Source organism: Amphiura filiformis, chromosome 10 (genome assembly GCF_039555335.1).
Source record: "Amphiura filiformis chromosome 10, Afil_fr2py, whole genome shotgun sequence".
NCBI lineage: Eukaryota > Metazoa > Echinodermata > Ophiuroidea > Amphilepidida > Amphiuridae > Amphiura > Amphiura filiformis.
Window position 1 is genome coordinate 34,403,360 of NC_092637.1, and position 72,089 is coordinate 34,475,448.

Here is a 72,089-nt window from a genome sequence, read left to right on the forward strand (position 1 = left end):
GGAACGATCGCAAATCGTAGTCTCCTACGAAGCCAGTTTGGTTACGCTCCTCCCACATGTGGAGAGAGCGTAACCAAACTGGCTGCGTAACTCTGAGGCCGCACTCGCCGTCCTAATCCAAATATTGCGATATATTTCGAGTGATTGAGGTGAAGTTTATGATGTTGTTTCTTTGCAAATTCCCAATGTTTTTCACGTCCAAATATATTGGGAACTTTCATTATGATTGCATATTATCATTTATTGGAAGAAAAAAAAAGACAAATCTGAAAATTTAAAAAGATCGTACACTAAGGTTTTAAGTGACTGAGTAGGTCTTGTTTAACAATAGCCACCGGCTGACTAGCGTTCTGCGTGTAACATTCTTAACATAAATCATATTTGCGCCGCCTAATGGGCGGTGCAACATCATTATATGACGTTATCTTGTCAATCAAGCCGTATAAACAGCTGGCAAAAACATTATTTGATCAATATTTGTATCTTTATGTTTCATTTCGCTTGGTATTGTTGCCTCGCACAGACCGAAGGAAGATAACTGAAGATAAATAAGGTAAGATCACTCCCTCTATTTTTTTGTCATTTTGATCGAACAAGTATAATGGTCTGCGAATGGAAACACTTGTTGTTATTTTTCAGTCTGAAAGGGCGGACCTGGTTAAGTGGTATGATCTCATAAGGGTGCAACAAATGTTTAAAAAGATCATTTTAAATGACTTTCAGCCTTTCTTGACCATAAAAAGTTAACTAATTCCAGTTTAAGTATAATGCTGACTCAAATCAGTTATAATGCAGCATGTACATTGCTAACCACGTGTTATCTACTGAAGATAGCAACATTAATCAGACAGGGCTCAAGTCTGTGCTTCTCAACCTTTCAGATGTTTTTAATTGAGTCAGAGGACACGTGTAAAAGTTGAAACAAATTTATCCAGATATATTGTCAAGTAGGCAACACCATATTTGGACCTTTTACTCATGAAACCAGCAGCCCTCTCACAGCATCCATTTTAAAGGCTATTTTGTTTGGAGTTTTCTTGATTAATCTTGCTAGTAAATAGTCAAAAATGCTTCAGGGATGTCTTCTTTAAATTCATCCATGATGCGTTGATGACTATACGCCTGAACAAAAACAAACTTGCATATCAGATTACTGCAACCGAACTCAGTCATGTCTCAGAGTCAGTAATATTAAAGGAGGTTTTTGTGATCCTCGCATCTTACTTTAGGACATTTTTAGTAGATATTCTCGAAAACAGCTTACTCACAAATTTTTAGATGATTCCGATTTTGCGTTTGCGACTTATGCATGAGTATGCGTGTTACACTGCTCCATAGGCCACTGTTGCAATTTCGATCTGGTATACCAGAACGAAATTCAAATTTGACGATATTTTTGCTAAACGAATTAATCTGCAAGTAATATTTTTTGTACTTAAGCATGATGTAGCCAGAGGTTTCCAGTGGTATAAAAAATCTCAACCTTTTTTCGAGAAAAGTGGGGGATGAGGTTGTGGATCACGAAATGCCCTTTTAAGCAGGTCCTAGGCTATAGCCTATTTGACAAAATCCCATTTGCGTAAAAATGGATACAAACTATTCTCCCAGATATTCTAATACAGGGTGAGTAAAAAAAAGTGCTGTAGAGAAAAGAATCCATTTTTATTTAAAAACCGGGTTGAACATTTTAAGTTTTAAAACATTTTATAGATAACATATCCATTAGTGATATTGTGTGAAAAAATGAAGGAATTAGCATTTTAAAGTTTTGTTTTTATGACACATTTTATAGCGATACCCAATTTTAATGTTTGTCCAAGAGACTTCTAAAATTTGAATGTCAGCTCACCTTGTGTAAGGTAGTTTTGGAACAACTGCCATTTTCTTAACCTCATTGGCATTGAAATAATATGGAACACCCAAAGTGTTATTGCCCTTGGTCTTGTGTAAGTAGAAGTAACATTATTTGTTGTTATTTTCATTTTTCCTTTACTTTATAGATGTTTATTCTCTATCAAAAACATATAAATTTGTTGTTGGGTTTTTCAAATGTCGAAATGAAATGCGCGTAAATTGAGGTGGAGTGAAAATATCCAGTAAGTTGGACATATTGGGGTTAAAAAAAACTGGAGTTGGAGTCGAGTGAGGTATGGAGGACTTAAAGTAATATTAGAATGTTTGTTTGAACAGAAAAAGAAATTAAAGTAGCGCAAAAATCAACCTTATTTAAGTTTAAGTCAGTTTCAGAGCTGGTGCCTTTATCGTGCACTGTGTGCTCTCATTCAAAATACATGGTACCTCGTGGACAAATAATGAAACTGGGTATCGCAGCAAAAGGACTCATAAAAATTAAACGGTAGTAGCGAGTCACTTTATTTTTTCACAGAAGGTGACTATTGACTGTGGCATTTATAAAAACGTTCAATAATGGGACAGTTCAACTTCGTTCTTACATAAATATCGATTCTTTGCTCTATTGCACTTTTTTTGACTCACCCTGTACTATCTGCGATGTCAAGGTCAGAAGAAAGATGATAAATAAATATAAATGCCATTAAATCCTATGGAATTCTACCTAATATTCTAACTCTTTGCTGTGTAACATGCTAACTAGACTATTTTATTTCTGAAACCTCTAAACTTACATATACACATCAAGCAAATAGCTTAATAGGTCGTACACCCGTGGGGCCCGACGCATAATTTGATAAATTTGAAAGCTTTGGAATCGAATTAATTGTTCTCCTTATACGATCCTATAGGGTCATGGGGGGTCTTTATGAGGGTCACGGTCAAATGACTGCTTGCCAGACAACACGTTCGAGTTCAGCATACCCAAATTAACAGAAACCAGCTGGTTCCCAACTTTTACCCAGATTTTCCTGTTGGAATGTTATTTTTTATAAAAATAGAACCAGACTGTTATAAATTTAGAAAACATGTTTCCAAATAGTTAAGGGTTCAAAAAATACCCTCCTCTAAAACTACAAAACATTTCTTTGCGTTAAACTTGACATACATTTCGTTGATTTGAAAAATTTAAAACCCCATGAATAAATGAATCATTTCTCCCTACTCTCCCAAAGCTCCGTCATTAAAAAGTCGTTTTGTTTTGGCCAAAAATAATCACATTTTCCAAAAATGATGCTTTCAGAAAAAGTTGCACTTTTCCACATGGCTTGGACAAAAACATTCTTTTGATTGATTTAATGGAACATTATTTTGATTGATTTAATGGCGTTTTTGTTTTCTTTATTTTGTATGTATAAGGTAACTCAGCCACCCATGCAATCATATTGCAGTTTAAAACAATGATTCATTGACATGTACGGGTTGTTTCTGGAATATTTTATTGAGCCGGTGTTTTTAAAATGGTGACAAGTTACAATTTACAGTTACTAAACATTTCTTTGTATTTCCTTGCATTTATTTTGTAGATTTGAAAAATTTTAAAACCTGTGAATAGAGACATCTTTTTTCCTACCCTATCAATGTTACCCCTTTTCAAAATGCTTTTGTTTTGAATATTAACATTTGTCAAAAATGATGCTTTAAAAAAGCTGCATTTTTCAACATCCTATACATGTAATGTACAATACATCCTCGATATCAATGTTATGATTGACTTAATTGTTTTGTTTTCCATCACCACTCTGTCTCTGATCCCTTAGTCACTAGTGCAACCATCATTTAGTGCAAAATAATGATTCGTTGAAGATAATTTTGGCATAAATGGGGATCTTGAAAATTACAAGGGACCGTTTACAAACACTTGTTGGGGGCCTGATGCAGAAAGGGTGAGCCCTGAAAATGTTTGCACCTCCTAAGGGGCAAGGACCCTGAAAAATGACCACAAATTTTCCCTGGGAAATTGAATTTATATGCTTTTTTATGGGGTTGATCCATAATGTCAAAAAAAAGGAGCTGAATTTTCTGTAAAGGAGGGCCCTGAAAAATGTTCGCGATGATTATTTTACATTAGCCCCCCTAATAAGTGTTTGTGAACGGTCCCCAAACGTAAAAGAAGCCCCAAAGTTGAAACATATTCTTTGGGGCTTTATTCTGTTTACCAACAAATTAAAAATTTAGATCTCTTTACAAATTCTTTTACAAATTTCATAGCTAGTGAAGGAGACCATCCAAATCAAGAACTAAATCGCGATCAAGTAAAATATTTCCATCCTTATACAACGCCCTCATTTGATCAAAAGTCACCAATGGTTTACAAAAGGGCACGTCCAACATCACGGAAATTGGAGCAACTTTGACTTTTGATACATAAAAATCAAGCAAAGTGTCACACTTCGAACATTCCAGGTTAGCTGTATTCATTGTGCTGACAGTCAGTTAAACTTTTGGAAATTGCATGAACTTACGTTTGAGTCCTTTCATAGAATTATGGCCCAACTATATAGTTGACAACGTCTGGTGTCTGCTAACAAATTATTATAACGTTCCTTTTTGGAAAGAAGTCATATCAGATTATGGTTAATGGGGTGATCATTACCATCTATATTAAATAAGAATGAAGAAGCTGAGTACTTTCAGTAGGAGAAAAAATATCAAAACAAAAGAATTGATTAGAATTCAAAAATAGAGCTTTCCATAAATGGGACCAAGTTTGAATAATGATAAAGACACAAAGAATTCTTGCAATGTTTTTAGTAGATAGTGTTCTCCGATGGCTTGTTAGAAATATGTTTCTTTTCTTTTCTTTTACTTTTAGAGACAAGGATTGATCTGACTTGGAGGAATCAGAAGGCAAATTCGAAAATGTACAAGGCACGAGTTTTAGTCTTGTTACTACTTGTAGCAGCTGATGCTTCTGTAATGGCTAAGAAAGAAGGACAAGGAGAAGGACAAGGGCAAGGACAAGGACAAGGACAAGGGCAAGGACAAGCACAAGGACATGGACATGGACACGGACACGGACATGGACATGGACACGGACGTGGACATGGATCTGGGTCTAGTTCTGAACCTAGTTCTAGTTCTAGTTCTAGTTCTGAAGAAAATAATTGCGATCCTAACCCGTGTCAAAATGGAGGTACTTGTACAGATGAAAACACTTCTTACACCTGTACATGTGCGGTGGGCTTCACTGGAGTCAACTGTGAAACACGTAAGTTTAATATTAAGCTTTATTTCACTAAACACAAATTGGATAAAGGCTCAAAGAACAATGATTTGTAAACTAATGCGATTCTAATGAGGTGGTTGCCGATCGCATAAATACATGAGTATATAGTTCAAAAGCGACTTGCAGGTTATTAAATGATTGTGATTTTAATAAAATATCAACATTGGTATCCGGTATCCGGTATATTTGTCGCTGGATACAGACTGCATTTGCATATCACTAAGCCAACTAGCTATTTGCTGTTAGAAGTTTGATAGTAGTCCTTGATATTGCTGAATAGAATAAATCAATAGCTAATTCTTTTAGCTAAAGACAAATTAGATAAAGGCCCAAAGAACGACGATTTGCAGGCGGCGAACGGCATGATGGGCGGAGAGAGACGACATAACCGCTCAGCCGCATGGCATTTTTATACTCTCGGTTAGTTTTGTGGGGTTAATTATCGAACCCCAACGGTTTTAGCTTGTATTAATATTATTTATTAACATAGGCCTACTTGTTTGTGATATTTTAAGCGTTTTAAAATGTTCAAAATAATCGCATTCAAATAATACGGTTGACAACAGAAATGTACTGAAATTAGAGAATGCACGGCGTTTCACCACCTTGTTAAATTGACTAAAAAATCAACACTGCGGAAAGACATTTTAACGCGGGAGTACAGATGGGGTCAATAGGTTACATAGCACTAATAGGCCTGGGCGATACATGGAATTACGACGCGTAACTATTTGTTTGCATGACATCTGAAAAGACTGCATTAAAATCGCTGAAATTGATCAAGCTATATAGCCAAAAAGTATTTTTTTTAGAGTTTGGTGCATCAAAATGGTATATTTTTTCTCATTATATGACATTTTTGTTGTAATAGTACAAAAATTCATACGGACGGCTTCAGTTTTTAGTGAATATTCGCCCTACCATATTATAACTTTCAGCTTCGAGGGCGCACTGTCATTTTAAGGTGTTTACGGTTCAGTGCGTTAAAACATGAAAAGTCTCAGTCTCAAGTTATAAGCAAAAAGGTCAAATGTCAAGGTTAGACCCCCGGGGTTAGACCTCTACAGGGGCCAAATTTGAAAACTTGCTCCGATTGTTGTCAAAATGGTATCAAATTCTTCCTCTTAGCATACTAGTCAATAATAGGATAGGTGTTATATAATGTAGGAAGTTTGCTTCACAGGCAAATAGGTCAAGACCATAAAGCTCCATATCAAACGTGTACATAGACCTTTTGACTGACCAATTTGTGGGTGTAACCTTGGGAAGCAAACTTTCTACATCTGTGAATCTTATTATGAATTATTATGACGAGAGGAAGAATTTGAGACCATTTTGACAAAAATCGGAGCAAGTTTTCAAATTTGGCCCCTTTAGAGGTCTAACCTTGACATTTGACCGTTTTGCTTGAGAACCATACTTCACAGATAGGTCAAACTATACTTTTTCTGAATCCTTGTGACCAGAGAAACACTTTGGCATGGTTTATAACTCAATTTGAGCAACTTTGAATTTTTCCCTGTATTAATAGTGTCCATTCACATATGAGAAAATTCCACCCGAAATTAGCCACTTTCCCATTGAAACCTGTGTAATACATAATTAGTGGTACAATTATGCAAGTGAAGTTGTCAAACTCTATGGTTTTTAAGTTTGAATATAGAGGAGCACATGGTCGACGGAAGAAGGAGGTCAGCAAATTTCACTCACATTAGGTCTGTGGCATTCCTATGATAAACTCATTCTCCCAAAGCTAAATTAAAAAATATGCATATTTCACTACTTTGTCCGGCCATGGAAGAAAGAGATAAGAAGGAACCACAACGAACGCATTCACTTTGTCCACTCCCTTTACCGACATTTAATTGACATTGTTATTCATGAGGATTTACTTTGATCAATACCCCGCGTTAAATAGGTGATTGGTATTGTACTCCATGTATTTACATGTCTTCTGGAGCGTGTCTGAAGGATGATTTGAACTAATGACCTTCCGTGCAAGCACTCTATAGGATTTTCTCTGGTGACGTGATCATCAGTCATTGATGGCCTACATCTTTTTCTTCCATTTCGCCCAATTTTCCCGAACTTTGATGACTTTTTTCTCAGGGTTGGCAGTCTTTGGCACTGAAACGAGTTAGCTAGTTACGATTATACACATATAAACTATTAAATTAAACAGGTTTCATGTACCGGACTCAACCGGAACATTGTACATTATTTAAGAACATTTTGCATCTATTTTTCATCGAAAAGTCACCAAAATCTTACCTTATTTGCTAAAGATGAAACTCAGCAAAAAACGGCCGATTTTGATGACCTTTTCGATGTTTTAAAGGACATTTTCTACACAACACGATCAAGAAAACAGTTTGACTGTAGATCCCAAAACAAAGCTACTATTCATGTTCAGAGCATCAGTGAAATTCCATAATCTTACTTCTGGGTAGCGTTTGTTTGTTCTTGGATGGGTTTGTTATAGTTTTTTCCAGTAATGATTTCGCCAAGCATCGATCGCGGTAAATGGATCATACATGAAAGTAAGTACCATTGATAGCTTTTCTTTTCATGCGTCAAAAGATAAGCGGATTAAAACTTGGCCGATCGAAGTCGTTGTGGTTCCTTCTCATCTCTTTCTTCCATGGTCCGGCTTACAAATACACGTTTCTTAACATATAGGTCTGTCATTCCTTTCTTCTTCCAGATTTCATACTAATATTATAAGATGAGATTGTCAATAGAGTTATCTCGATAATATCTGAAATATGAAATATCATTGTTTCTAATTTTGGGAAAAAAAGTGTGATGCATTTTCCCAAAAACGTTTAGTGTAGGGAAACCGGGGGTAAAGTGGACCGAATTTTTTTGTTTAGTCAGAACAGGATTGCAAAACACGGGGAGGCAAAAGATTCAAGTGACATTCTTACATTATGACTGCAACTTAACAAAATGACATTTATAAGTTTCCCCAAAGAATGTACTTTAGATCAAATAGAGTGTGATATAGGTTACAAACAGTGATAACGTGTAGCTATGTGTTTTATGAGTATGTGTAAAATGAGTTTGTTTCCAAAAGGGATTACAAAACACTGGAAGGTAAAAGATTTAGGTGATATTCTTACATTACGACAGCAACTAACAAATAACATTGACACATTTTTCGGGACGGAGGAAAATGAACCGTGGAGAGGGGCATTACAGTAATGCACCCGCTTCAGGTATGTCTTAATTGCCAACACCACCTAGGGTACATCATTATGCTATGGTCAAAACCATAGTTCTGATTGAGGTCTGTTCCCGGCGTTCCACTTTTTTCCGCATCCACTTTGGACTATTGTCCACTTTGCCGCATCCAATTTGCCCCGACCACTTGAGATTATCTTTTATGTACGTTAATCTATGCTAGTCCTATGAAAAACAGACATATTTTTTGTAAAAACACATACCTGATTCACTCGAACGCCCAATATTACAAACAGCATGGATCCGTACCTTGTTCTAAATACATGAGTTTGGAGATTGAGGGCAGTATATACATATTTTTTTGGGGTTTTTGCCTTGTGTTTCCCTACTGTAATAACATAGGTACAGCAAAACTTTGCTTGCGGTAGAGATTTTTAATATTCTTTGATTATGATAAGGCGTTTTACATCAAATTGGTAAAAGTGTCAAATTAGGCTGATATACATTAAGCAACTTCGGAATAGCATGAATGTGTAAGCCCAAGGCTGTCAGAAATAATAATAAGCGCTTCGATTGAACTTAAAATGCATTAACTCGATCAAAAGTCAAAGATTTTGGGTTACGTTGTTCTGCCATATCATATCAGAAGCGTGCGGCCCACAGGACTGATTACTTAACCATCTGATGAATCAGCCAGTCATCAATCAGAAGGCACAACTTAAATCATATGTACTTGCTGTGTGTTTACTTAACTTCATTCTGACAATTGCTCAGTAATTGATGAAAACTTTTTTTTGGGAAAATGAGGTAGTAATTATTATAATTACTATTATTATTATTTGCTTATTTTGCCAATGATTTTAATTTCTCTTATTTGTTTGTTTGTTTTCATTCCTCAGCTGGTACCTGTTCTCCACTCTGCGAGAATGGAGAAATATGTATACTGAATGTTAATGTGTACACATGTGTTAGTAAGTGTACACCCCACCCATATTGCATACACCCACGCACACGCATGTATAAGTAGTTCATCCTTGATCACAACGGTTTAATGCTCTTTGGGCACAAACTATTTGTGTGGCACCATGGAGTGTGCTTTTCTGTGACTTATAGACCCCAAGCCTTGGGCTAAGGCTACTCTTGCTTTAAGCAATGCGGAATGTTAAGTCACAATATTTATTATTCAATGTCTGTCATCGACCTGACAACAGACACGCCCACGCTAAAAAAATGATACTTTAAGGTATTGTTTTGTTAGTTTCTGTATAGCACATCTTACATACACATGTGTTGTGATCAAAAAGGTAACAATATTTATTTTGACATCTGACCCATCTGTCATCAGAGCCCAACGCCTCACTACGCCAAAAAGAAGACCCACGTTAAGAGTGCTATTATTTGACCTGTCTGTCTATAATGTGTGTGTTAAAGAAAGTAGACAAAGTATTATAGGACTTGAATTAATAATTCTTGATGCTTCTGGGGAGATGTCACAAGACAATTCTCAAAATAAAATAAGTTTATATTAATCTGCGATGTTATAAGGCCCGCCGTTTACGAGCTGATCAAAGTATAGTTTTTTTCTTCTTATTTTCATGATTTACGTGGTCAGAGGTGTCAAATTTGTTTTAGTGCTCAACATTTCTGGAAGCACCCAATACTCTTTAATTTTGTGCCTATTTTTGCATTTTTCTCAAAAATTATAGTACATTGGTGACAAGTAAGACTACAACTACTGCACTGTAAATTTTATTTCAGCACATACAGCAGTTGTGGAGTTACAGTCAAAAATTAGGGAAAACCAATATTTGATCAATAAATCAATAACTACTTGCCTTGAGTTGCTGAATTGTCAGTGCAGTAGTTGTAGTCCTTGCCCATATAATATACATATCTTACTTGTCACCAATGCGCTATCATTTTTGAGAAAAATGAAAAAAAAAGCACACAAGTGGCCAGGGGTGTAGTACCCCCTTAAGAACAAATTATTTTATGTGGCACCATGGAATGTACACTCTTATTGTCTTCTCATAAACATCCTTAACCAATCTTAAATAATCTTAAAAACACGCTGGTTATGTGGTTCTCTTTCAATAATCTTTCAACAAAACCCTCATACTTTTCCACTTTTTGCAACTTCACGCAATTGTTGCGTTAACTTTGAACCAACAAATGATTTCAATGCTTTAAACAACTGCATGCTTAACACTTTTAACCTCTAGTTGCCTACAATCAAAAAATGTTCTTTGTTCATGTTGGCAGTGCCTTTATTTAAGCTATGGTAAAAGTTCCTCGCAATACTCTCGTAAGAGCTAATTGTAGGTTTTGGTTTTGGTCACAATAGTTCATATTTTCCTAGCTAAGCTCCTGCAGGATGTTTTTTCCGAACCAATGCTTTTATATGTACCCTTTGTTACAAACCGAATCTTTGAAGAAAGCAATTGCGATTTTAATTTCAGTTTCATATGTAGTCACCTGATCAAAGTAGGCAAAAAGAAGTAGATGTAGTAGCCCAATATTCACGAGTAGAGTAATTGAGCCAGACCCATCGACATTTGAAAGCGTGGTAGATGTTCAAATAATATCCAAATAAAAATTAATTTATCTATGGCCGTGTCCAGGACAGGAATATATATATATTTTGGTGCTTGTTTTGCCAATGATTTATCTTAATAGAGGCCGTCAGCGTGACGTCATATGCCGCCATCTTGTGGGTACACGCTGCGACGGTCGTTCGATCTCCATGCGTGAACAATAAAATCACCGCATCGACGCGTGATAACAACTGCGTGGCAAGCTGCGCCCTACGCGTAGTGTCCGATTCATAAACGCGCTTATCGTTTGTACCCACAAGATGGCGAAAGGCTGACGGCCTCTATTGTTTTCGTTCCTCAGCTGATCCCTGTTCTTCATACCCCTGCTTTAATGGAGGAACATGTACACCGGGTGACCAGGGCCAGGGATTCACATGTGACTGCGCAGTAGGATCCATTGGACCAACCTGCAGTCAAGGTATGTAAACCACAGTGGCGGCGCCAGGAATTTTTTTTCGGGGGGTGGGGGGCAGGGGGTGGGAAGGTGGTGGGGGGGGGGCAAATTGGATTTTAGGGGGGAAATAGGCAAATATACATGATTTGGGGGTTTTGCCTCAAAAGTGGGGGGCAAATTCATACACCTACGCGCACACATTCAAATTTTAGTTAATCATTTTAGCATTTAATGGTCTATTCCAGAAAAGTAAGTGCAGAATGGAAAAGAAGTATGGAGATCTAAGGTGGTGATAGATGAATGTACTTTAGATCAAATGAAAACATAACGTGCAGCTATGTGTGTTATGAATATGTATAAAATGAGTTTGTCATACTGCAGTTACTGTCCGTTTTCCTATGCACAATACACAGTGCTCTTACCATTGACGCGTGACCTCTACAAATAGCCTACGTTAAAAGTATGGGGATTTGCCTAGTTAACGTCGCTGTGTGAAAAATAACCGGCCAATATTAAAAGTACTCTTCTTTTAAGAAGAGTTCTAGAAAATATAGTTTTGTAACATGTCCTAAATTTTTAGCTAATTTAGAAGTTGGGAAATATGCGTACTTTGGTGTTTTAGTGTATGTTATAGGTAATAGTACATTGCCTAGTTAACGTCGCTGTGTAAAAAATAACCGGCCAATATTATAAGTACTCTTCTAAAATTCTAGTAAATATAGTTTTGTAACATGTCTTAAATTTTTAGCTAATTTAGATGTTTGGAAATATGCGTACTTTGGTGTTTTAGGAAGGATATGTAAACGACAGATAACACCAAAAATTTGAAGAAATTATTTCCAAACCGTGTTAAGTCTGCAAACCACCATGATTCTCATTTTCAAGAACGCTGGTTAACAATAAGCACGTATTGTCTCATTTCGTATACAAAGACCACACAGAATTGTTCTCTAGCGCTCGCTTTATAATCGTTCACCCAACTGAAACTATAATCCCAGCGCATTGCTCCATTGTACGTGTAAAGCAGAAACATATGTTGTGTGTATTTAACCAGAGAAGATATGATTTAATCAGTTGAGGTGTTTTCAATGAGTGTTATCTTGGTTTAATAGCTTTTAATGGGGTTTAAGTCCTGCAAAGGTCGAGGTGAATTCTACTGTAGACATGACTGCATCATGTTTCCAAAAGGGATTACAAAACACTGGAAGGTAAAATATTTAGGTGATATTCTTATATTAAGACTGCAACTAACAAATAACAAAGTTTCTCTAAAACACAATATTCTTAAATGGTGTGAACTTGACGAAGTCGTCCCGCTGTGCCCCAGAGTTTCGGGCCGGAGTAAAGTGAACCGTGGAGAGGGGCATTACAGAAATGCACCCCTTCAGGTATGTCTTAATTGCCAACACCACCTTGGGCCTGCCTCCTGGTACATCATTATGCTATGGTCGGACACATGTGTATTGCACAGTTCTGATTGAGGTCTGTCTCCGGCGTTCCACTTTCCCGCACCCACTTTGACTATTGTCCACTTTAATTGCCGCATCCAATTTGCCCCGACCACGTGAGTTGCTCCAGACATGCATCACTGTTATATACGCTAATCTATGCTAGTCCTGTTACCATGCATAGAGTAGTAAGCACATCTGTTATGTATGTAGTAGATAAAGGGTGAGAAACAGACCATTATCAGAAATAATGGGCGTGTTGTTCATGACTGGTGAGATGTTAGTTGGTTTGAGGTTAAGACCCCGACAGGGGTCGAAACCTCAAACCAACTAACATTGAGCCAGTCATATGAACAACACGCCCATTATTTCTGGTAATGGTCTGTTTTGAACCGTTTATCTTACATAATACGGCGAGCAAAATTAAATTGTATGCATCAAAATTAAATTGTTTGCATCAAAATATGTATATATAATTGTTTAAAAATAGGTTAAATGCCAAACTTTAGTTTCTTGAATTAAAAACACTACCACCTCAGAAGCCAGCATTATCAAATCAATAACAGTTATTGAGCATAACGAAGTAATAATTATTCATAAATAAAAACTAACTGTCTTTATCCTTACCCAACCCAAAAAACGCTCAACGGAGCATGCAAATTAGCTACTAGGTAAGAACCCCGGGATACTACCCGACCAGGGAGCTTCGCAACTACTCTGCGGTACTCATTACAAGTCAAGAGGCTGGGGGTGCAAAGCCTTACTGTGACCTACCCATGAAAGGGGGGGGTACCAATGAAAACTGCGTTAATGGGTTCTTTCTTTCTTTGGGTTTTAATGGCGCCTTCAGCTACTATGGCTATTTGCGCCCGTTACGTTAATGAGTTTTTCAAATATGTGCTTAATCACATTTTTCTAAGATATAAATTTCATGGTGTTGAAACCGATCGTAGTCAATTTTTGTCATCTGCATTATTCATTAATCATTTGAATAACAATGGTCACGGGGTGAATATACTCCAGCGGATTAACTATGCAAGTGAATAACCTGTACCAAACCACTTCAAATACAGATCAATGTTGTATTGATTTGATAATGCTGGCGTCTCAGGTGTTAGTGTTTTTAACTCAAGAAACTAAATGTTGGCATTAAATTTCTTTTTAAACTATTATATCTACATATTTTGATACAAACAATTAAATTTTGCTCACGATATATGTAAGATAAATGGTTCGAAACAGACCATTACCAGAAATAATGGGCGTGTTGTTCATGACAGGAAAAGCACAGTGGTTCGGCAGATAATAGGCTCGTAGTTATTTCTATAAAGTATTGGTTTAAACATATGAAAAAAAAAGACATTTTCTGTAAAAAGCACATACCTGATTCACTCGAACGCCCAATATCAATCAAGAGTTTGGAAATTGAGGGCAGTATTATACATAACTTTATGGGGGTTTCGTTTTGCCCTGTGTAATCATTCTTACTTGCGGTGTGTTTTGACTCGACTCTGGTTATTGCTCAGTCATTGAAGAATACATATGGGACAGTTTATGAAAGTGAGGTAGTTTTTGTTGCTTATTTTGCCAATGATTTTAATTCCCCTTATTTGTTGTTTGTTTTCATTCCTCAGCTGATCCCTGTTCTCCCCCCTGCGAGAATGGAGAAATATGTATGACTGATTATGGAAACATATGTATGGGTAAGTATGTACAAGCACACGGTAGACTGTAAAATCGCACCAGCCAAATTTGCACGCTACAGAGCCTGAAAAAAAAATCCCGCGAACCACAAATTGACACACGTAATCGCGCTGCCATGGGGTGCTAACGGGTGCTAACTTTTCTCTCTCTGCATTACGATCCTGGCGAAATGCTAGAAAACAGTTTCTACCCAAACATATGTATGGGTAAGTATGTACAAGCACACGGTAGACTGTAAAATCGCACCAGCCAAATTTGCACGCTACAGAGCCTGAAAAAAAATCCCGCGAATCACAAATTGACACACGTATGGGCGCTGCCATGGGGTGCTAACGGGTGCTAACTTTTCTCTCTCTGCATTACGATCCTGGCGAAATGCTAGAAAACGTATATGTCTAAGTAATGCATGTTCAGTGCAAGCCCCCAGAAGGGGCACTTTAATTTGAAATGGATATAGGTGTAGGGCTGGCACTTTCGCACTAAGGGTCATTCGGTGAGAGCATGATTTTTGGCATTCGGTGAGAGCAAAGTGTAAAAATTATGGGGTCATTGGGTGAGAACATGATCTTTTTTAAATGGAATCTTTGGGTGAGAGCCAAAATAGCGCAACAGAAACCTCGAAAATCGAATTTCTAGTTCTAAATGGCTTCAAATATCTTTGTTTTTTTCAAAATAAGTGACAAAATCAGTGATAAATGAAAGTTGCTGTTAAAATCGAACAAGTAAGGTTCTTTGGGTGACAGATCAAATGAAAAAATAGGGGTCTTCGGGTGACAGAACATGTGTTCGTAAAAAAATATGGGTTTTTTGGGTGACAGCGACGCTGAAAAAGGGGGTCTTAACAGCCCTACATACGCGTCACCTCCAAAGTTGGAGTGCCCTCGGGTGCAAGCCTAGTTTCCACACTCGGTACAATAGGGCTACAGCCTACATATTATTCGACGGTGAACAGTACTTGTTTTATGTTCAGGATGTCACAAATATTACTCCTGGTGAATTTCAGCTCAATCGGAGCTTGTTTGTAGATTTTTACCTTTGACCTTGAACTTTGGCCTATGGGGTCCAGACTATCATAGACTATCTAAAGTTCATATGCATGAGTCACATGATCATTGCATGTAATTTGTGAAAGGAGTGGCATTTTTTGCGAAATCAACAATTTTGACTATAAGGTCAACGGTCACCGCCAGGTCAAAGTAAAATGGAAGGTTTGGTTTAGCCCAGTGGTAATTTGGGTCAGGTATGGTTGAAATCTGTCAATCCCTAGTGGAGCAAGAGCATTTTGAAATATTTTGAAATTGGTTGCCAGAAAGAAAGAATTGTAGCAAAACAGAACAAGCCGACGTTAGACGTCGGCTTGTAAAAAGAATAGTTTGCATCTGATGTCCTGTCAACTAGACCAAAACTGCTGTACTGCGCAGGTCAGCAAGCAATCGCGTCGCGCCTTTGCCCTGCCGTCAGACGCAAACTAGTCTTTTTTGATTCGGTCTTCAATTATATCTACTGTTTTTTGTGATGTCGTTATACAATAATTACTGTAACAGGAAATGAAATTCTTGATGTTTTATGTGTCTTTTCATTATAGCTCCGGTTAAATGAAGATATGAACAAGAAGTAGTCGGATCGTACATCAGCTACCAAAACGCCATCGTCTGATAACAAAAAATAAGCAGCAATTATCATATCATACAAAGATACTAACCTTCTTTCCACGTTATAACAAAGCCTATCACATTTTACGACTACAATTTTCAAAAAGAAGCCCACTTAAAGACTCTGGTATGAACGTTTCGACAGTATTTTAGTGGGACATGAGAGCACATCAGACATCGCATTGAATTCTGAAAACGAGAAATGTCCTTCTGATATCAAGTAATTTAGATTTTTCTGAAATTCGCTATATAATAAAAATTGCATATTATTAAAATTTGAAATTGAAAAAAAAATTATATTTAACAGTCCTTGAAGTAAACTTTCTTATAGTCTATGTAGCTGGGATAAAAAGCCAACGATCAATTGAAATATTGACCTTTTATATAAATATTAGACGTTAGACAACTGCTTAGTTACTGACATGTGTTTAGAGTAGAGTATTGAAGTAATCCTGTGTGCAATTTGTGTTCATTTTTATGGAGAGGATTTTAAGATATGACCTTTACATGAGTAAAAAATAATAAACAAACAAATAAATAAATAAATAAATAAATAAATAAATAAATAAATAAATAAATAAATAAATAAATAAATAAATAAATAAAAAATAAATAAATAAATAAATAAAAAAATAAATAAAAAAAAAAAAAATAAAAAAAATAAAAAAATAAATTAATTAAAAAACAATATAAAAAAAAAGTTATGTTTGTACATAGGGGAGGGGGTGATGTGCAATAATCATGAGCCCGGGGGTAAATCAAATCGGCATCACAGGAACAATGCGTTACGTCATCTATTGTTTATCCTTCGATATCCATGATTTATTCTTGCAAATTAGCATCGAACCTCCAGCCAATGTTCCTTGCCAGTGCTAGCCACGAAACAAGGTCACAACTGTAGCCACCCCCTAAATGGTCGCCATTTCAGTGCATATTTATAAAAGCGCATTTATATATATAACCGTAAATGCGTGCGTGTTTTTTTATTACGGATAAAAAATATTAGGATGTGGTTACCCCCTCCCCCCATCGTAGTTCTACGGTTAAATAACACATACTATTTTATTTGCATGACCTTCTTTAGTGGTATTGTTGAAAGCTTAACTTGAATTGTATTAGTATTTGAAATGGCAATTAAAAGTCCAATGTCTCTGGAACAAATGGTATTGTGAAGTGTGTTTAAGTTAATAAGCAACTTATAATATCAATTAATCAAACATTTTAGAACATGAATTAAGACTTAAGGACCAAGGAAAGTTATAGCGCCTATAAAAGGGGAAGATTTGCAGGCTTTTATATTTCCATTGCTATCTGCATGACCTTACCGATTATCACTGGGAGGGTATGATTTTTTTCAACAATTGATTTCATGGATTTGCTTCAGAGCGATTCCTCTTCCAAATCGTAGTAGGTCACACTTCCAAAAATTCAATTTTAATATCTTAATATACCTCCGAAATACGTACATTTTCGACTGATCTTGCATGTTTCACTTTTTTTTTCAAACTGTCCGGGTGCCATTGATTTTTTCATTATTACCAAAAAATCAACTTTGTAAGATATCCTCACATACAGGGTGTCCCAGAAAAAATTACCGAGTAAATAAAATTGAACGTAAGTCGAGAAATAGATTTAGATTTTATGATTTTGATTTTATTAACCTGTCGCGGCAAAACGGCCGAATTGCAAAGAAACAAATATTATGAAAGAAACTAATTAAAGAAAAATTATAAAGAAAAAATAAAAGAAAAAAAGTCAACTTGGCATGGAAAACAACAGAGAAATGCAAAAGGGCACAGTGGGAAGCTACCAGCACGCAAGCAACTACTGCTTATTCAGCAGATTAATATAGTAGGGAATCAGGCTTTCAGCAAATCTGCTTGTGCGCGCACGCAATTTGGAGATATGGGCTACATTTCTCAGCTGTCTTCCATGGACTTCACTTCTACTAGGAGGGAACAACATGTTGGTACGCTCTGATTAAGCAAGCGATTGCGCGAACTTAAGCGAGTGTTGTTGCAACTGCATTATCATACGAAATATAAATAGCACCCAAAATGATTCTGCATGCCCTTTTTTGAAAACGCTCAAGTGTACTTGATTGTTTAACAGTGAGGCGTTTGATAGCACACTTGCGCATGTGATCTCCATCTGGGCATCCCATTTAAGATCTTGCTGTATGAAGATGCCCAGGACTTTGGCAGATGAAACAAAAGAAAGCAATGAATGGCCTATCTTCAGAATGGGTTTCTCATGAAACAGATTTGAATGGCTTGACATTTGTCAGGGTTGAGTTTCAGGTGGTTACTTACAGACCAGTCTAGGAAATCATCAAGATCAGACTGAAGGTTGCCTTTCTCACTACACGCACGGTTCTCAACGAATGTGAGATCGTCGACATATTTCCAGTAGTGAGAACTGCAACCTTGAGCAGCGTCGTTGATGACAGCCTGGAAAATGATGCAAGTTTGGTACCTTGCGGGACACCAGCACACAAGGGGGCATAATCAGACATGGTTCGGTTATATCTCACACACTGAGTGCGATTATTGAGGAAACTGCAATCCCAAGGAACGATACCCCCGGACCCCAAAGCAATCAACTTTTCAACAGCTATATTGTGATTTACCAGGTCAACATCATGCAGTCATGTCTACAGTAGAATTCACCACGACCTTTGCAGGACTTAAACCCCATTAAAAGCTATTAAACCAAGATAACACTCATTGAAAACAGCTTATCTTCTCTGGTTAAATCCACACTACACATGTTTCTGTTTTACCTGTACAATGAGCAATGAGCTGGTATTATAGTTTCAGTTGGGTGAACGAATATAAAGCGAACGCAAGGTAACAATTCTGTGTGGGCTTTTGTTTACGAAATGAGACAATAGTCTACTTATTGTTAACCAGCGTTCTTGAAAATGAGAAGCATAATGGTTTGCAGACTTAACACGGTTTGGAAATAATTTCTTCATATTTTTTGGTGTTATCTGTCGTTGATATATCCTTCCTAAAACACAAAAGCGCGAATATTTCCAAAAACTTAAATTAGCTAAAAATTTAGGACATGTTACAAAACTATATTTTCTAGAATTTCAGAGAATATTTTAAATATTGGCCGGTTATTTTTCACACAGTGACGTTAACTAGGTAATGTCCTATTACCTTACAAGTTATGTAATTGTAGGGTGCAAGATGTAAGAGGAGGAGCATTTTGAAGTTTGTGGCCAGAAAGAAAGAAGAATCGGATAGCATAACAAATACCTGAGAAGAATCGGATCGTAAATCAATACCTAGCTGGATGTGTAAACAACCCTCCCCAAGCTAAGTAAAAATATGCATAACGTTTTACATTTACAATATGTGACCGTACAGCACGAATGAGCCGTAAATGTCCTAAAATTGTATTTTGAGTTACAGTGTAAAATGCGCATGAAGGTCGTATTCATCGGTACCTCATGTTGACGCGATATCTATCTCATTTGATAGACCAATCAATAATCCTATTGTTGAAGAGATTAATAAGCTTCTACCTTAGATGGCTATAGAAATTTTAATAGCCCTGGTCTTTCTTTGCTTTGGCTAAATCATGTTCAAGTGGTGGGTTACCAGGCAGGTCTATTGCCATTTGGTCTAATACCATTTCGTCTAATTCCCGTTTAGTCTATATTCAATTGGTCTATTACCAGAAAGGCTAATTGCCACTTAGTCTAATAATCATATAGTCTAATGTCCATTTAGTCTAATATTGTTTGGTCTAATAACCAGTATGTCTACTAACCATATAGTCTAATAACCATTTGGTCTAATATTTCTTTAATAACCATTTGGTCTAATAACCATTTGGTCTAATAATCGTTAGGTCTAATACTCGTATGGTCTAATAACCAGTTAGTCTAATACCATTTAGTATATTTATTCATAAACTAAATGCTTGTAAAACTAAATGATGTGTAGACCAAATGGGTATTAGACCAAATGACTATTAGACCTATTGGTTATAGACCAAATGAGTATTAGACTAAATGGTTGTTAGACTAAATGGTTTTAGACTTATTGGTTATTAGACTAAATGGTTATTGGACCAAATGGTGATCGGACCAAATGGTTAAAGGACCAAATGATTGTTGGACGTAGTGGATATAGACCTAATGGGTTTAGACGTAATGGATGTAGACGAAATGGATATTAGACCAAATGGTATTAGACCAAATGGCAAATCCCACCAGGCATTGTATTTTGTATAGGTTGTATAACCAACAATTAACAATGAGAGAACTTTCTTGAACCTCGTTGGCTTGGGGATGATTTGAAATGACCGCTAAATGTGACTGTTCGATATTTATTGCCAGCAATGTGGAAAAAGAGACACTTGTAGAAACGAAAAAAACTACCATATTGTTGAAGGAGCAAAGTTTAAGATACCATAACCCGCTTCTGGATATCGTTTGAAGTCAAATGATATACCATTTTAAAGCTTATGATATATATTTTCTAAACATGAAATAAAACAAAATTGACCCGGGGAGGAATTTACGGCTCATTCGTCGTGTATAGTCACATATAGGTTATAGAGCTTATATAGAGAAATAAACGTCATTTGTACCACCTGTGTTTTTTGCAATTACCTGGTTATATAGATCCGTAAACAGTACTACTGTAATCACGCCATATGTGATGCGATCAAGCCAAATCAGTCGGAACTCGGAAATATTGATTTTGAGATATAGCCAAACAAATTAAAAATTTTCTTTTGTTTCCTATTGTTTTGGAAACTCTTTAATTGCTTATATCTTTGGGATTGGTTGTTCCATTTTTATTGGGTTTTCTGCAAAAAACAGCTTTGTTAATGCTTTTTCCTAACCTATAAGAAACTGAAAATTTATTATTGCCGAGTTCCGACTGATTTTGCTGGATCGCATCACATGTGACATTCCTCAATCAATATTACAACAAAAGTGTCATACGATGAGAGAAAAGTACTATTTCGAAGCATCAAAACTCAAAATGTACTCTTTTGGTTATATAACCCGGTCAATTAAACCAACATACCCTGCAGAAATCAAGGCCCTAGGTGCTGCAGCTTAAAATCCGAGATTTTGAATCTACGCAGGAACCGTCGTTTTATTATTACGATCGAAAAATTGGTTATGGAAACGGATGTTCATAACAAGGCGTGCGGGACGCGTAATTACTTCCTGCAACCATAACGGGACGCAGTAGCTTAAAAGAACACTTATGATACATTATCTATGTTAATTATATAATTATGCTATTTTGAATGTACTAAATATTCATTAGGAAAAAAATGATATGCTAATTATCACATCCGCCATAACTTATTATCACTACACAACAAAGGATCGTACCTTAACATGTCTGAAGGAGTGATACGTATTGGAGATATCGGCGCTTGTACAGTAGTAAATAATTTTCTTGGCTTTACCTTAGTTGTTCGGCTCAAAATTAAAAGGGGATATATCTTACAGTAAAATCTAATATTTTATGGCAAAGAAATATTAATCTATTTTGTATGAAAATGTTATATATAATATGGCTTTAATAAAGAAACGCACTGCGTATCGCTTTTACCTAAGCACTCGCGCTCGCGTTTTTGATCATGTTTTAAATGTTTATATCGTGTAGGACCCACTCTACTACACTATTACCCGATAAAGGGCATGAAAATTCGTGACATAAAGTTTCTTTAACGACATTATAATTTTTCGTCTACGTGTTTGTTTGCTATACATTAGAAAAGTGCAAACGACATGACATGTACATAATTGACCGTGGCTCAATATTTTACTCTTAATATGCATCATACAGCAGCTGTTTGAAATGAACACACTATTTTTATGTCTACAAAACATCACAAATACGTCCATTAGGATTGTCAGTATCATGTAGGGGCCTTTTACCATGAAGTTCTATGGGAGGACATATTATCATAATTTTTAAATTATGATAATATGTCGAAATTTTGCTCTGTTGACCTACAAAGACAACAAATTTGGCCGATTCCGTTTAGGTGCAAGTTGGGACATGTGTAAACATTACAAATCTGCAAAAAAAAGTCAGGTTGAAAAAAAATTAACCAATTTCATATTATAAGATCGTACATTAATGCCTTTAAGTAGCATTACTAAATAGTACATTTGACTTATTCTGGCCGATTGTATGTGGTTATGTTCACTCACAAGCAAAATTATTGTTAAATCATGCTTTACTTTTGATTAAAGATACAGATATTGTAACTTGACTTACTCGACTTAAATGCACAGGCCGGTGTGGCCCTTTGCTCTCTGCCGAGTAAGCCTCCTCCATTCAGTTCTGTCTGTTGCTTGTGTCTTTGCTTCATGTGGGGTTATTCCCAAGTCCCTCTGAATTTGGTCCTTCCATCTGGTTGGTGGACGACCTGGTGGTCTTTTCTTGCTGAAGTCATTAATGTTAGCTTGGTGGGGAAGCTGGTGTAGAGGCATCCGGAAGATGTGCCCAGCCCATTTCAAACGTCTCCGGCAGATAACATCATTGATGGAGCTAGAGATGTTGAGAATCTGTCTGATGGAATTGTTGCGGATTTTGTCAAGTAGGGAAATTCCAAGCATTGCCCTAAGGCATCGCATTTCAAAGACATCCAGTCTGTGTCGATCGGATTCACGTAACGCCCTGGATTCTGACCAATAGGTGGCAATAGGGAGGATGAGCGACTGGTAGATCCTTACTTTCAGCGATCTGGTGATGTCATGGTTAGACCAGATGGTATTTTTCAGTCTACCAAATGCCCAGGCTGCCAACTTTGTGCGACGTTTAATATCCTCTTCTACTGAAGGCACACTACTACCCAGACAAAGTTATTTACTTTGTTAATGGGCATTTGGTTCAGCATGATATCTTTTGGATCGTTAGACATGATCTTGCCTTTTGTTGGGTTAATTTTCATTCCCCAGCGACAGCTGCATGCTTTTTCCAATTCATTAGTGGAGATTTACAACTTCTCAAAGTCCATGTCCATGAGTGTGGTGTCATCTGCATATCGGATGTCGTTAATGCACATGTCACCCATCTACACACCTGCGCCTAGATTTTGGATGTCCTTCATGACAAACTCCAGATATAGATTGAAGAGGCATGGTGAGAGAAGACATCCCTGTCTAACACCAACTAGGACTTCAAACCAATCGGTGATATTTCCATTTACCATGACTGAGCATTTGGTTTGTTCATACATTTTTGCAATGAGGTTCACCAGTTTGGTGTCTACTCCTACTGATCGCAGACATTTCCAAAGGACCTCCCTCCATATGGTGTCAAATGCTGCTTTGAACATGTTGAAGTCTACAAAGTTTGGAATGCGGCTTTCTTTAGCCAAAGTTTCATAGATTTGGCGTACTGTAAATACCGCATCTGAGTTGCCTCTGGAACTCCTGAACCCACACCGTTCCTCTCTCAGATGGTTATCTACAGTCTGTTGTATTCGGTTAAGAACCATCCTACAGAATACTTTTCCCGGGATTGATAGGAGGGCAATAGCTCTGTAGTTGGCTGGGTCCAGTTTGTCGCCCTTTTTGTATACAGGGGTTATTAGACCTTTACTCCAGTCTTCAGGGATTTTTCCTTCAACCCAGGCGGTGTTGATGATTTTTAACAGCATTTGTTTCAACACGGGTCCTCCTGCTTTCAACACTTCTGCTGAGATCTTATCACAACCACACGCTTTGTTGTTTTTTAAGCTTCTTGATGGTCTCTTCAACTTCATCTATTGAAAAGGGCAAATTTGCTGTAGCAGGGTTGACAGGTTCCGGGATGGAGTTAAGTATATTACAGTCTCTGGGGAATTCTGTATTCAGATGTTTACTGAAGTGAGCCTCCCAGCACTTCATTACTTCCTCTGGGGCTGTTTTCAGTGAACCATGTTTGTCTTTGGATGCAGTTTGAACTTTGGTTTTATCACCTGCTAGCTTTGTGACTTTCTTGAAGAGATCATGGCTTATGTTCTTTGCATGGGCTTCTTCCATTTCTTGAACGTCTTTTTCAAGAAGTTTTCTTTTCCATTGCTTCACTTGATATTTGACCCCTTTGTTTAGCTTCCGAAAGCAGTTCTTGTTTGGAGCTGAGGGGTTGTTTAACATCAAGAATCTGGCTTTTCATCTCAAGTGGCACATTTTCCTTACTTCTTCAGGTAGTCCCTTCACTTGGCGAGCCCTCCTAATACCAACTGATTCTTCAGTAATTTTGTTTGTTGTGTCTCTGAACTTAGCCCACAGGTCTTCTACATCAGTATCCTCCAGTTGAAGCAGGGGTTCAAAAGTACCACCAATCTTGGCTCTGAACTCTGCTGCAATCAGGGGGAAGTGACATGTAATTTTTTAAAATTGATCTTGAGACAATTTGATTGTCTCGAGATAACCTGATTAGATCGAAATATTTATATTATCTAGAGATAATCTGATTATTGAGATAATTATCACGTGATAAGTTGATTATGATAAGGATAATGAACTGAGTGCAATGCATTAGTCGAGATAATCGCACGCGCCGTGGAGTTATTGCATTTAGCTCGAGAGCCGATAGGCTCGAGAGCTAAATGCAAGCACTCCATGGCAAGTGCGATTATCTTGACAAATGCATTTGCACGAGTACATTATCCGTCATATACTTTGAGTGTATTAAAACAATAGGCAATATTAATTGCTGCATTCATTATATTAGTTTAAATATTAGGTAAAATATCTTAAATTTTAAAAACACCGTCAGGTCATTGACCAGGTAGCATTTACTAGTAACTGGTCAAGAAAATCAATCACTGTATAAGTTAGCTATCAATGGTATCGATTGCGCCATACGTCATACTTTAGTAACTTATTCACGCATGTTTGTAACCAATTTATGTTGTGATCATTTAATATCGTGGTTCCGAACACAGAGAGCACTGAAGCAGTTGACCTGGAAACAATCGATTTTGACGTCCCACTACATATACTACGGTGAATGGAGATGAGAGAATAAACTTATATATCAATATCAACTGGACTTTATAGTTCTACAATTTGAACTTTAAAATCTACTAATATTGTTAAAACACACGACAGTGGAATTTTTCAATTTGTTCAGTATTATAAAGCGTGATCATGATATTATGCGGTAGTGTGTGTTTCCCGGGCATGTTTATGTTATCTTAGATATAGGCCTACATGTAATTCATTTGTAAAATGCTGAATATTTTGTAATGGTGTCATCTTGTATAATTATGGTCCACCTGTTTTTAGCCCTTTTTAATTAATACAAGCTCGATTATTCTCATTTGATGTTTGATTTATTTGAGTTCATTAATCATAATTTATGGCAATGATAGTTGCAAAATAGAACAGTTTGTAACCTAAGATTAACAAAGTGCGCATGAAAAAATACCATACCCTATAACTATTTTAACACCACAGAATGTATATTCGTACTTTTTTGGTGGTATATATATCGAACATCGTTATATAAGTTATATAGTAATGTGAAAGTAGTATTTCTAGTATTTGAGCATGCACGTATTATCTAAAATCTATTGTTTAGCGTGCGGGTTTTAGATAATGTATTGTTTAGCGTGCAGGTTTATATAAACCTGCACGCGAATTAGTTCGCGAAAATAATGCACGGGAGAAGAATACATAACGATGAATAGAAACGGGCACTAGAAGTATATCTCAAGATAACCTAAATCATATCGAGATATTTTTGGCTGTCGACAACCGTAAAACCACCTATAATTTCACCTCCAGGTGACGTCACGATACAACCATGGTACAAATGATCTCGATATAATCAGGTTATCTTGAGATATTCAACTTATCTATTCTCGAGGTGATAATCTCGACATAATAAGATTATCTCGAGATAATCGAATTATCTTGAGATAAGTATATCGACATAAATCTCGATATAATCGAAATTTCGCGAGATAATTATCTCGATATAATCCGGTTATCGTCGAGATAATCAAATCATCTTTAAGATCAACCTGCTTGTTTACAAGTGCCTGCACAATCTAGCCCCCATTCACTGAAATCTTTCACATTTACATTCCGTCTGTGAACCTGCGTTCCGGACACGACAACCTTGTTGTCAACAGAACTTTCACTGCTCAAGGGGATTGCGCCTTTACAAATGCTGCTTAAACTCGGGACATGTGTATCAATGTGCGTTCAAAAGAAGGGCATGTGTAAGAGCTTGTAACCGACTACATCCAAATGTCTCTCTTTTGTTTAGTCAAGTGGTTATTAGTCCCACTTCAAGACAAAAGACTCTACCTTAAGAGCTTCGTTTGAGTAAACATCAATGAACTCGCGATACCACTCAACATGGAGTATGTCGGGACCCAGCGTTAAGGCTGGTTCAAAGTGAATATTCGAAGGCGAATATTCGGCTTCGAACACGTTTTGGGCGTCAAAATATATGCGGCTTCGAATATAAAACTATGAACCGGAGAAAGATATATTTCTACAATTCATAGCGTTGCCCGACTGTTAACATGTATTGCCCGTTGACCAAGGTAAGCAATATTTAGAGAATTTCTTTAACGAAGTTAATAAAATCATAATAGGTAAACTCCATTGAACCATTGTCATGATTTAATGTCAGTATAAATGGGTCTAAATAGGAGCAGTGGCGTAACCAGTGGGGGCCGGTGTGCAAGCTGCCCCCCGGACACAAAAAAAACCTGGAAGAAGAGTCAAAAATTGGGAAGGGGAAAGAGAGAAAAAGAGGAAGAAAAAAGAGGGAAGAGAAAGGGAAAGAAGAAAAAATGGGAAGGAGAAGAGAAAAAAGGAGAAAAGAGGGAAGAGAAAGGGAAAGAAGAAAAGAAAAAGAGGGAAGAAAAGGGGAAGGAGAAGAGAAAAGGGAAGGGACTCAAGGGAGAAGAGAAAAGGGAAAGAAAGAGAGAAGAAGATCTATAGGCCTACTACTTTCATTGTGAAATTTGTACTCTGAAACACTGATATTTTCTAATATGCCAAAAACCAGGAGCTTCATGGCGCTCAGCCCCCTTGACCCCCGTCTGGGCTTTGCCCCTGGACCCCTGGACCCCACCGACTCCACCCGTTTAACGCTTCGTGGCAAGCGAGCGTTCTCTCGAATATAAATACTAAAACTTTTGATCAGAAATTGGGAAATTTTTCAATCTCCCCCCCCCCCTCCGGAAGGTCAGGTCTGGTTACGCCCCTGACCTGAATAGGAGTCAAAAAGATTTGCTTTTCGGGGCATTTACGACCTGCCTGTAACAGGCGCGGAGGTTGACCCATACCTTCTTGTAGGTTTCAACTGTAAAGCAAATCAAGAAATGAATGAGTAATAGATAAATAAATAAATAAAATAAATAAATAAATAAATAAAAAATAAGTCAATAAATAAGTCAATAAATAAATAAATAATTAAATAAATAAATAAATAATTAAATAAATAAATAAATAAATAAATAAATAAATAAATAAATAAATAAATAAATAAATAAATAAATAAATATAAATAAATAAATAAATAAATAAATAAATAAATAAATAAATATATAAATAAATATATAAAAATTCAAAGAACAGACCTTCCAGAATAGGTAGTCGTTACTCTGAGTTTCATGCCTAAAAGGCAATCGTCAGACGATAAATATATAAATATCATAAGATATGATTGAAGCGACGACAAATATGACAGCCCTCACAAGTGTTATATATGAGACCACCCACGGTGACCCACCAATATATATCTGTCGAGTTCAACAAATTTCAACTCCCACAAATATATTTCCGATGAATACTTTTTTCATTGGCTGATATCGGTTGAGATCGGTATCATCAAAGTAGTATTGCTCTCATTTCATGATTCATTGAGCAATCAATTTTGGCATTTGACTGAAATACGCGTCAAAAGATAAAAAGTCTCGTTCCGAACTTGTGTAGGCCTACATTGCTAGGGCCTAAGTGTGTTTTAATGCCTGATTCACAAATTATAGAAATAAACAAGAATTTATTTTAAAAGAACACGCAATGATAGGGTACCTACGCTCGTGGTTTTGGTTGTTCTGCATAGTTTATGAAGAGATTCATTGCAAAGCGCTATATATCCATTCCTACATATTAGGGCCTACTTATTTTGCCCTCTTAATTATTAATTAATAATTATGAATTTGACTGATAACAACGCATTACATCTTTATTCGGCCCAAAATAACAAAAATGGGTGAACTTCCATGGCAAACGCATTTTTATATCAATAACCAATGAATTCTCGCTATTCGCAATAAGGGCGCCGCCAGCGGTTTGCGATACAATCGTGATGTATCATGGGAAAGTTTGTCGAAATAAAGGTGTTACACGCGAATCGATACTACCAATACTTAATAATGTGATTTGAAATGTGCACAATTAATTTTTTAGTCTATCGATTTGCGTGTAATACCGTTATATTGACAAACTCAAAATATTGTCACGTGTTCCTATGTAATAGCATGGTAATATTCGTATTGCGCGGACTTGGATGTCGACCTTTTCCCATGATACATCACGATTTTCCCATGATACATCACGATTACATCGCAAACCGCTGGCGGCGCCCTTATTGCGAATAGCGAGAATTACCACCCCGGACACTCACACGTCCTCTGCCAGGGGCAGATGCATATGGGGACCTAGAACTGGGGCCAAACATTATTTAGGCCTATGTAAAACCGGGGTGGAGGCATAAATCTGAATTTGGAGTTAGACTTTTTTTCTGCATCAGTCGATTTAAATAGAGCTACGTTAATATGGAAACATTCACTTGTACATTTAGGTTATGTTTGTAAGCCTAAATATCATATTATTTGCATAAAACATTACTAAATAATCATATAAAAATGGGTACTCTTGTACCGCACTAATAAGGGGGCACACCACTAAATCAATGCGCCATTTGTGTAACTCTAATGAGTTCCGGTAAAATACAGAAACTATTTGAGGCATTTTGGGCTGGTCTTTAGACTTATTAATCAAAAGAGTGGCGAATTATAGCTTAAATAAAAGTGGAAAGCCTATACATAAATTTGAGTCACCAAAAAGTAGCATTTTATAATTATTGAGAAAATAGGTCCGCGAATTAAAAAATGGCAGAATCGGGTTTGCAGTCTTGAGAGCATGTCAAAAACAGTGAGGGCGCTGTTCGCGGCCTCGTAGCGGGAAAACGAGGTGGACATACTGCAGTTACTGTCCGTTTTCCTATACACAATACACAGTTCTCTTTCCCATTGACGCGTGACCTTTACAAATAGCCCTACGTTAACAGTATGGGGATATCACTAGTTAACGTCGCTGTGTGAAAAATAACCGGCCAATATTAAAAGTACTCTTCTAAAGTTCTAGAAAATATAGTTTTTAACATGTCCTAAAATGTTAATGTTATAGGTAATAGTACATTGCCTAGTTAACGTCGCTGTGTGAAAAATAACCGGCCAATATTAAAAGTACTCTTCTAAAATTCTAGACAATATAGTTTTGTAACATGTCCTAAATTTTTAGCTAATTTAGGTGTTTGGAGAGGGTCGTACTTTTGTGTTTTAGGTAGGATATGTAAACGACAGATAACACCAAAAATATGACGAAATTATTTCCAAACCGTGTTAAGTCAACAATCATTATGTTGCTCATTTTCAAGAATGCTGGTTTACAAAAAGCACGCCATTGTCTCATTTCGTGAACAATGGTACACATACCATTGTTTCCTTTCGTTTTCTTTATAATCGGTTACCCAACTGAAGCTTTAATACAAACTTTATTGCGATATCGCACATGAAAACAGTCACATGTGCACAGCCAGAAAAGATCCGATTTAATCAGTTGAGCTGTTTCAATGAGTGTTATCTTGGTTTAATAGCTTTTAATGGGGTTAAGTCCTGCAAAGGTCGAGATGAATTCTACTGTAGACATGACTGCATCATGAAGGACCCGTATACATTGAAACATATGTTAAACTTTCATCGATTTCCATCGACTGGTCATCATAAAACATTTTTAAACGAGCCCAAATGAGCAAAGAAAACCGGTGTTTTTACACGTATTTCAATGGGAAGATTATTTAGTGGTGTGCGCCCAAAGCATTTTCCTTCTGATATCAAATAATTTTGATTTTTTGAAATTCGCAATGAAATACACATTTTATGGCAAATGATTAAAAATTGATATTTTTGATATTTAACAGTACTCAAATGAAACTTAATAAATCTGATGATTTATACTTATAGTGTATGTAGGTGGGATGAAAAGCCGACAATCAATTGACAATTTTGACCTTTCGTATTGAAGATATGGATTTTTTCCCCAAAACACCAACAAAAATTAGGTCTTTTTGGGAAAAAAATCCATATCTTCAATATGAAAGGGCAAAATTTTCAATTGATCGCCGGCTTTTCCTCCCAGCTACATACACTTTAAGAAAATATCATTAGATTTATAATATTCACTTCGAGGACTGTTATATATCAATATGTGAAAAATATCACATTCTAATAATTTGTCATAAAATTTGTATTACATCGTGAATTTCAAAAAATGAAAATTATTTGATATCAGAAAGACATTCTTCGTATTCATAATGTAATTCGATATGTCTGATGTGCTCTCATGTCCCACAAAAATACTGTCGAAACGCTCAAAACGCTCATTCCAGATCCTTTAATTTTCATTGGGGATTTTTGAAATCATCGTTCATCGAACGATATTCAGGTGACCTCGAGCCTTTCATATAAATCAATAGTATCTCGCTATCAGTTGCGCGGTATTTAATCCGATTCAACTCATATTTTATTCGTTGCCGTATATATTTTGACGTCACAAAAAGTATTCGAAGCCGAATATTCGTCTTCGAATATGCACTATGAACCGACCCTCTCCTTATCATATTATTTTGAAACTAGCTATACGTTTCAATTAATATTCTTACGATAGTTATAGGCCTATATATATTATTTAATAAAGGCTCGTCAGCTTTGTCAATTTCATATTCCAATTTACTACGCAAAGCCTAATGAAGTAATATTCTTTATTTCTTTCCCCTCCTTCTAAATCTCTCTCCCCTTCCCCTCCTGTTTCCCCTTCCCTACCTTATCCTTATTTTCCCCTGCTTCTTCCCTCTATCTGTACTCGCTCTCACAAACTTGACCCTCCTATAATCACTCGCACTCCTGTTTCCCCCTCCCCAGTGACTTTGTCAGGGTTTTTCTGTTAGGAGGGCGTGGGCCGATTCTCAAAGGGAAACGTTTTTACAAAAATGGGCTTAAAATGGCAGAAAAAGGCCTAAAAGCGTAAAATATCACGGCGGCCAGCATTCAAAAGGGGAGGGTCAAGAAGGAAGAGAAGACGGGGAGCCCCCCGCCTTGGCTACCAGCAAAGCACCTCCCTGTCCACTTCTAATGCCCTCCCTCTCCTCCTCCCTACCCACTCTCTTACCAGGCACAACCTATGACATGTTATATAAAAAAATGTTATGCACCTGCTTTACTCTTCCATAAGCATCGTATACTGCTGGCTCAAGTAAAACCAGACCATTTTACGGGGACGTAATCCCCTTGGCGTTGAAGTCAAGCTATAAACTTGGTTCCGCAAACTGATTTGGTGTACGCCATGAGCACACACAAAAGTATATATCAAGTGTGACGTTTGGAACAAAAATTATTTTGATCTAATTCAATCAATAATTTTCAGCAACATGTAGCATGTTTTTTACTCAAACCAAATTAGATTTCCAATAATTGGTCTATTAACTGGATAATACATAAGTGGTAATTATGTAGTCTATGAGGAAATATGCAAATTATTGTTCTAAATTATGACGTATTTCATCATAATTTACCGCACACTCTAGATTCTCGCGTTAACTTTAAACTTCAAGCGGCTTTAATGGCAGAGTGGTTTTGAATACATAATCCTCTATAATCCTCTAGAGGTTAAAGTTTGTGGTTTCTAACTTCATTTCACAAAGTCTCTATTGACGTCGGTTCACCATTAACACTGCGAACAAAACACCGATTAAATAGCTATATTTATAGCTATATGTAGATTACTTTGCATCCGTTTTAAAAAAAACCGCATATTTTCTTAATGGGCCCAAGCTATAAAAAGGAGAAAAGCATTATTAACTTTGGCGTCTCTTTACCGCTTTGTAACACTTTTTGGCAGATACGCGTTAGCGCAAAACTTCCATTGATGGAGATGGTTACATCAAACTTTTATTTTTTTTTAATTAACTGTGCTCATTTTAAACAACTGTTGTTTGAAATGATCAATTTATTTTTGATGTATAGCAATATTAAAGAACTTCAATGTCATCATACACATTACTTTGTGGTCATTTTCAACAACTGCTGCGTTAGCATCCACGTTGTCAATATGTACGCACGAATATTGTATCTGTTTTTGAATTTATGCAATATGCATGTTATCTCATGTAACATTCATAATGTTCAGTTGTTTTGAAAAATGATGTGTTGTTGCAAAATGAGCCGTGAAAATATAGATAAACACATTGTTTCGCACTGCTGAATTCTGCATCTTAACATAACATTCTAGCAAACACATAAATATTTTTTTAAACATTTTAAATGTGCTTTTGTTCTGGACAAGTACAATTTTCAATAAAATTTTAATTCTGGGCTATATAAGGTCATGAAAATGGGTTTAAAATGGTGTGTATAAAACAACACTACAGCAACATTTTAAAGTTGTTAAAATATTATTGCAAAACATTTTTGTGGAAACATTTTTGCATTTTTTTTTATAAAAGTGTTGTTACATCAAAGAAAATGTAAAATCAAAAGTAGCTCCAGATATCTCAAAAATGGCCCCTGTATTACATCGAAACAGTATTTTGAGGCCTGGATTAGGTATAGACCTGTAATCACATGTTGTATGAGAAACATATTGCACATAATATTTATGAAAAGAAAAAAATTAATAATTGATACCCATATGTTTCAACAGTGTTTTTTAAACTGTGCAAAGACTTAAATAGTTTTAAATGAAATTTCACTTTATTTGAATGTGTTGCTATGGAGTGTCAGTATATAATTTATACATATTGTTTGCATGTTGCCCAGATTATAGGCCTACAACATTAATTTTGATAGCTTTTCGTAGCATTTCAGGTAATATTTATGAGAATGAGTATAACCGCAACTACTTTTAACCCAGAACTACGAAGGGGTTACCAAATCCCTCAGATTTTGTATCCGTCATAAAAAAACGCGAGTGTTTACGCCCAACCCAGCAAACACAAAACGTTTTCGACATCATTCGCAAAAGGTTATAAAATGTTGTCAGAAAACGTTTAAATGTCGGGTTATATAAAGGGTATATTAAGGGTAGGTCTATAAAACGTTTTCATAACATTGAAAAACATTTTTTGATAATCTACTGCCCAGCAAACACAAAATGTTTGACAGAAAACGTTTAAATGTCGGATTATATAAAGGGTATAAAACGTTTTAATAACATTCCAAAAACATTTTTGAAAACATGATACCTGATACATTTGTAGAAAAACAGAATGTTATTTTTGGGTTGAAAAAATATTTTGCGAAAAATGTTTGCCCAAAATATTTGTAATAACGTTTTAAATACGTTTTTATGACCTTTATATAACCCGACATTTAAATGCTATTAAGATGTTTTGATGATACCATTTTAAGAACATTTCTGTGTTTGCTGGGGGAAAATATTTTAACATAAAGTGTTGACAAAATATTTGGCAAAAAATGTTTGCAAAAATTGTTTACAATAACATTTTTGAAAACATTTTAGAAATATTGGTGTAGTGTGTTTTCATACAAAACGTTTTAAAAAGTTTTCATGACCTTTATTTAACCCGATATTTTAATTTTAAATTAAACGTTTTACCAAACCAAAAGCCAAAATATAACTTATGTAAAACGTTTCAATGAATTTAAAACGTTTTTGTGTTTGCTGGGAAGCGACCTAACTAAGCTAATCGTTGATCAGTGGCGTGGCGTCATAGGGGCATGTGGCCTCAATTAGATCCGGTGCCCCCCCCAATCATGGTCGGGCCCCCAATGTGATGAACCACGCTCGCTACGCCACTGTCATAGATCCATCCTTCGCGCTCAGTTTTAGTGATTTGAGTAGGACTGGGCATCAAAAATTACATGGGGGTGTTGAGGCCCACCCATGGCTTCTACCTTAAAATCCACGATTTGTAGATAAATAAACACTTTATTTGTAAAACGTGAAAGTGTTATTTCTTCAATACTTAGATTTAGACAATTAAAATCGAATTTTTGGGTTGCTTCGACCAACAAAAGATTGCGTCGCCTTTTAAGGCTAAAACCTTTAGTTTTGCATCAACAGTTCATCCGATTTATTTCTGCCTCCGCAGGAGGTAGATTTGCTTTGAAATTGACACCTAAAATGCCGCACATTGCGCGGCATGTAGGCCGATTGTACAAATTTATATTCTGACAAGTACTCTAATTTCCGCCAAATATCGAGAGCCCAATATATATCCCCCACCTCTCTGCGCCATACATAAATTCGCCTATCGCCATTTCCGAATGTTCAAAAAGGTAATCACGCTTCCTCAGCATGTGCAATAAATTAGCATTAAAATTAATCTTATTCTATAGGGATTCTAGAAACACCTAGCACGTGGCGACAATGGTGTGGGTCTATCAAGTTCATGAATTATGCATTAAAATTTTTTCAAGCTCATATGTTGTATAATTGAAGACCGACTTAAAAAGACTAGCTTGCGTATGCCGTCCTGCAGGACAGCAACCAATCACGGCGCGCCTTTGTCATGACGTCAGACGCAAACTAGTCTTTTTTAATTCGGTCTTTAATTATTAGTAGGTATATCACCCCAAAAATAAGCGCAGCAGAAACATGTTATTTGACGCTTTTAATTGAATCATCGTTATGAATGCTTCAAAAAACAAAAAACAGAATTAAAATCGGATAATGCAAAGTGATGTAACGTCAACTTGAAGATACCCGGAAATCAGGTGAAAACCTGCCACAAATTGCTATAAATGGCAAAATGGTAATTTTTGGGATTTGTAATGCTTATTCGGACACTTACTTGAAAAGGTAGCATTGATTTAAGTATCACAGATTAATTGCATATCTTTCCGGACTTCGTTAAAGAAAACAAGATTAAAAATCTCTCCTCGAATAAATGTAATAAATCCACCAAATATACAATTTTAGCCATTTTGACCAATCTGCAGACAAATAAAAGCTTAAAAAAATGACTAAGTCCAGCTAATTAATATGCAAAAATAATGCCAACAGAGAACCGTACATGATATGAGGATGCGGTTTTTTTGCACACATAAGTACCCAAAGTTCTTTCATTTGGTAACAAAAAATACACAAAAAGTCATTAATTATGCAAATTAGCTAATTACATCTAATTATATATTTATGCCATTCTTATGTTAATTAGGCATATGTAATTTTTACTTTTTCAATGTTTTATTTATGTTTTATTCATACAGCATGATTTTGTCAAATATGAACCTGCTGTGATGTTGAATAAAGAAACTGCAGTTAATTGCCTAAGTGCACCGAGTTTTCAATTGGTATAGGGAAGTGTTTCACTCATTGTCCAAGGGAAAAAAATACATGATAACAAACACTGGTATTTCAGACCGGTGGTACTAGGTCCTCTATTTCGAGAGACCTATATTTATTGATTTATGGACGATCTAAAAAAATTCATAAAACAGGTCTTAGCTCTTAAACTAGGCAGTGTTTAATTTCGGCGGAGTTGATAGTGATTTAGGAAATGTTTCACCTACCATATATTTAAAAGACAAATTATTGTGATCAATGAAACATAACGAGGAAATCGTTTTTTGACATGTATGTTTTCAAAAATTGGTCAACTTTGATCCGCGCGCTTTTTGATTCACTGTTATGTATGCGTGCATAGTATGACAGAATTATTGTGCAGCCACTGTGACATACCTATTATTAGGTTGTAGCCTCAGCGCTCATCAGCAGCTTTATCGTTGAAGACAAGTCGGAAAACCGTTATGCTGTGACAATGGGAATACACATCAAACAAGGTTTAATTTCATGATTACATGAAATCTGATTATCAATGGAAAAACTTTGGCTGGATAAGTTGAAGCTGACGTTCATGGCGACACTTTGGATGTGGTAATTTGACATCATGGATTGTTTTGTGCAAAATTTGAGGTATTTTTGTGCCATTTAATACGCGGTGAGTCAGCAGGCCGACTGGCATGCAGGCTAGGCTCGACTATGCCGCAATCATCGTGCATGCGTGTCTACATCATAATAATAGGTTGAAATGATGGGATTGAAAAGACCGGCTAGCTATTTGATTTCTCTGCATACGAGATGTATGTGCTGTGCCGTGTTCAACGTACACACGGCATGTCATGATCATGATGATGTTGCATTTGAACTGCAATGTATGGTATGATACGCCTAGCCGCGCCTATGACCGGCTTCATTGCTGTTCAAATACATGTACTAAAGTATTGCAATTTTATTACGTTGATATAATTCGGAATAATTCGTTTTAAAGTATTTGCTTCCCCAATTCCCATGCGTGGTTGGTCATGTTGGTGGTATGTATGTCAGTTTTTACATTCTACTGAGTACTGTTGCAATATTTTTGCATGCATACCCATGACCGTTTCAAGACTATGACTGAGAAATTTGCTTTTTGTTTGTTAAAATAAAAAAAATAAAAAATGCAAGAATCATCTTTCCCCACACAATACTTCTTACAAACAAGGTGTTGATATTAGCCCTTTCGATGCAAAACAAAGCACAAATGAAGGAAAGAAAACAAAACAATAATGTTTTTGATTTTTTATTCAATTACACATACAAAAAAGTAATGGCCTATGAAAAGACCCCCTAAATATAATAATATTATTTTAGTCCTGAATACAAAATATAATAAACAAGCATAAAAGAATCTGATACGAACATTTGTTACTCTGAAACGTTACAATCGTAATTTTCAGTCAAAAAATCCACAAGAAATGACTCTTGATACAACTTAGGCCTATATTTAAAAAACAGAAACGGCTGCCTGCATCTGGAACTCTTCATATCTGAAAGTTTGAAGGTCTTATTTCATACATCAGAATTATCTGCAAGAGTGCAAGATGGCTTTAGGTGACCGTGGCCCTATTGGCTAATGCACAAATTTAGATTTTCTTTCTATTTAAATAATACTATAGTATGTTAAAGCTTATGCCCTGTAGATTACATTCCGTTCTTGAGATATGGCCTGTCAAAATGGCGCGAAACCAAAACAAAAAATTGGCAACAACTTTCTTTTTATTTTCTATATTTTTGACATAGAAACGTTGATTAGGGCCCTAATTAATTATGCAAATGGAAATTTGCCAAAGGCATCCATGGGTTTTATATCTTATTTTGTAGCCGATCTGAACATTTTACTTTGTATAATTCTTGCATATATAATTAGAAAATAAGGCCTACCTGACAACATTGCATAACAAAAATAAAAGAAAGTTGTTGCCAACTTCTTGGTTACGTGCCATTTTGACAGGCCATATTTTGGTAACCGAATATCCGATTAAAATAAAATTTTCAGTCTTGTAATCAGGAGAGAATGGGCTCACATATTTCAATCAGACAAAAATCTATATCCAATAGCGTTACCTTAAAGCTAGCATTATAAGTGTCTCCTTAACTAATAACAAAAGGTGCCCACTGGTATCTTGGAGGCATTGTCTTTTTTAAAGACATTTCTTGTTGTGATCTATATTCAGTCGGCAAGTCGCGAGTATTGATTTACAATCAATCACGTATAACCAACGCTCTGCAGGGTCTATTGTTCTATTGTTTCCGATTAGAGCGCTGACATATTGGAAAGGTTGCCAATCAATATTCATGAGAGTGTACATTCAACGTCCAGTTTTCGAAATTGGGTGACTTGTGTTTGACAGGTGTGAAATCAGACTGGGCGTTTTAATTACGTAACGAATAAAGGTATTGACATCATCGAATGGCTGCCAAGTGCTGTTATGTGTTTAGTTCACATCGGCCTAATATTATTATTAAATGTATTCATCATTCCTTTTTTCCTTCTCTGTACTTATTCTTTCCTAGGCCTACACTTTATCACTCCCTCGCTCTCCTTGTCCCCTCTCACCCTCCCTCACTCATTCCCATCATTTTCCTTATATTTCTATTTATCTACTTATATCTCTTCATTTCTTCCTCTTTCTCCCATCCTCCAGCCCTCTCTCATTTTCCATATCCCCCCCCTTTCCCTCTGCCCCTCCCCAACCCCCCCTCCCTCTTAGGGTACGCCACTATTTCTATACCAATCTCCTTCTTTAAATAAAATAAAATTGAAATTTGTTAAAAACAACCTTTATAGGCCTAACCTTATACTTACATACGTATAGCGATTACCATTAGGCTGCGATCACATAGAAGTATACGGTATACGGTATGCGCTACACGAAATACGCTCATTCGATCAGGCTGAGTTTACATAGGAGTATACTATGTGAACCCAGCCTGATCGAATGAGCGTATTTCGTATAGCGAATACCGTATACCGTATACTTTTATGTGATCGCAGCCTTATAGAGTAATATAGATATGTGGACATGGCAGCCTTAATCTATTCTGATTTATTATTCCATTTATTTAAATGAATCGCCTAAAGTCAGGTGGGGTAAAGATGATTGCATCGACAGCTAAAGCCTCCTTTATAGACACAAGCACACATTTGGGATACGTGAGAACAATAGTACCACTTTACACATGACTGCCATTACACATGACTGTATTGTAGTCACCTTTTGATACTCGCCTGTTTTGTAGAGCGTTAATATGATGCCGGATCAGTAACCAATTTAATGGCGGAACCCCTTTGTTCGAAACAATGGTACCACTTTTATGAATAGCATGTCGCAAACACTAATCAGCATCAAACGAAAAAAGCATTACATAATCTATTGCCACTCTATTCTTATAACAAGCTCTTTGCGTATAACACACTTTCCAACAGTGACAAAAGGTGTTAAAATCCCATGCCATCACAGTCGCCATAAGCAAAATTGAGTATGGATTTTTTTTTCATATCAAGTGGTATATTTAGAAAATGTTGTATGAAATTTAAATTTGTACAAAAAATTTCCAAATTGTGAGTTTTAGGCAAGAAAGTCATATTTTGTAACACGAACTACGAAGGGGAGTGGGGGGGGGGGGTTGTTGCACCCCCTAATTTGCAATTATAAACGTCATATACCCTTATAGCTATGGGTCTACAAAAATAAATACAAACATTCCGCACATAATGTCGCCATAACGTAAGGCCGCCCATGCAAATTTGGGAAATTCTGGCTATGTACAAAAATATAGGTAAAATTGATTTTCGGCTATAAATTGTACAAAAATATGATTTTCAACAAATGAAGAGCTTTGTTTCAAAACCACTTACATCAACATTTGGCCGAAATTGAGTTATTGACATGATATTATAGGGTAGGTCAAAGTACACATTTCGGTTGTGGTTGTTTGACCTTCATACCACCTTCCCTCTCGGATATATTGTATATTTACAGTATATCTACGAATAGCTTCGATCATTTGGGCGAAAGCGCGGGCGTATTTTAGGACGGTGTGTACCCCCCCTTCGTATAGTTATATGGTTAAAATCCTAAGCATACTATAATGGTTCATTTGTAAAATATGTGTCAAAATCACAACTTTTGTTCTGCAAATTGACTTAAAAAGGTGATAAATGAAATTTGTATGTTGAGCAACACACCATTCCATACAGAGGGATAAGGACAAAGTTATCATGGTTATGAATCTATGAACAAACTGTCAAATTCGACCTATTTGTAGTAAAACGGGATGATTTTCTGTTGGTCCGACATATTATCATAATTTTTAGATCATGATAATATGTCGGAATGATCGCAAATCGTAGTCTCCTACGAAGCCAATTTGGTTACGCTCCCTGCGTATGAGACTAACTCTGAGGCCGCACTCGCCGTCGTCCTAATCCAAATTGCATATTATCATTTTGGAAGAAAAAGAGAAAAATCTAAAAATTTAAAAAGATCGTACATTATACTCCTATGTGAACTCAGCCTGATCGAATGAGCGTATTTCATATAGCGAATAGCGAATACCGTATACTTCTATGTGATCGCAGACTTAAGGCTTTAAGTGACTGAGTGGGTCATGTTTAACAATAGCCATCGACTGAATAGCCTTCTGCGTGTAACATTCTTAAAATAAATCATGTTTGCGGCGCCTATTTGGCGGTGCCACATCATTATATGACGTTATCTTGTCAAGCTGTATAAACATCTGGCAAAAAACCCTTATGTTCATATTTTTAGGTTTCATTTTGCTTGGTATTGTTGCCTCGAACAGACCGAAGGACGATCACTGAAGATAAATAAGGTAAGATCACTCTCTCTTTTTTTTTGTCATTTTGATCGAACAGGTATGGTCTCACGGTTGTTTGATGCATATAGACAGTCCTGTATTCACTATTTATAAATAGCAATATATAAATTCTTGATAGAGAGAAATGGAGGTTGCCATTTTGGCTGGGCGCCAGTATGTCTGGAGAGTTGACCTCTAGCACAGTAGGTGGTCTTCCTGTACTTTTCAATGGATAAGTCGGTTGACTTCTGCAACTAGTCGCTCAAAATTTGGGGTTGTTTTACCGAATAAAAACCATTATAAAATGAATGGCGCTCGGTAAATTTTAAAACGCTTTCGGTAAATTTTCTCTAAAATCAGTTTCACATAACATATGTAAGTTACAGAATCCCCCAATCTTCAGATTTTTGGCCAATATCATTTTTGTGAAAATTCATGAATACCGACAACTTGTTTTCCTATTCATTTGTATGGAGTGAATGCTTATCTAGATACTCTTTGGTGATACGATGTTGTGTAATGGCTGCGCCCATGTACCCCATGGTGATATATAAATAGCTATTTTACAGGTTTTTAAATTTGTCAAATCCACGAAATGTATGTCAAGTTATGTAAAAAATGTTTTGTAATTTTAGGGGGGGGGGTTATTTTTTGTGAACCCTTTATCTTGTGTAAGAATAATGATCTTGACTAGCTGCAGCTTGGTCTCGCACTGATTAATAATAACATGTACTTTTAACATAATCAGCGATAATCAAGCTCCGTTATAAGACTTGTTCATATAACCTAAGCTTAAAGTTTCAACAGTTCAGTCCAAAACAAGGCGTTTCGAGCACATTTCCAAATCCCCATAAAACTTACCCCAAAACAGAACAAAAATCACTTAAACAGCGAGCATAATCTGGTTAAATATTATTACACTATAAACTTTTTATCGCGGAGATGTAAGCATAGTACGTCGCCAACATGAGTGTTTCTGTAACAGGAAATATTAAGGGATCGCATCACTAAATCAAGTTTCTATTCTTATATGTCTTTTAAAAACTTACAGAATATTTTTCTCATGGTCAAAGTGCATTACTATCAAAGCACCCCCCCCCTTCCGACAACCATATTGATAGGACAATGTTCTTTTGGGGACAGTTTGTATGCCCTTGTGCACCAATGATTCGTGTTCCCCGGTGTTCCCCTCTCTATCCTATTGTTTATCCACCAAAAACAACAGTCTCAAACTGAAAGAAAGCAGCCCCATTCCCCTCCTTTGCTCACCATAGACGAAATAAACTAAATTTAGGTGTTTTTTTCAAAATTTGATCTGCTATAAATGTCGATATATGTGCTTCTGTAACCAGTTGTTGTTAACAAGGTTAAGGTAAGCACCATTTTAAATTGTTGCAATTTGGTAGTTCACAGCATCTTGCGAATGGTAATTAGCTTTGGCTGATAGATAGTGTTCTCCGATGGCTTCTTAAAAATATGTTTCCTTTCTTTTACATTTTCAGACAAGGTTTGAACTGACTTGGAGGAATCAGAAAAGCATTTCGAAAATGTACAACACACGAGTTTTAGTCTTGTTACTACTTTTAGCAGCTGTCACTAATGTAATGGCTCGAAGACGAGGAGAGCATGGACAAGGATCTGGATCTGGAAAAGAAGAAGGATCTGGATCTGGACAAGAAGAAGGATCTGGATCTGGACAAGAAGAAGGATCTGGATCTGGGTCTGGGTCTAATTCTGGGTCTAGTTTTCTAGAACTTAGTTCTAGTTCTAGTTCTGAATCTGGATCTAGTTTTCTAGAACTTAGTTCTAGTTCTAGTTCTGAATCTGATTCTGGATCTAGTTCTGGATCTAGTTCTAAAGACAAAAAATGCAATCCTCATAGGCCGTGTCAAAATGGAGGTACTTGTACACGCGGCATCTGTACATGTGCGGCCGGCTTCACTGGAGTCTTCTGTGAAACAGGTAAGTTCAATAATAAGCTTCTGTTAACTAAACACAAATTAGATATGTGCTCAAAGAATGACGATTTGTTAATGAATGCGATTCTAATGTGTTGAACTTGCGGTAGTTGTTAAATGGAATTTAAGTTGCACATATTATTTTGCCGATCGCATAAATACATGTACAGGGTGTCCCAGAAAAAATTACCGAGTGAATAAAATTGAATGTAAGTCAAGAAATAGACATCAGAATCAAACAATTTAAAATGTAACGCATAGCCTATTTTATTGTGCATCACATACGAAATTTTTATTTGATTCGGTTGACTGGTTGCGAAGAAATTAATGATTACATAATGCGCGCATCAATGCAGTTCATTCCAAGTTTGATCAACAGGCACCTTTATCATACTCGCTCACCGCTTCCTAAAGTTTGTGTATCTCATTAAATTTAGTTCACGTTATATGTTTTATAATTCGACGGTGTTATGTTATTCATGCTTTCACTGCTTTGTCCGAGAAAACTTTGATTTCTGCAATTGGTAGCTTTCCAACTTTGATTCTTTAGGTTGTGCAAAATGTTATATTTTAACGTTCCAAAGAACATTTGAGCCAAGAATGACAATGACCAAGTGCTTACAGATTCACGTGTAATTTTTGATACCATGCGACATTAATGTTGAAGTTTTAAAGTTTGCATTACAATTTCATGGAAATATTCTAAAAACATTAACGCGTGTGAGAAAGATTTTTAACCAGAATTTACAGAATTCTGTATGCAATAATTCTTTATGCAACATTTATATAAAAATTAACGAAAAAAGATATTTACAAGAACTGAGCATTATCTTACATGCAAGATTTCATTTTCAATATCGTGCAGATTTTCAAACTTGAACACAACCTAATTAAATGTTTTGCAAGAAAGATTATTTAATAAGAACGAAAAGGATTTTACCGAACAAAATATGAAGCCGATTGACAGTTAACCACTAGTGCGCATTGTGTTGAATGATCTTTCTTTCAAACTTGGAATGAAGTGAATTGACGCAGTAAAATTAGCATATAAGATGCAGAATAAGATGGGCTACACGCTGATTTTTAGATTTTTGGATTTTGATGTCTATTTCTCGACTTACGTCCAAATTTATTTGCCCGGTAATTTTTTCTGGGACACCCTGTATGTATGACTGATTATGGAAACATATGGTCGAATCCACCAAAAGTGTACACGGCATGTTCAGGGCCATAACTTAAAAGTATTAATCAATTGGCATTCGTTTTTGTATCCTGTTTATTCGCCTTGATCATACGCTTCGCGTCATATATAATAAGACCCCATTCTGTGAAAAACTTAGACACAGAGACCCCAAAACATGCTATTTTTAACAAAATTAAAAAAATATTTCTTAAAGTATTTTTAAAAACATCTAAATCAGATATGAAAAGAAGTCATTGTATTGAATCTAAATTGATTTCCTGAAAGGTGTGTATTCAAAGATTGCCTGTTAAATTTTTCACATATTTGTACAAAATTATGAATTTTTTGTGATAATTTTTTGAGTGGTATTTTTTTTACATTACCTACGAATACAATTTTTCATAGCACTAGATATATCTTTAAAAATGGAAATCACTAATAAATGCGCAATTGATACAAGCTTTGATATGTCCAATACTGAAATGCATTGCATTCGGACATCTTTATTATTGTGTTTAGCTGCCAGAAATTCTAAATGGCACAAAGGTAGGTTTGGTAACAAATTTGCATTACCTCCGAATACATGTTAAAAGCTGTGTCATTTCCACAAACTGAGAGAATAGTAAACAATAGTTAAGCAATAGGTGCAGGGTAATACACTCTTTATTTCTACCAAGTTTCAATAGCCTGCGTTTAAATATTTCTGAGATGTCAACAATAAAAGCAAGTATTCGTAGGTAAATTTCGGTAACCGAATGTTACCTACGAATACAATTTGACATCATGACAGTATTGTGAAACACCGCCATTCATGCCAATGCCCATATTGGTACATAACGAAGGCCCGTATGTTTGAATGACAGTTGCGAATTCACATACATGCCCACCATGTAAAACTGAATACGGCTTAAGGGGGTACTACACCCCTGGGGTAAACTTGTGACTATTTGTGCATTTTTCTCCAAAAATAATAACACGCTGGTAACAAAAGTTATGTATATTATTGGGGCAAGGAATCCAATTACTGCACTGAAATTTCAGTGACTCAAGACAAGCAGTTCAGTATATATGATAGGAAATGAGGTACATCTTAGCGGTACCTTATTTCTTATCATAAATAACGAACCGCTTGTCTTGGGTCACTGAAATTCGAGTGTAGTAATGGGATTCCTTGCCCTATAATATACATAACTTTTGTTACCACTGTGTTATTAGTTTTTGAGAAAATGCAAAATAGACGCAAATTTATCGAGGGGTGTAGTACCCCCTTAATTGTTGAAAAATATGTACTGAAATAGACGACGGTCTGCTCATTTGAAAGAAAAATCAGATTAGAAGGGGATAAATACTTGGATTTGTCAGCTGTCATGTGTGTTTCATTTTAAACGTTTACCAACCTTCTGGTTTCGGAGTAATTTGTGTCCAAATTGGTTTATTCGAAGGTAACTTTTGACATTTTTGCTAAGTTTACCTACGAATACCATAGACAAAAACGACTTTTCTCATTGTCTCATGATCTAGACAACACAGTGGTGGACCCTAGTATAAAGATAATTATAGTTGCTCTCAAACGAAAGGCCACAAGACGTAACTGACTCCAAGATGGACTTCACAAGTCTGCAATAACGGTTTTCAGCGAGTTGTGTGCAATTAAGCAAATTAAAGTCACTTTAGTGTCTTTGTTTCTTACTTCAATCCTCTTTCAACCACTGTGAACCGACATTAAATATACATGATAGGGTCTCAAGTATCAATAAACGCACAAAAAGAAAATAATACATTCAAAGTGCTTTATAAAATGTAGATTTGATTGCGATATCCACCAAAAGTCTAATTCTTACCTACAAATACTGAAATGTTACTTACGAATACAGCATAATACATGACATGTGTAATGAAGTGTCCCTACCAATGGAAATTAATTGTCAAAAACTTTAAGCGGTACCCCCGGACAATATTATTACCCATATACAGATTCATTCAACAATTATTTATTATGTAAATTTGCTGTTTAACTATTTGTATATCAAAATGAAGTGTTCAAAATCTTGCTAAAAGCATCAAAAAATTAAGGTAAAAGCACTTATTCATTTGGACCTACCATCTAAAAGAGATCTAAAAACTACTATTTTATTCATTCATTATCATAATATCAAAATTTGAACCTCTAAACTTAATATAGATATTGTTAAATCGCTCATGATACCTACGAATACCCGGGTTTCTTCACCTATCATTTTGTAAAGCGTTAGGTATATGCGTATAATTCATAATATTCCTGAAAACAGACATCCTACTCTTTCTTATACAAATATGTAAATTGATTCTTACTCATTTGATAAATAAAATACAGAAACTGACCGAAACTTCATTTTCAAAAATAAACTAGCATAAATTGATTAAGATAATTTTGATCGCGTTATAAAAATAAAAACAAATATTTTCTGGTTGAGTTAGCATTTTCCCGACACCCCGTGGTCCACATTACACGAAAAAAGTGTTAATGGGAACATTCCATTTGTTTTAGGTTGATTAGTATTGCGATAGTGAAAGCATCCTAGTGGTATTCGTAGGTAACATTGGGTTTTGATGTCACATTTACTATCACACGTCCTGGATTTATTTTTCAAGATTAGTGATGGCACCTTTGGTTCCTATAAGGCCAACATGCCATCAATCAATGGGCAAAAGGAACAAATTGTGGAGGCATCTTTATTTTGGACTTTTATTTTTGGCCCGTGGACACTTTTGGTTGGATTCAACCATATGTATGGGTAATAAGTGACAAAATCAGTGATAAATGAAAGTTGCTGTTAAAATCGAACAAGTAAGGGTCTTTGGGTGACAGATCAAATGAAAAAATAGGGGTCTTCGGGTGACAGAACATGTGTTCGTAAAAAATATGGGGTCTTTGGGTGACAGCGACGCAGAAAGAGGGGGTCTTAACAGCCCTACATACGCGTCACCTCCAAAGTTGGAGTGCCCCCGGGTGCAAGCCTAGTTTCCACACTCGGTACAATAGGGCTACAGCCTACATAATATTCGACAGTAAACAGTACTTGTTTTTTGTTAAGGATGTCACAAATATTACTCCTGGTGAATTTCAGCTCAATCGGAGCTTGTTTGTAGATTTTTACCTTTGACCTTGAACTTTGGCCTATGGGGTCGAGACTATCATAGACCTACGCTGCCACTAATGCTGCATCACTATAGTAATAATGGGCCCTATCCGTCTTCCATATCCTGAGATATAGCCAATTTGGCTAAATTTGCAGTAAACATCACACACCGACATCGCCTGGCTAATAATTATTGGGTGCAGCAGAGACACTAAAATGAATACACGGGATCGATACACGTGAATTGCTATGCACGATTTTGATATCAGACGAAAATCTTCGGATACCGGGTTAGAAAATGATGAATATATCCCGTAAATGATTTCGTCTCAAGAAACCAGATGTGGTCTCATACACTTGAAAATACGTGTTGAACAGATATGATAGTCGTCGGCGTGCGCTTTGGAAATTGGCCGTGCGCTTTGAACTCAAAATCTGACCAAACTCTTAATTTTATATTGCGTTGGTCCTATATGGACTACAGCGCGCAGCAGGCTATAGCTGCACTCAGTCAAGTGGAGGCAGTATGACCATTGACCGCAATGTCGTATACATGCTTACTAACATAGCGAGAAATCAATTACCCCGGCTATTGTCAGTAGCCTTAGTCAGGTCACTTCGCTAATTATGCATCTCATAAGGTCCGAATAAAATAGCCATGGGTGGATGTGGATTCAACCTACCATGGCGATTGCTACCATGAAGATATCGGGGCGATGACACTGTGCATCAGTCCCCGGCCATGCATGTATGCAAGTGATATCACCAAGCTATTTCACACATATCAGATATGAATTTTTTAGATTTTGACCGGAAATTACCCTTTAATGACCTTTGACCCGTTATCTGTGCACATCGCATAGACAGTGACTAAAGTTGATTCATATGCATGAGTCACATGATCATTGCATGTAATTTGTGAAAGGAGTGGCATTTTTTGCGAAATCAACAATTTTGGCCATAAGGTCAACGGTCACCGCCAGGTCAAAGTCAAATGGAAGGTTTGGCTTAGCCCAGTGGTCATTTGGGCCAAGTATGGTTGAAATCTGTCAATTCCTAGCGGAGCAAGAGCATTTTGAAATATTTTGAAAATGGTTGCCAGAAAGAAAGAATTGTAGCAAAACAGAACAAGCCGACGTTAGACGTCGGCTTGTAAAAAGAATAGTTTGCATCTGATGTCCTGTCAACTATACCAAAAATGTTGTACTGCGCAGGTCAGCAAGCAATAACGTCGCGCCTTTACCCTGCCGTCAGACGCAAACTAGTCTTTTTTGATTCGGTCTTCAATTATATCTACTGTTTTTTGTGATGTCGTTATGCAAGAACTATAGTAAATGAAATTCGTGATGTTTTATGTGTCTTTTAATTATAGCTCCGGTTAAATGAAGATATGAAAAAGAAGTAGTGGGATCATTCATCATCTACCACAACGCCGTCGTCTGATAACAATAAATAAGCAGCAATTATCGCATCACAGAAAGATACTAACCTTCTTTTGTTGGGGATACCACGTTATATCAAAGCCTATCACATTTTACGACTACAATTTTCAAAAAGAAGCCCAATTAAAGACTCTGGTATGAACGTTTCGACAGTATTTTAGTGGGACATGAGAGCACATCAGACATCGCATTGAATTCTGAAAACGAGAAATGTCCTTCTGATATCAAGTAATTTAGATTTTTCGCCAGGCTATCTAATTCGGAGATCGTATTTGTTTGCTAAAGAGATTACGGGGTACTAGCATTGGTTTGAAATACTTTGCGGAACTTTTTATGATGAAAATATATGTAAGACATGTTATTCGATTTGTAAGAAAAGGAAAGTATGTTTTGCCGTTTCAACGAATGAAAACGAGTGAGAATTTCAAAAGTTATGGTTTGAAGGAAATGTTATATGCCAGGCCTATAATAGTTTCCACAGCATATTAACGAAAGAAAATTATAGTATCCTTGTTATCAGGCGTTCTTAAATTTACATTTGCAGACCTCCTGGAGATCAGCACAGCATGAGATGTGAGTGTATTGATAACATGATTAAAACCTTTATGGACGTAAAAGTCAAAGTAGAAATATCCTATATCCTGTATCGTGTTATAGATAAAAATGACTCAAAATGTCATTAATGAAATAACTGATATCTTAAGGGAACTGGAATGAGCGTTTTGAGCGTTTCGACAGTATTTTTTGTGGGACATGAGAGCACATCAGACATATCGAATTGCATTCTGAATACGAAGAATGTCTTTCTGATATCAAATAATTTTCATTTTATGAAATTTACGATATAATACAAATTTTATGATAAATTAATAACATTTGATATTTTTCACATTTTTGAGATATAACAGTCCTCGAAGTAAATTTTATAAATTTAATGATATATTCTTAAAGTGTATGTAGCTGGGAAGAAAAGCCGACGATCAATTGAAAATTTTGACCTTTCATATTGAAGATATGGATTTTTTTCCCAAAAGACCTATTTTTTTATGTTTTGGGAAAAAAATCCACCTACATACACTTCAAATATAAATCATCAGATTTATAATGTTTACTTCGAGTACTGTTAAATATCAAAAATATCAATTTTTAATGATTTGCCATAAAATGTGTATTACATTGCGAATTTCAAAAAAATCAAAATTATTTGATATCAGAAATTAGGACATTCTTCGTATTCAGAATGCAATTCGATATGTCTGATGTGCTCTAATGTCCCACAATAAATACTGCCCATACGTTCATACCCCTTCCCCTAAACAGCAGTTTTGTCTTTTCAACGGGAAAAATTCGATGCAATTTCAGGGCCTATATATGATATGGGCATAATTTATACATGTAACTATTGAACAATATACCCCCATTTGACATGTATTATAAATAGGTAGGTAAACAAATGAATTATTGCATTATTCTATCAATTATAAATAAGATGACTAAAGTGAATCCACCTTTTTTTTTTATTTGATCACGTTGATTATTAAATAATTATTATCAACAAAATGATTGAAAAGAAAACACACAATGCAGACTATAGAATTCATAGCTTCGCCGGAGTATCGGACTAACAATCAAGTAGAATGGCAGTTTTTAGCCAATTAACTAAAAACTGCAACGTATTTCTTAATATTAATAATGACCTAAGGGTAGCTTAAAAGGTAGGAAAGACAAAAAGACAGACCAATTTGGAGTAATGAATTAAGGAGTTGACAGGAAGTTATAGGAGTTAATGTTTAGTTTGCTGTTTCTGTATGCATGTTCTCATCATTGATGGTTTGGTGTGTCATGAAACATGATGGATCCTTTAAAAGCGTGATCCTAAAAATGCCTTCCACCCAAACTAATTACAAGACTTCTTTCGCATTGAAGCTGGCTTTCCCTTTTAAAGGAATTTTTATTGAAATTCGCTATATGTGACCGTACAGCACGAATGAGCCGTAAATGTCCTCAATTGTATTCTGAGTTACAGTGTAAAATGGGCATGAAGGTCATATTCATAGGTATTTCAATTTGGTGCTACGTGTATCTCATTAAATGAGGTACACGTAGCACCAAATTGAGGTACCTATGAATACGACCTTCATGCCCATTTTACACTGTAACTCAGAATACAATTGAGGACATTTACGGCTCATTCGTGCTGTACGGTCACATATAATGATACAAATTTTATGATTTGATATTTTGTTAAATTGTTGGTATACAGTCCTCGAAGTAAACTTTCTAAATGTAATGGTATGTACTTATAGTGTATGTAGCTGGGATGAAAAGCCGACGATCAATTGAAAGTTTTGACCTTTTTATTGAAGATACACATTGTTGTCCCCAAAAGACCTCAGTTTAGGGTGTTTTTTAAATACAAAATGGTCACCATTTTCAATATACACTTTAAGTACATTTCATTAGATTTAGAAAGTTTACTTCGAGGACTGTTAAATATCAAAAATATCAATTTTGTAATCATTTGCCATAAAATGTGTATTATATCGCGAATTAAAAAAATCAAAATTATTTGATATCAGAAGAATATTCTTCGTATTCCGAATCTAATTTGATACTGTCCAAATACTGTCCAAACGTTCATACCCCAGCCAATAAAGTCCACATATTATGATACATCATATGTGTCAATAGCCCTGCACATTGCAGACAAGGCTAACATTTCAACAAGTTCAAGCAACGTGACGTAAAGTGACGTAAAGTAGGCAATGAAACAACTGCTTGATTGGCGTAACCTGACCTATCCTAAATATGCTGCCGGCCCTAAATATTTTTTTAAATGTATTATTTTTAGGGAGGAAACAATGTAAGAACTTGATATAATGGTAATAAATGCTCTAAAAATGTCACAAAGTAGTTTAACCATTTGAAGTTAAAAACAAGTTATAATAAAATATACATTTCAATAATTTTTTGATATTCAGCGTGTATCGCTGTCTCTTAGTATTCAGAAACAGGTCAGATAAAAATATAAAAAGGTAAAAAAAAAAAAAACTCGACATTCACTGGCGTAGCTAGGTGTTGCGGCGTCCAGGGCAAAGGATACATAATACGCACAAACATGGCCTATCACTCATTAATGTTGGTTATAATTGAAGTTGAATATGTGACATGATCAAGGGGAATGAGTCACATGTGGGCAATTTTCAATTAGAAGTTTTTTACATCATTATCTGGCACTTTACAAATGCTACATTTTGATGCAAACCCCATCAAAATCGGACATTTGGTTACCGAGTTTTGAGCAATTTATCAATGGCTGAAAACAATATAAAACAAAAGAATTTGAGCACTGTTTTTGCCAATATCTCAAAAACAATATTAGCGACATCCGACTCATTCCACATGTCACATATTGGTCTTAAATTGATCTTTCAAATGATATTGTGCTGAATTTCGCGAAAATAAGGTGGCGCCCAGGGCACATTCCCCCTCTGCCCCCAATCCCCCTTCCCTCACCTCCCCCCCGTCGACGCCACTGTTGACCTTCAAATCCTAGTATTTTATGCTACGCTAATCAAACATGTTTTGGGGCCTATATCTGATTATGCATCAGGAATGTGAATGATAAGTTTCAGCTCTAAGCTCCTTCGTATCTCAATTTGTGGCTTGTAGTCTTTAACAAAAACAGGTTTTGTGCTGTGTTAATACTGTGTTAAAAGTTTATTAAAGTTTATGTATTATCATATAAAGCACATGTCACTTTAAAGTTGGTTTTTAGTATAAGAAAAGCAATATTTCACTTTTAAGATTATTTCGTGTCAAAGGAAATCATATTTCATTTTTAAAGTTTATTTAGTTTCGAAGGAAAAACATTTCATTCGTAAACTGTATTCAGTATCACAGGAAAGCACTCTTAAAATATATTTATTATCGAAGAAAAGCACAATTCGCTCTTAGAGTTCATTTAATGTCAAAGAAAATAATATTTCATTCGTTTATTTAGTTTGAAAAGAAATATATTGTATTGGGAATGTACTGGAAAACTGTATTTATTATTAAAGGAAAGCAAATTCATATACAGTATCATTGTAAAGAAATGTTACCATTAAAGTTTAAATAAACGGAAAGCACAGATCATTCGTAAAGATTATTTACAAAGAGGGCACTTTTAAGTCGTAAAGTTTATTTATTATCAAAGAAAAGCACATTTCATTCATTCAATATAGTTTGTGTCAAAGGAAAGCACATTTAATATTAATACATAAATAATTGTATTTAGTATTCAAAAGAAAGCACATTTCATTCGTTAAGTTTATTCAGATTCAAAGGAAAACACATTTCACTCGTAAGTTTATGTAAGTTTATTTAGTATTAACTATAGAACTACGAAGGGGGTGTACCAATCCAAAGGTTTTTTTATCTGTCATCAAAATGCGCGTCTTTACGCCCGAACGACTTAAGCTAATCGTAGGCCCGTCTTTTTTTTGCTCATTTTAGTGATACAATTATTTCCACAGCATCTTAACCGGGGGTAGACAGGTCATCAAAAAGAATTACCATAAAGGGAGTTGTGCCCAGTAAACGCACACGTAAACGTTTAAATAAACGTTTGAATAAACGTTTTAAGATAATTTTTGTGTTTGTTGGATGAGGCTCAACATAGGTTTTTACAGTAAAATCGATGATTTTTATTTAGTTCTTAATCCAAGCGATATTGACTTTTTACGTGTTAGTTAGTTTGAAATAATTATTTCTTGTTTTATTTTAGAGAAAATTCTGTGAAAATTTGCAAGTTCGTACAATCTTTAGCAAAAAATCAATTTGCCTATACTTTTTGCCAATTTTGCCAATGCAAATTTGGCAAAAATATAGACAGAATTGATTTTCGGCTAAAAATGCGATTTTCACAAAAAATTCCCCGAAATATAAAAGGAAATTAACTATTAATGACTATTTTCACCTAACTAACGAGTACAAATTCATTAGCTCTTAAAATAATTTCACAAAGGCGAAATGAAAATCATTGGGGTCTGACCCTCACCACCACCATCCCCCAATCTATGGTCATCTACCCCCAGGTAAGGTGCTGGGGTGAAAATAGTGCCACTAAAATGAGCGCGAAGGATGGATCTATGATTAGCTTAGGTCTTTTGGGCGTAAATGCGTGAGTTTTTTTATGACGGATAAATAATCTGAGGGGGTGGTACAACCCCGCCCACACCCCCTTGGTAGTTCTAGGGTTAAATAACGCATACTATTTTATTTGCACGACCTTTTTAGTGGTATGGTTGAAAGCTTAACTTGAATTGTATTAGTATCTGAAATTGCAATTAAAAATCCAATGTCTCTGGAACAAATGTTATTGTAAAATGTGTTTAATTTATTAAGCAACTTATGATATCAATTTATGATTTCAAACATTTTAGAAAACTTGTGTCCTAGAAATGATCATCGGCAACATGGAAGTTATAGTGCCTATTAAAGTGAAAGGTTTACAGATTATTATGTTTCCATTCCTATCTTCATGGCCTTAACAGACTATCACTGGGAGTGTATGAGTTTTTTCAACAAGTGATTTAATGGATTTGCTTCAGAGCGATTTCTCTTCCAAATCGTAGCAGGTCAAATTTCCAAGAATTCAATTTTAATATCTTCTCAGCAAACACAAAACGTTTTCGACATCATTCGCAAAGGGTTATAAAAGATTGTCAGAAAACGTTTAAATGTCGGGTTATATAAAGGGTATATTAAGAGTATAAAACGTTTTCATAACCTTAAAAAGCATTTTTGATAATCTACTGCTCAGCAAACAAAAATGTTTTACAGAAAACGTTTAAATGTCGGGTTATATAAAGGGTATAAAAACGTTTTAATAACATTCCAAAAACATTCTTGAAAACTTGATACAAAACATTCTAAATAGAATGTTATTTTGGGGTTGAAAAAATATTTTGCGAAAAATGTTTGCCCAAAATATTTTCAATAACGTTTTAAAAACGTTTTCATGACCTTATATAACCCGACATTTAAAAGTTATTAAAATGTTTTGAAAAAAACATTTTAAGAACATTTCTGTGTTTGCTGTGTTCAAATATTTTAACATAATGTTATTTAAGTTTTGACACAATATTTGGCAAAAATGTTTGCAAAAATAGTTTACAATAACATTTTTTGAAAACATTTAAAAATATTGTTGTAGTGTGTTTTCATACAAAACGTTTTAAAACGTTATCATGACCTTTATATAACCCGACATTTTAATGTTATTAAAACGTTTTTACCTAAACCAAAAGCCAAATTATAACTTATTTAAAATGTTTTTAAAACGTTTTTGTGTTTGCTGGGATATACCTCCGAAATACAAGTTCTAGAAAACGTACATTTTCGACTGATCTTGCAAGTTTACCTTTGTTTCAAACTGTCCGGGTGCCATTGATTTTTTCATTATTACAAAAAAAATCAACTTTGTAAGATATCCTCACATACAGGGTGTCCCATAAAAAATTACCCAGTAAATAAAATTGAACGAAAGTCGAGAAATAGACATCAGAATCACAAAATTTAAAATGTAGCGCAAAGCCTGTTTTATTGTGCATCACATACGAACATTTTATTTGATTCGGTTTACTGGTTGCAAAGAAATTAACGATTACATAATGCGCGCATCAATGCAGTTCATTCCAAGTTTGATCAATAGGCACTTTTTTCATACTCGCTCACCGCTTCCTGAAGTTTGTTAATTAAATTTAGTCCACATTATATTTTATAATCCGACGGTTTTATGCTATTCATGCTTTCACTGAAGACGAATAAAATTTTGTCCGAGAAAACTTTGATTTCTCCAATTGGAAGCTTTCCAACTTTAATTTTTTAAGTTGTGTAAATATATTATATTTTAACTTTCCAAAGAACATTTGAGCCAAGAAAGACAATAATAAAGTGCTTACAGCTTTGCGTGTGATTTTTAAAAGATTTACACTCTGCATTACAATTTCGTGGAAATATTCCAAAAACATTAATCTGTGTGAGAAAGATTTTAAGCCAGCTGGAATTCTGTATGCAATAATTCTTTATGCAACATTTATATCAACATTAACGAGCATACTGAGCATCATCTGACATGCAAGAATATGCCATAGTTGTTTTTGGTCACCCTTTTTTTTAAATTTATTTTTCACTTTGCCTGATCTCGGCAATACTACAGCCTGTCTCAATTAGAAAATACCGTTGTGGCATAATGCTTACATCAACGTCTAGGGCGTCGTCTTAGCTCTCAAATGCCGTTTGTTCTGTTCAATTTGCTTCTTTTAATCTCGAGATATGCTTACTTAACAACGAATGGGTGAAATCACAAGTGTGCCACTTTTACTAGGGAAGAGGGCTGTACATGTAAATCAATGATAGCATCAAGTTTATCAAGAGTTCCTTCGTAAAATAAAAAAAATGCATCAACTACACAACAATACTCAATTGTTTTTACTGCTTTTACTGTTTTATCATGATACAGGTATAATAATCCTCCTTTTCCACTTACGACCAATTAAAAGATATATATTTCACATTCTGCTGTAAAATTGAATACATGTGCATGTCAATGATTTTATGATGGTAAACACTGTTCGCTTTGTCACTCAAGACACGTTAAGACAAACAAATATTGCACACTTATAGGTTAATGAACTTAGACAAGTTCATGAAATTTGACAAATGAATGAAATTAGACAAAATAATGCACGCGCGCTGATGTTGATGCGTCTAATGCATGGGAGGGGGGGTGCATTAGACGCATTAACATCAGCTATCATTGATTTACATTTACAGCCCTATCCCCTAGTAAAAGTGGCACAGTTGTGATTTTACCCTAAAAAAGGGCAAATTGAACAGGACAAACGGTATTTGAGAGCTAAGACTGTACCCTTGACGTTGATATGGCATCATGTCACAGCGGTATTTTCTAATTGCCACAGAGGGCGCTTTTCAATTGCACAATTTTTTTTTAGACAGGCTGTACATATATCAACCACTGCTTCACGTAAATTCGTTATTTTTGAATCTGGGTAAATTTTATACCACTCCCGGTCATGAAAGAATTCAAAAGATAACCTCTGTCCTCTGCCCCAACAATTCCAAGCAATTGTCTGAAACTGCTCTTCGGATGATGTATCATAAGAACTCAGTCGTCAAATGATAGTCATATAATATAATGACTATCATTGAAGACTGAGTTCCGCAGTCTAGTACAAAATCTGATGATTTTTACGATCGTCCGGATGAAAAAATCACTGAATGGGCCGTTAGTTCCCTCCTCTCCTTACCCTGGCAATATGAATCAAAGAAAAATAAAGAAAAAACTAAATAAAATAAGAAGGAAAAGAGAAAGAAAAGAAACAATAAAAGAAAAACAAATATAAAAAAGTTCGAACAATATTTGGTTCATAAAATTCATGTGACCGTGATGAGGCTCGAACTCACCACCTTCCGATTTAAAGTTCGAAGCGCTCGTATACCAAATTATGATGCCTTACCAAGTGAGCTATGCTCCTGAGATACGAAATAAAAATAAAATAATACACTTGTGTCGGTAATTGATTTGCTCAAATTCCATAATGGTACAGTGCAACAGAGCAAAAATGCCCAAAATTTAAAAGCTATATAATTTATGAACAATATACACTGCACATAAAAAATACTAATACAAGGGAATTTCAACATATAAGAATCCAAACAATTAAGTACCAACATGCACAACTTTGTCCTTATATCACATTTGGGTTTTTATTAAAATGTTATCAAACCTCTACTGTGATTGGCAGCTGCACAAGGCATCTCTTTGATAGCTGATAATGGCCATCCATTCGGCAAGTTTCTACTAACTGACCTTGACAGGCTTAAATGAGCACCATGTCATCTGTTACAAAACCATCACACTCTAGGACCTGGTCACTCCATAATGCTACAGGGAGCACAGTACTTTGACAATGGAGTGAAAGACTCATTATTGATTAGGCGCGGATTTTAAAAGTACAGCTCCTATGCGTGTATAGCAAAAAAATTGGAATAGAATGTTTGGAATCATGTAACTAAAATACTAAATGCATTCTGCAAAATGTGCTCTGACCAATTTATAACGCATTTCATTTGCTTTAATTTGACATATTGTTTGACATGTTTGGAATTATGGTAAATCATTAAAAAAATATTTATTAATTAATCAATTATATCAATTAATTTAAAATTTAATGCAAATATGCATATTTTCTCTGACAGGATTGTATGATTTGACAAGAGCCATCTTTCTTGTAAGTTTGATTCTTATAACATACCGGTATCGTATTGCGTCCGGTTATAGTTGCAGAAAAAAATACGCGTGCGGGATGCTTAATTTCTTTCTGCAACCATAATGGGCCGCAATATATCACTAACCGCATAGTCCGAGGCAAGGTTCATTATTGTCTGGGTTAGGGTCTTAGGGTTAGGGTCTTATATAGGGTTAGGGTCTTATGGTTAGGGTTAGGGTTAGGGTTAGGGTTTAGGGTTAGGGTTTAGTGTTAGGGTAAGGGTTAGGGTTAGGGATTAGGGTTAGGGTTAGGGTTAGGATTATATTCGTATTTATTAGTACTAATATACTAGTAATAGTATATTGTGTGTATGCACTTTATTCCGTAATCAATAAGTATCAAAAACAAACACCTTTCTGGCACAACGAATCATAGCACAGTCGTGTAGGCATTAGACTATGGATACATAGATTGTTGGCTCGAACCTCAGGTAAACCGTTGTAGAATTTTAATTCTATCGATTTCTTTTTATTTTATTAAGTAAGAGGAAATAATAATGGTAATAAACTCGTGTTATATCTAGCCTCATAGGCCTATAATTACATGTATGTACTATGTGTTATCGCATTGCGGTCCATTATGTTTGCATAAAGAAATTACGCGTGCGGGACACACATACACACCCAGGGAATCGTACCGTTTTACAATCGTATGACATTCATTGGCGCTAGTAGTAAATTCCAATTTTCTTTGCTTTACCTCACTTGTTCGGCTCAAAATTAAAAGGGACATATCTGACAGTAAAGCTTACATTTTATGGAAATTATGTTTAACTATTTGCTTAAACAGCACAAAACAGATAAAGCAGACAAATTTACTCTACATAGGCCTATACATGTATGGTATGCCAGGGACTGTGTATGAAGAGACTGGAAACGGCTTCCACCCATTGTACCATGCGGGTTGTTGGTTTACAAATTATCCTCAGTTGAGCAAGCATGGATAATACGTTGATCGTAGTCCGAATAATCAGTCCCATAACCAGTGGCAGGGGGTGACACTAAATTCACGGTTTTTGTTTTAGCCACGCAAACCAATGGCAAATTTGGTTGGCTCCTGTCAACAAATTGAGGCAAGTTATCGATCGGTTATGAATAATTCACACTAACTCTTATTCGACCCATGTGATTGAGGTCACTACATAAAGGTGTCGTAAGTTTAGCGAATCGTAGCTGTTGAAAAGAGTAAAAACGCCCTCTTTCGCGGTCACGATGAACGGAAATGGGGTCAACTTCTATGATCTCATCAGGCAGCTGTGATTTGTTTTTCCAAGAAAGTCTTCTAATTTGATAAGGGAATGACATTTTCCTATAATAATGTCGAAATTAGGATTTCATATCAATAATACGAAGGAAATAAGTGACATGACATGTATGCAAATACAAGCTGTATTTGAGAACATAAATATTGACACCTGACCTGACGTTGTATCGTGGCGCCATTTTGTGTGGTTGTTCGTACTTGTGTTCTCGAGTGTAATTGATTATCAATCTACACCAATCCAGACTTATTGGCGATGATTATTGTTTTTAAAGTGTGTATATAAAAGCACCATACTACTGACATTTCATTTCTATACGCCGTAGAAGTGACGTAGTTAATCGGATTAACTATCATAGCAATAGATGAATACAATTTCGACTATACCGCCCTGCACTACAACGTTCACGTGGTACCGATGCATTGAACCATAGATGTCAAAGAAAGGCTGATCACTCGCACCTGTAAGATAAGTATCTTTGAAATGAGCGTTATTGTATTCAATCTATGTTTGCTGACATACACAGTTGATTAGTGCAATCTGTTTGTAGTGCAGGGCGGTCTCTTCAAAAATTGTATTCATCTATTGCTATGGTAGTTAATCCGATTATGACGTCACTTCTACGGCGTATAGAGCCACAATGATCCAAAAATACGATCTTTATTCATCACGTTGGCTCATTTTCTTACGTAGGAACAATAGGAATTTCATGACATCGATGATGTGAAACCAGCCTATTAAAGTATACGCTGGCGAAGTTACGTAATAATCGGATTAACTACCATAGCAATAGGTGAAAGCAAATTTTGAATATACCGCGCTGCACTGGTACGCTCACCGGTACCTCTGCATTGAACCATATCATGCTGATCACTTGCACCTGTAAGATTAGTATCTTTGAAACGACAAGTATTGTAATCAATCTATGATTGCAGACATACACAGGTGATGAGTTTAACCTGCTCATAGTGTAGCGCGATATGTTCAAAAATGTTTTCACCTATTGCTATATGGTAATTAATCCGATTAGACCCCAGAAAAGGATCATGATAATAGGCCCACTCGACCGTCAAGCCGCCTATCAGCGACTGCACGTGTGTGCGCTCTCAGTAACGTTGTTCAGGGGGGTGACACTAAATTCACGGCTTTTGTTTAGCCACGCAAAGCTATGGCAAATTTTGTTGGCTTGCTCTCAACAAAGTGAGGCAAGGTATCGATCGGTTATGAATAATTCACATCAACTCTTACTCAGCCCATGTGATTGAGGTCACCACATAAAGGTGTCGTAAGTTTAGCGAATCGAACCTGTTGAAGATAGTAAAAAGCGCCCCAAGCAAGGTTAGACCGGGCGGAAGTGGGTCAACTACTATGATCCCATCAGGCCACAGTGATTTGTTTCTGCAAGAAAGTCTTTTAATTTGATAAGGGAATGTCTTGTTCATATAGTAATGTCGAAATTAAGACTAACTATCGATAATGCAAGGGAAATATACGACAAGCATAAGATATGAAATACAGTGAGTATTTGAAGTCACAAAAATCATTTGACACTTCACGTGACCTTCCAAAATGGCGCCCGCGGCAAAAGTATTTGCCATGTGCTTCCTCCCTGTGGAAAAGTATCCCGAAAAATATCAATCTGCACTAATACACTTATTGGTGTAGCCTGCCAGTGTGAATTATTGTTGAAAAGTAGAATAGCACCGTAATTTTGACATTTAATTGTAAATTGAATACCTGAGTGGAAGAAGGGCCCAACTCCAATTTTTACAAAAATGAGTTAGACCCAGCATTTTATTGCCAGCAGACTGTTCTTCCTTGTGTGAGAAAGATGAGCCAAAATCCACTCTCTAAATAGTCTTCCACATACACTTAATCATGGTTTTCATGGAAGAAAAGCCCAACTCCATGGAGTTGGGCCCTTCTTCCACAAATATAGGGTTAAAGAGGAATTTTGTTCATCCATGAAATCGGCTTTTCACAACAATAAACTTTCTTGCTAACATATTACATGAGTTCTACTTGTGCAATAAATGGTGATTACCTAATTTCTGTAGCTATTTATAACATGGAACTGGCACTTGCAGTATATTAGTGGAAGAAGGGCCCAACTCCAGCTCGTATTAAGACCTGTACCGTTGCCATGGAATCATCATATATAATTTCAAATGTTTGTACTATTGTATGTTCATGTATTAAATGTCCCCTGAAGATGAAAACATTCTGTCTATAAAACTTTTCCAAATATTAAGTTTTTTCTTAATATCTCAAAAACAGTTTTGATGGAGTTGGGCCCTTCTTCCACTCAGGTATTCAATTGTATACCGCCACTAATAATCCAAAAATTCGATCTTTATTCATCACGTCTAATGGCTCAATTTCTTACATTGAACTATTATAGGGACTTCAACATCGATGATAACCAGCGTACACCACAGGACCCCAGAAAAAAAAATCACAGGCTCACGTCAAGCCGTCTGTACACCTGTCTTCAATCATATAATAGATTGAATACAATACCATTCATACCGCTCTTTTCAAAGAGACTAATCTTACAGGTGCAAGTGATTAGCATTTCTTTGACATCCATGGTTCAATGCATCGGTAGATCCTACCGCATGAACGTGAGTGCGGGTGATATAGTCAAAATTGTATTTATCTAGTGTTATGGTAGTTAATCCGATTTAAGTACGTCACTTCGCCAGCGTGCGTATAAACGTAATCTGTTAGGGAGTAGCCTACATTAAACAATTACAATTTCAAACTTTGTGATTGGCAATAGGCCCCTATACCGGTAGGCCTACATTAAAAAGTATACATGGGTGACGCCCAGGAGCGATTATATAGTATTTGTTTCCTAGCTACTTCATATTTTGATTGTTTCCGTTCGCCATAATTTAACACGGAATAAAAGCAAAACTCACTGAAAAATAACATTTGCTGACAAATCAACTAAGTTTAGGGTGTTCAGAAATACTTTGGTGGGGACAATATATTTTGTGTGTTACAAATTTGTTAACACCACTATATCCCCTCTTCGTGAACCCAAAACTTTGTTGACCCCCGGTCTCACAAATTAATGGACCTAAAACTGTTATGACCCCCACCCTCATATTAAGTACAAAACTATTTTGCTCCCCCAGACCTGTACCATTGCACATCAAACGATAGAGGAAATAATATTATTAAATAATACTAAAATTTACATGGTCATTTACCGCCATCTTTACCGTAGTAAAATAGGGCATTTAAAAAAAAAATTAAAACTTCAAATAATATTGTTTTTGTTTGTTTGTTTTAGATGATAATTACAGTTTCATGCAATAGAGTTATGCAAATACTTTAAAATGTACGTTCGGCAAATAGGCCTACGCGTCATGGCCTACCCTGCCTGGCAAAGCTAGTCTGGTCGGAATGTGCATAATAATTATGTTTCGTTCGGTAGCCGATACAAACAGAAACTACTCATTAACGCCCTCTGGCCAGGTCAGACCATAATTTTAATAACAATATGCTATTAACATATGAATTGGACACATGCAAATTACGGAGTGTCACATCCTGATTTAATAATCCTTGGTAATATGCTTTTATCGATTGGCTCCAAACAAAGGATTTCCTTCGCCGTATTAAATCATGGCGAAGCTCATGCAGTCCATTCAAACAAATGTTGTCATCAACCTATTTGATAGTAGTGCCTTTTTGTTATGTGTGTGAGACGAACTGTCGCGGGTAGATTACAATTATTTATTGAATTGAAGTCCGCCATATTTACGGTATGATACGTCATATGCACAACCTTTATTTTAGCACCCTTGATTTTATGCTATTTTAGACTGTGTACGAATCCCAAATGAACATTAATAAATGATAATAAATAAATTTTGGATTCCGTGTAGCCTTTGCAGTTTCAAAAATAATTTGATGGGCATGGTCAAAACGTTTTTTGGTTACTAAAGGGGGTCAACAAAGTTTGGCCAAATTTATACACAGTATAACGAAAGTTAAAATCATGTTTTTTTAGACTTATGTAGGTGGACATGAAGAATTGCATACACCATTATAATAGGCATATTACACAACGAAGTTAAATTATGACAATTCCATGATAGATATTTTTATTACATGTAAATGGAATGTGCATCATAGGGCCTATGTATAGTAGCCGATACACACAGAAACTACTGTGTCCCTTGATCAAACTTCAATTATCAACACGTGTTCGTGAAATTGCGTGAAATTACGTTTTTCAACATTATAACATTCACGGCTTGTTTTACAGAGTTGAAAGTAACCATGGGCGTTGGGTATACTCGATTATTAAATTGTATTAATTAAAATATGTTTTCAATGCAGATAGACTGTATTTGCAACAGCCCTATCTGTAGTAATTCAATAATATTTGACTAGAATTCTGTCATGCAGTCAGGGTGTTCTAGCTCGAGATACTCCAGCTAAAATACAGGTTTACATTTACTATCTTACATTATCTTGCTGTATTTCAGCTAGAGCTCCAAACGACAAGCTTCCGGGTTTTTTTGGAGTTCAATCCTGTTACGTAAGTTGAAGAAGAAACCCGCCTCGGAGCCCGCCCTACTCATTATTTCATTGTACTTATTGCAATTTGCCTCCACACATTACGTAATCAACACAAAGCTTTTGTGAGGATTAGTGAGTGGATAAGAAATTGACAGTGGAGGATACGAAGGACACGCCGATTGTTAGTTGTCAATCATGAATTGCCGCAACGTATTAATATTTTACTGCATGGCATTCCGCAAACACCAAGACAAATTATGCCGTATTTTTCCAAAGATCATCTCATATGAAGTAAGCTGAATGCGATCTGTACTTTTGTAACATTCCGATCGCTTTTGATCACCTATTATCGGCGAATTTGCTTGAAAACACGTGAGTTCATGTTGTTTTAACATAATTAGCATAGACACAAATGAAATTACGATGCAATACAATGCAATTTGAATGCGCAGCAGATCTATAGAAATAACTTTGCCCGGTTTTATGCAGAATTAGACCTTGTCTGGGGTGTTCCGCAGTTTAGCTTTCACTTCAGCTTTGCACTTTCTAGAAGGTATAAAGTCACGTAAACTTCAAAGATTATAATGCAATAAATAGGGGAAAATACATTTATATTATAAGGACATGATATACACTACAAAAAGTTGATTATTCAACTCATTTAACCCAGCATAGATTATTATTGAAAGATACGAGACGTCATCGTACTCCCGAGTCAAGCTCTGCCTGTTCGAAATATTAACGCCCTCAAACAAGGTCACACCGTCATTTTAATAACAATACGCTATTTACATAAGAATAGGGACACATGCAAATGAGCTTGTACCACATCCTGATTTATTGATCCATGCCAGTGGCGCAGCGTGGGTCATCTGATTGGGGGCACCGACCATGATTGGGGGCACACCGGGTCTGATTGGGGGCACCAGGCGGCGAATGGCATAATCGAGCCGGCAACTTGTGAAACTGCCCGACCGTATGGCATTTTCCATATACTCGGTTAGTTTTGTGGGGTTCATTATCGAACCCCAAAGGTTTTAGCTTGTATTTATATTATTTATTAACATAGGCCTATTTGTTTGTGATATTTCAAGCGTTTTAAAATTTCAAAATAATCCCATTCAATTACACGGTTGACGATGAAAATTTACTGAATTTAGAGGATGCACGGCGACCACCACCTGGGGGCACAAGCCTTTTTTTGGCAATTTTCCTATGGGATTTTTAAAATTTTGCAATCGATTGGGAGGCACGTGCCACCCCGTGCCCCTATGACGCTCGCCACTACCCAGAACAAAATAAAAATTTCTGACATGATCGTGCTCTGGGTCTGAACTGTTTCCGTTTGAAATCTTGATGGCAAATTGGACAAAAGAAGCACATGGTTCTACTTGACAGCTTTTTAATCCCTGTTACGTGAATCACGCTATTGTGGACCATCCTTCTGATACTTGAGTGTTTGGACAAGTGGAACGGTCTTTTGTCTACCTCTCTATTTGTAAATAGATAAGGAGGTCAAAATTATCATCCTCGCCTAATTAGGAAAGTCAAGCTGTGTTCACACATGCACTTATTACCGGTAATATTTTATCTAGGCTTATGTCCGATCGAATTAAATATTTCCGCTAATCCCTTAGCGCGTCCACATTTGTCGGCAATAGCGCTATACGCAGTCGAAGTTACGTAATAATCGGATTAACTACCATAGCAGTAGGTGAATCATGATGATTACTTGCACCTGTAAGATTAGTATCTTTGAAAAGACCAGTATTGTATTCAATCTATATGTTCACAATTGTTTTCACCTATTGCTATGGTAATTAATCCGATAAATTGCGTAACTTCGCCAGCGTATGTCCAACGCGTTATGTCCGATATGCCTATTACCGGTCATAAATCCCTCCTTTCTACATGAGCATCATCAGAAAATTTAACCCGATTTTAAATTTTTTCACTGAAAATTCACTTTCAATAAACGCCCCTCTTTTGAAAAAATTACAGACAATGCGGTAGGTATGTCATGTAAGAAAAATTCAAAAGTTCCAAAATTCAGACCAATTTTGTATTTATGTAGGTTCTATTATTATTATTATTATTATTATTATTGTTATTGTTATTGTTATTGTTATTGTTATTATTATTATTTTAGTTTGACAAAGTAGTCCCATTTTACAATAGACTTAGCTCTATATCGCATTTTATACATGTAGGCCCTACATGGTGGACATCTTTGAAAAAATGACAAAAATAAAACAACAACAATGACTCCCATCATCATGCTATTTTTTTCTTGGGGGTCCCAAATTTACAAAAAGTCGGCTTCAATAAAATTGAGACCTCCCCTATTTCGTCAGCAACAATTTTATGACCCCCCCACCGTTCGCACCCCCCCCACAGGCATCAGTCTTTTGGAATAAAATAAACACACTATCTGTAGTCATGTTGTGTTGTGACTCCCTACATTTTGGTCATCACAAATATTTTATGACACCCCCTATTTTTCTTTCCGTATATTTGGGACCCCCCTAATCATCTTATAAAATCCAATTACATGCCTTTCTGTTATCATGCTTATGGCTTAATAAATGTCATCTCCATCTACTTCCAGGGCCATACTGCCCCCACTGAACCCTCTGGAGGGTTTACATTTGCTACCCCCCTAGAAACTCGTGTAGGTCATCCCAATAAGGATGGTCAATTGCTCCTGCGCCTGAACTTTTTACCCGATCATGGAGGGTGCGATGGAGAGTTTTCAGTGCCTTTATCTTAGCATGTATCTGCTCCCCCGACCGTATGGGGAACCCCCCCCCCCTTGTCATGTAATAGCGTGGCTATCTCCTCCCAAAGCTTTTTTTAATCCCATAAATACTTTCCGTGTCTCTCCAAATTTTGAGGATAGCCAATGTTCCCTTGTCATTCCAATTGACACCTCTATTGCGTTTATTTATATTAGAGTCAAGCGGTAGCATGACCAGCAAGTTTTAAAAAAAAACGACTGATAAAGAAGAATAAACAGATGCACCGCGGACTATATTTACACGAAACAAAACGCTATTGTTCTGTGATATTTTTCGCTGGGTACAAAATATAAACTCATCCCAAAAAGAAAGTATCCAGTTTAATTTTGGTCCATAAGTCAAAGAAGGGGTGTTAAATCAAGACCTACCAAAAGTATGTTACTGATAAATTTATGCCGCACAGTTTGATACCTCATTTGTCAAAATCGATGGACAGATTAATGACACAATGACTATTTGAATGCAATCACCTCAATTATAAAAGTTGCAGTAATTGCTATTGATTTGGTCCTGCTACTCAATATTCATTTTGTTTTACTGAGAGCATGTGCCGCAGATGTCTGGCAGTCATTGATGGACAGCAGGAGGACATACCAGATATTGACAGTGAAGTGTGAAGGGTAAAACATTGAGGAAGGAGTAAAAGAGTATCTGTATTCAATAAAACACATGAAGTGAAGTCGAACAGTCTTAGGACCCGGTGCTTAATCTCGCCGATTACCTCTGCGTCGTCTCGCAGCATTTCGATGGCTCTACTGCGTCTTGCAGTTTCAAGCCGCAGCACGCCGATGAATTAATATAGTGTAGCCATATACCTGGTTGCGAATTCGCGAGCAGTTATGGGCATCGAGTTCGCAACATCTTGCCATCTTCTTGCTCTGCGGTTTGCCATTCATTACTCAAAACCTTTATATTAATGTTTATTATAGTACGTACTTGAGTTTACTCACCGTGAGCAATTTGCGGATCAGTCGATATAATCCGGCAAAGAATCAACGCACTCAAGGACACTAATTTGTAAGGGTATTGTTGTCAAGTGTTATAAGCTGGTTGCGAGAAATGTAGGAGTTGGGCCGATCACGCCGATGAACTGTTGACTGAACATGGCTTTTCATCGAGTAGACACACATTTAGTTAGTGCATATCGCAACAGTATTTTATTTCTCAGCATATGCGCATCGGCTTGGGTCTGCGTCTTGGGTTGCGGGCACGCCGCAGACTTTATCGGCGAGATTAAGCACCCAGACCTTAGTCCGTCTCTGATATGGTGTACCTTAATGAAGAATCAGGAGAGGCAGGAAAGCGACATCAATAGGAATTACTGCAACTTTAATATCCTGGGTAGGTGCATTCAAAAGGTCATTGTGTCATCAATTCTGCATTGATTTGGACAAATCGTCGTCCGTATTCCATAGTGGCGTATAGTGGGGCGCCGCGAATAAACAACTTTTCGAGAAAATCGGGTTTGAAGAAATGCCAATTTAAAATCGAGTTGTGTAAATCAGACATTCATTGTATTTTGTAAATGATGTGAAATTTCCGTAGTAAACAAAATAGATTTTATTGTTATATATTTTTCAAAAGAAATAAATACATACTATTGCTGGCAAACTGACAATAAAACTATACGTCACTATGGAAAACGAACAAAACGCAATACCCTAACCTTACGTTAACCGTACGCCACCTCGGTCGCCGTGTAATCCCTATGGCGTTACTTTTCGTCGTTCGTATTCCATAGTGGCGTATAGGTCCAATACGCGTACGCCACTATGACATACGATGTTTTTCATTTTGCCGATATTTCATAATTATAAAATGTGTATAAAAAGTGGCGTATGGTCGATACGCCACTATGGAATACAAAAATTTCACTTTGTAACTATACGCCACATTTAATTAATTAATTACTAATTAATTAGCTAATTATGACTGATGAGACTTAGAAAAAATGAAAGAGAACATCATTAAAAACATATGTGCCAATTTTCAAAAAAATGACCAAAAATCACTATACGCCACTATGGAATACAGCCGACGAAATGAGGTATCAAAATGTACGCAATAAGTTTATCTGTAACATACTTTGGGTAGGTCTTGATTTAAGACCCCATCTTTGACTTATGGACCAAAATCAAAATGGATACTTTCTTTTTGGAATGAGTTTATCTAAAACCATGCTAAATCTTATTTACTGTCCAAAGTGTAATATTTTAATAACTCATTAATTCAAAAAGTTACACCAATCTTACAGTCAATCCGATTGTTTGATAATAAACAAACATTCTTGTATTATTTCACGCGGTATTTCATAGCCAAAATTAGTGTAAAATCATAGCTAATCATACTGATATCCAGAATCTTTCGTCACTGCTACAGCCATACATGGCTGTCACTGTCGCACTACTTTTTGAGATTCACTTTCAAAATATACCCTAGCATTTTCCTGGATACCCTACATACAAATTCTGGATCCCATTCGCCAAAAAATCTAGTTTTTCACAATTCTTTTATTCTTTCCGGACCACAGCATACATTCATATTAATAAATACTCCACTTTCACAAGTCGATATATCTGGACGTCCCCGTGGCGAAGTGGTTAAGGCCATGGACTTCTAATTCACTTATGAAGTTTTGCCCAAGTTCGAAACTTCCCACCACCTTTTTTTTAATGTTTTATTAACCAATTTATTGTCATAAATCAAGAATAACACTATTTCGAACATCCATTGCTATTGTGATATTATATTTTTTTTCATCAAACAAACATGTTTGATTTTTTATTCACATTTAGGCTTAGGCCTAGGGCCTACTTTCACCATCCAGATGCTTTCACCATGCCTGACTATCATGATATTTTCGTCATTTAAAACACATTTATCAGTGGCTCTGTTCACAGCTCAGACTGAAATTATATTTGGAATAAATATTATAAATTGTCACAAATTAAGATCACAAACAGCGAAAGATCCCCAACAACTGCCGCTGAATATTGTTATCCAACTAGATTTCCCCACAGGGCTATAAAGAACCACAAACCGCGAAATTTGGATATATACTAGATTGCCCTGCAGGGCTATAAAGAATCACACACCACGAAATATGGATATCCAACAAGCTTAAACTATAAATTAGCTCCCGATAGAGGGCAGGGCTTGATAAGGGAAATTAAAATCACAAACCGTGAAAGATCACCGACAACCGCCGCTTAATAGGGATATCCAACTAGATTGCCCCGCAGGGCTACAAAGAACCACAAACCGCAATCCAACCAGATTTCCCACAGGCCTATCGATTATAAAGAACCACAAACCGCGAAATATGGATATCCAACAAATTAAGACCACAAACCGCGAAAGATCAACAACAACTGCCGCTCAATATTGATATCCAACTAGATTGCCCGCAGGGCTATAAAGAACCACAACCGCGGAATTTCGATATGCAACTATTGCCCCACAGGGCTTCAAAGAACCACAAGCCACGAAATATGGATATCCAACAAGCCAGATTATAAAGAACCACAAACCGCGAAATATGGATATCCAACAAATTAAGACCACAAACCGCGAAAGATCAACAACAACTGCAGCTCAATATTGATATCCAACTAGATTGCCCCGCAGGGCTATAAAGAACCACAAACAGCGAAATTTGGATATGCAACTAGATTGCCCCACATGGTACAAAGAACCAGAAACCACGAAATATGGATATCCAACAAGCTTAAACTATAAATTAGCTCCCGATAGAGGGCAGGGCTTGATGAAAACCACAAACCACTGCCGCTTAATAGGAATATCGAACTAGGTTGCCCCGCAGGGCTACCGTAGTATAGGCTTAAATATAATGCGCATTTACCAGTTCCGACTTGAAGTAGGCCTAAATAGGACTTACTCTCTGTGTCTCTCTGGCATTGTCAACATTGGGTGTGTGTTGTTCATATTTACATTTTCTTTACATATTTACGTTGCCTTGAATAATTAAAATATATTAAAATGTATATTGATCATTGTGTACGCCTCTTAACATTACAGTCACGTGTGACAAGCAAGTTTTAAAAATAAACGACTGATAAAGTTTTGTTTAATTATTTATTGTCATGAATCCAGAATTGCAACTTCAAACATCTATTTTTCGTTTTATTTGTTTTATGGAGCACATCCTAACCTGATGACTTTCCAAGCTTGGAGCTGCTTGGCTACATTCATAAAAAGAAAAGAAATCTACCAAAAAACGTTGACAACGTAAAGAAATCAGCAAGTTTAAAAACCCACCTCGGCTCACTTTTTGAAACTTGGTCCCATTTTAAACACCAACAGCAAATCAGTGTTTGTATTTTATTTCAACAGAACACAGCGTTTCCAACAAGATTGATACAAGCCTACGTGTTATTTGTTTAATTCAATCATTAATCATGATTATTATAAAACAAAACACAATAGGATATTGGCTTACCGTGCAAGAACAAGATAATAACCTTTCAGGTCGTTCCAGAAAGCTTACAAATTAATATCGCATCTGCACATTAAAGATACATAACACTTCTGGAAATGTTTTAAATTTATATAAATATGATAAAGTTTAAATCGGTACCTTTTACAAATGGGACCAAGTTTCAAAAAGTGAGCCGAGGTGGGTTTTTTAAACTTGCTGATTTCTTTACGTTGTCAACGTTTTTTGGTAGATTAATATTTGCAGCTGCAGCGATGATGACATCACGCAGTAAATTACTCTGCTCAGTGGCGTAGATTTCTTTTTTGACATGGGGGGATGGAGTTGGGAAAAAAAATTCAAAGTATAGTCAATCCAGCACCTTTTGGCGACAGAATAAGTTTTTGGTTCAATTGTGCCAAAAATGAATAGTTTGTTATGCGTCAGACCTTTCTAGAGGGCGATTTGATGAAAAATGTCCAAAGGTCAACGACCTTTTTGAATTCTGACCATAGTTAACAACGTCTGATTTTGGTAATTTTGGTGTATAATTATATGTTTTCTTGCATGAGAAATACAACTAAGCAAATTAAAAAACTATACAAGGAACTGATGACCCTCTTTTGCAACAGGGCTGCTAAAACATCCATATTGTAATTATTAGGTCATCGGTTCCATGTACAGTTTTTAAGTTGCGTAGTTGTATTTCTCATGCAAGAAAACATATAATTAGATACTATACTAAAATCACCATCGCTACACAGAAATTATGTTCTACAAAGGATAGACATTTTACACAATAGGGTGCTTGCACGGAAGATCATAAGTTCAAATCATCCTCCAGACACGCTCCCAGAAGACATTATGCAAATGCACGGAGTACAATACCAATCACCTGTAAACTGGTATAGATCAAAGTAAATCTTTGTACTCCATGCATTAGCATATCTTATGGAGCTTGTCTGGAGGATGATTTGAACTAATGACCATTCGTGCAAGCACTCTATTTGACATAACTTTAGAAATATTTGAATATTCTGACGTGTGTTTGGTATTTCGTAGGGCAACATGAGTAAATAATAAGAAATCAAACATCACGCCCTCGATGCAACTCGCATGTAATCGAAGGTCATAAAGGATTATCTGATAACAATAGCTTGACAATAGCTATCTATAATCCGTTGCCAGTAGTTCCTTCATATCCCGCTACATATACACGGTCCCTGGGTATGCACAGAGAATCTGTGTACAGATAGATCACTGTGTGGGTATCATTATAATAGAGGCGTGACCAAAAATAAGTTCACACCCCTTCAAATAATGAAGACATACTGAAAGCCCTATGCAAAATGTTCCCCTGGTCATGAGATTTGTTGTCACTGAATTTGAGCCCCATACCCTACAAATGTCGAGAAAATGAAATGATAAGATTTGATCCCAGATAACC

General features: G+C 36.1%; 1 protein-coding gene across 2 annotated transcripts; it reads left to right on the top strand.

Annotated features, from left to right (window-relative positions):
- The first annotated feature begins 433 nt into the window (after nt 1-433).
- Nucleotides 434-49,090, top strand: LOC140162779 (EGF-like repeat and discoidin I-like domain-containing protein 3). 2 transcript variants are annotated; one of them, XM_072186078.1, is made up of 6 exons: nt 434-553; nt 4,727-5,122; nt 9,223-9,294; nt 11,219-11,335; nt 14,394-14,462; nt 16,049-16,666. In XM_072186078.1, exons 2-6 carry the CDS (start codon nt 4,774-4,776, stop codon nt 16,060-16,062), a joined length of 621 nt encoding a protein of 206 aa, XP_072042179.1. In that variant the 5' UTR covers nt 434-553; nt 4,727-4,773; the 3' UTR covers nt 16,063-16,666. The 2 variants fall into 2 exon arrangements, with proteins under 2 accessions (XP_072042179.1, XP_072042180.1); XM_072186079.1 differs by lacking the exons at nt 14,394-14,462; nt 16,049-16,666 and adding an exon at nt 48,202-49,090.
- Nucleotides 49,091-72,089: the final 22,999 nt, after the last annotated feature.

Excerpts from the sequence above, each read along its gene's own strand:
- LOC140162779 (XM_072186078.1), top strand. The coding sequence starts at position 4,774 with ATGTACAAGGCACGAGTTTTAGTCTTGTTACTACTTGTAGCAGCTGAT. Across the intron at positions 5,123-9,222 it reads TGGAGTCAACTGTGAAACAC|CTGGTACCTGTTCTCCACTC; the intron begins GTAAGTTTAATA and ends TTCATTCCTCAG. Across the intron at positions 11,336-14,393 it reads TGGACCAACCTGCAGTCAAG|CTGATCCCTGTTCTCCCCCC; the intron begins GTATGTAAACCA and ends TTCATTCCTCAG.